The 69986-nt window shown below is 57.5% G+C and overlaps 1 protein-coding gene across 6 annotated transcripts; it reads left to right on the top strand.

Moving 5' to 3' along the window:
* The first annotated feature begins 48839 nt into the window (after positions 1 to 48839).
* On the top strand, positions 48840 to 57659 carry IRX4 (iroquois homeobox 4). Of its 6 annotated transcripts, none has more exons than XM_041731958.1 (9): positions 48840 to 48902; positions 49982 to 50262; positions 51071 to 51313; positions 52444 to 52604; positions 52815 to 52959; positions 53508 to 53759; positions 54409 to 54539; positions 55470 to 55798; positions 56263 to 57659. In XM_041731958.1, the coding sequence occupies exons 5-9, from the start codon at positions 52915 to 52917 to the stop codon at positions 57081 to 57083; spliced, it is 1578 nt and encodes a 525-aa protein (XP_041587892.1). In that variant the 5' UTR covers positions 48840 to 48902; positions 49982 to 50262; positions 51071 to 51313; positions 52444 to 52604; positions 52815 to 52914; the 3' UTR covers positions 57084 to 57659. The 6 variants fall into 6 exon arrangements, with proteins under 6 accessions (XP_041587892.1, XP_041587894.1, XP_041587891.1 ...); XM_041731957.1 differs by lacking the exon at positions 48840 to 48902 and adding an exon at positions 49224 to 49359; XM_041731960.1 differs by lacking the exon at positions 49982 to 50262 and having other exon boundaries at positions 48863 to 48902; positions 51143 to 51313.
* Positions 57660 to 69986: the final 12327 nt, after the last annotated feature.

The raw sequence follows: 69986 nt of genomic DNA, 5'->3' as shown, positions 1-69986 counted from the left end.
GTGGTTGAGCTGCCTGCACCCAACCAGAGAGAATCGTGCTGAAACAAAATGCCCCTGCTAGCTAGGGGTTCAATTTTTCATTTTTTAACATGTGGAGATGGGCAAATGCCTATGAAGGGCACCCACCATCCAAACAAGTTGGGCTTTCAAGAATGTTCGAAGGCTCCCTGGAGCCCTCCATCATCTGAACAGGGAATCTTAGGGACACTAGGGTGCTGGACACAGTGTTCAGGGCTCTGGTCCCCAAATGGGGTGAAGGGAAATCAGGGGCTCCAGGAGGTCTAGTGAACTGAGGAAGGGAGGCACAAGAGATGCTGGTGCCACAGCAATCCTGAGAAAGCCTCAGCAGAGGGGCTCAGAGCAGCGATCTCGAGGACACCAGGGTTGGGACACTCAGCCGGGCTGTGATTTTCCAGGGAAGTCCCTACTAACTGGGAGGAGATCTCTTCAGATCGAAACCTGCCCAGGTCTGCCAACAGCAGCCCGGTCTGCCCTCCTGTTGCAAGTGCTGGGCACACATTCTCATGTCCTGCCAGGATTATTTTAAGAGAAAATTAATAATAGGTTCCAAATTAGATCAGTGAAGACACAAGTGATAACAACCAGTAATCTTGTAAAATGAAGACGTAGACAATGCCTCCTTTCTGAGTTGTGGGAAATCTCTTTAAAGAGAACCATCAGCCCGCTTTATCTTGGCGGATTTCTCAGGCTGAACTGAAGCCTATTAAAGAGGGCGAGGACAGCCCGTGATACATGACTGAACAGAGAATATTCTCTGCAACAATTTTAAGTGAAAATGAAGTAAACTAACTTGACCTCTGCAAACAAGAGATGTTGTGGACAAGAAGGGCCCCGGGCGGGGGGGGGGGGGGAGGGCCGCAGTGATAGGACCTCAGGTCAGGTGGCCCCAGGCGGTGTGGTACCAGGCGCCGTGGTATCAGATGACAGCATCAGGCAGTGTTGTTTTAATTGTCAACTTATCTGGAATCAGACCAGACCTGCAGTTCTCAAATGCCCATAGAGCTTTTGTTTATGTGGGTTGTATCGGACCTTTTGTGCTATTAAAATTAAAACTGAGAAAAAATTAAATATGCATGTTAGTCTTTAAACAGTAACTATAATGAATCTACGCATCGTGCCTTAGGATCCCTGTTGCATCTTCTTCTGTGTTTCGTTTTTCAAACAGCTAAAAATGTGAAAACTGTCCTTCACTCGAGGGCCACAGTGACCAGGACGACAGCACCATCCAGTCCATAAGCTGCGGCCATGACACCCAGTTCTGTGGCCCCTGGCTCCGTGCGGCCCCTGGACACACGAACTGTGTCAATGTAAAATACTGCACGTCAAGGAATTAGTACCAGAGGGGACCTGAAATACCTCCCAGCACTTTTTATATTAGGTGCATGTTGAAACGATGATATTTTGGATGTTTCAGGTCAAATAAAATACATACTATAATCAAGGTCCTCTCCGTGTTATTTCTTTTTTCACTGTGAGTACCAGAAAATTTAAAATTCCCTGATGTGGCCGACATTCTATTTCTACAAGGCAGGGCTGATCTGGGGCAGCATCATATTGTACCAGTTGTCCTGCATGTCCGTTAAGAATCCACTGTCTTAAGAACTCAACCCTAGAAACAAAAGTACAAAACACCACCACTTGGAAAATACAGGAAAAAACCACCTCTAACTCTACACCAGTTACACAAATGTATTTGTCAAGAACCAAAATACTTCCCAAGTTTACAAGGCAAGATTCCTAAAAATGAAATATGTTTCATTTTGGAAGGAAAAAGGAAAGAAGAAGAAGAAAGAAAAGAAAAGAAAAAAAAAAAAAGAAAAGAAAAGAAAAGAAGAAAGAAAGAAAGAAAGAAAGAAAGAAAAAGAAAGAAAGAAAGGAGAAAGAAAGAAAAGGAAAAAGGAAAGAAGGGGACAGAAACAGTCCTCCCGAGGCTGAGGCGGTCGTCCGGAGCACGATCGCGTGGCAGCTGAGAGCCACTCTGGGTCTGCATTGATTGAGGAGGCTATGAAGTCGCTCGTAGCCGGCAGAGAAATGATTCTAATTCCACTGCATGTTTGAGCAAATTGCCAAAATGTAGCATTGGTTTCCCTGTGTTACCAATTAGTGACCTGGCAGGATGACGAGTTAGGCTCCAAAAACACCACGGACAGGTTCTGTGTCTTTGGGAGGGAGGAGCCTTGCAGGGAACTTGGTCGTGAAACAAACTTCCCTACTTCCATTTCCGGGGTGACCGTGTGCCACGCCTGGGAAATCACCCTGCCTGCACGTTGGTGTGACATGACCGCAGGTGACGGGCATCCAGAAGGACGGGGCCACCTAAGTGATGGTTATTGCCCCAAAGACTGGGGAGGAATGCAGGACAGCACAGCTGCGGGGTGGGGGGAGCTAAGGGGGGGGCATCTGAGTGGGCCTGGCTGACACCACGGAGCGTGTGGGTGAGGGGGCAGCGACCCTTGTTGGAGGGACAGCTCAGAATGGCAGGTGGGGACCAGGGGGCACAGAGGTGGGGAGGCAGGGAGCCTGCAGCCCGCCTCCCTGGACATGGACGGCCCAAACCCCCAGCCTACCTGCACACGCCTGTGCAGCGCGTGGACTGGGTGCACGAGGGGGACTGGATGGGCAGATGCCTCAGCTCCGAGAACTGCAGCCAGGCGCCAAGGGAAGGAGGGCAGGCGAGGTGTGGACGCCTGCCGAGCTGACCCAAAATGCTCCTGTGTGGGTCCTTGCCCCCATCCTCATCCTGGGCAGGTCCAGCCAAGGGCCCAGAGGATGGACGGCCACAGACGCCAGGAGGGCGGCTCCCAGGCCAGCCGTGGGAGAGAGCTCTGGGCCACCGTTTGACGGAGTCCTGAGCCAGCACATATGTCTGCTATAGCAGCGCCCGTCTCTGTCCCCACAGCGTGTGCCATCTTCAGGCATTGAGGCAGAAACGTGCAGTGTGCGCAGCGGGGCAAGGCTGGAGAGGACGCTGGGGAAGGGGCCCAAGCAGCCAGGAGGATCACAGTGGGAGGGGGCAAACAGCTGAGGCACTTGAGCTTCACGTGGCCCATGTCAGCGGCTGAGCTGAGATCAGACTGCAGGGCCGGGGTGTCTGCAGCTTTCGGATACGTCAAGAGAAGTTGAACCTTCCTAGGCTCAGGTACATGAGGGAAATCAAGTCACAAACCTAACCAATAGGAATAGAACAGGAAACCAGTGTCCTCGATAGGCCCAGATTACACGTTTTGCCCCTAAACTGTGAGCTGTTCTAGGATCCCCATGACCCTGACCATGTGTTCCCTGAGATCCCGGGGGGTGTCTGTCCTACGAGGGAGGGAGGGTCTTGCTCACTGAGAACCACTGGTCAGGGCCCCTGTGGGTGGTTGTGAACTCATCCTCTGCCAGGACCTCCTTCAGGGTCGTGCTGCCCCTTCTCATGACCTTCTAGATGCTCCAAACAAAGTGTCTGCACTCAAGTCTCACTTCCCCAAACACGGCGATGCCACCATCTGCCTTCCCATGCAGAAACATCTCAGAACCTGTGCCACCTTGCCATCTCCAGCTGCTACCACAGGCCAGTCTGTCTTGGGTCTGGACATGGGGATGGCCAGCTACCCAGGGCGCCCACCAATGGGGGGCTGCCCACATCAGCCACCCCATTATCATCTCACCATCAACAGTTGTCTTAAAAGACAATGTGAACACGGCTGCCAAGCTCGTGGCATCGTCCTCCGCCAGAGGGAACCTTAGCCTGAAGGCCCTGGCCGTCTAGCTCCATCTGTCCTGGTGCCTCCAGCACACATGGCTGTGGACACAGACACCTGGTGGCTCCTCCGACACTCGCTGCCAAAGCGGCTGGGTTCCTGTGCCCCACCTGCCATCTCCACTGCACTCGATTACACGGTGCTGGAGGCACCCCTCCCCGCTCTGCTCACTACCTGGGCCTGCGCAGGGACATGGTGGGGAGATCATGGGACCCATGGGTTCCTCTTGGCCCCTGCTCTGTCCCTGAATCCAGGTTGTCACCAATGGGAGTTTCCTCCTGCCCCATAAGGTGGACAGAGTGAACATGCAGGAGCAGCATGGGATAGGTGTGTACACCTGCACGTGGTGTGACACTCCCCACAGTGGAGACTAGTTTCAGGCTCGCTGACTCTGGTGACTTGCAGTGCTGGGTCCCATGACCTCACCAAGATCAGTGAGCTGGTGGCTCCTGACCCTGGGAGGCCACGGGCATACTCTGAGAGCATCTGCCAACAGACAATTTTGCCTTGTGAGTGTCTCTGTGCAACGACACCTGTTAATACATAATGTAGATTCACAGATGTGGACGTCACAGCCAATAGCTCGAACCTCAGGCCCAACGAGGTGATCCTTGCACACGTGTCTTCCCTGAGGGGCACTCCCAGTCCATTGTGCTCAAGGACACCAGAAAGCTCTTCTGAACACTTACAGGGGACATTCTAAACAACAACATCACCAACAAGAAGGGGAAAAAAATGTGGGGAACGTGTTTCTGAGCAGACCACCAGGAAGACACGTGCCCAGAGCAGGACAGCCGAGACAGGAGATGGGCACATGGGTGTCCAGAGACTCAGTGTTCATGCTACGCCCTTCGGGGGGTGTAGGCCTGGTGCATATCAGTTCCAGTGAGTATGTAAACAATGAGGATCTCTTATGTGTGAGCATGTCGGGTTGTAGGGAAGACATGGGCGGGAGACCATGGTGAGGCCTAATCCAGTTGATACAGAAAATATGAGTTGCAGACATGGTGCTGTGAGTTCAGACCCCAGAGGGAGGCCAGCACAGACCCAAAAAGCCAGAAGAACATCTACAGAAGACAGAGGAATTGTGTGGGTCTCACAGTTGAGTAGATGGTGGACAGATAGTGAGGAGAGAGATGGACGGGGAAGACGGTCAGGGGAGGAACCCACTCACCGTCCAGGATGACTGTGAGGTTCACCCAAAGGGCAGCAGGAGTTTGGTCCAGCCCTAGAGCCACAGATGGATTGGCCTCACTTCAATAACCTAAGCACGAAAGGTGGGTCCATATCAAGTAAAATGTAAAGAGTATATAAAATGTACAGAAACTATTTCTAATTTAGAGTGCAACATTTCTTAACAACTACATCTGTCTTGGTAAGAAATGATTTCCCAAGTGGGCTCTCATCACATGTTCATAAATGAAATACTTGCCTATGAGTGTCCTGATACAGCACACTCGGATTTCTCTCTCAATTTCCCCCGCCTTACAGAAAATGAGGGTGAGTTCCGTTATGTTCATCCCCCCACACACACAAGCAGAGGATGGAGAGGCAGCAGCTCCCCTTCCTGAAGCCCAGGCCCCGCACTGAGTGTGCCGTGCACACATGACAGCAGAATGATGCCTGTCGGACGTCAGAAGGGCTACGTTAGTGCAAGCACTGGAAAACCCTATCTGCAGGAAGCCTTTGATTTCTGGGCTGCCCTGCATGCAGGGTCCACTCAGCACGTGTCGTCACCACTTGAGGCAGGACCAGATCGGTGCATGTGGGCAGGTGGCAGGCTGCTCAGGGGGCTCCCACCCATGCACCTAGCCTGCCCCATCACAGACAGCAGCTGGCTGCTGAGCCACAGGTGGCCGGCCCTGGAAGTTCTGAGATGCATTACCGTGGAAGAGAGATCCTGGAAAACACTCCTTTTAATCAGCTAACTATGGTTGCAGATGTACGTTTCTTCCTTTGAGGGAGTGAGGACAGGAGTCCGCGGGAGAGCCTCTCTCCAGGGAACCCAGGGCTTGGCGAGGCTGCTGGCCGTCATCCATAGTAGATGCAGCCTCGCAAAGTGGCCTCGGACCTGCACAGACTGCCCGCCTAGACCACAAGGCCCCACTATCTCGTCCCCCTCCACCAGTCACTCTGCCTATCCTGGCCTGTCAGGCCATCCAGAGGGTGAGAGGCTGGCCGCCGTCCACGTGTGAACCCTGGCCTTCAAAAGGACCTCAGTCCACAGCGACAGTAGCAAGAGGAGCAGCGGTGACCACAGCAGCAGAATCAGAATGCCAGCACCTTCGTGTTACCTTTGAAGTTCCCAGGAAAGATCCCTCCTGTAGAACGCAGCCAAGACTGAGGGTGACGAAGGAGCTAGGGGCACGGGGTCCCAGGGATGATGGCGTGGGGGCTGCATACGGCAGCAGGAAGCCTGCAGGATGTTCGGGAGCTCCCTTTGCCAAGGGCCTGGGAGTGCACGGACAGCAGCAACGCTGCAGATGCAGAGTTCAATGCATTTGAAGGAAAGCAGTGAGCAAGTGCTGCTGAACCAGTTTACACCAACACCACACGGGACCAAACTGGGGCCACAGGACAGGACGGCGGGAGCAGCACCCAGAAATGTTCTGTCCTCTCTCAAGTCCCACTGGCTTCTGGACATAAGCAGAGGGACAAACGTCTGTTTCCTTTAACGCATCATAATTGCTACCACGCAAAGCGTCCTACAGCCGCCGGGTGCCTGGGTGAGCAGAGGGCACGGAGCAGGGCATCGGGATGACACATGGCGAGCCTGGGCTGGGCACCTGAGCAGAATCCAGGAAGGAGCTGGCAATGACATCCTGAGGCGGGGGCCAGCGGGCAGCCCCAGGGGGAGGCGTGGGCTGTGCAGCCGCCGGGGCTCTGTCCCTCTTCAGCCACACTGGCTTCTTTCCCCAAGTGTCACTATCGCTTTTCCTGAAAGAACACAGCCCTTGTGAAGGCCATTCCCAGCCCCAAACTCTCGGTCCACCTGCTCCCCATCCCCCGGGCTGGCAGGCTAGTGACACCCCCGGAATCCCCAGGGCTGGGCCCCGTCCGCCCTCCCTCGGCCCAGGTCGTCCCGGCTCTCTATGAACTCAGGGCTGAGCTGTCTTATCTTCATGCCCCTGAGCCTGAGGACGAACGGGCTCGCCAGTTCCCGGAGCTTGTTGGCCACAGGATGGGAGGTCACGATGGGTGTTGACAGGAACCGCATGACCCGCAGGGCACCACTTCCAAATCCCCCACGACCTACTGCCCTCCACCATTAGGACTCTTCATGTGTGAAGACACCCACGTGTCATCGTGGATGTGGACAATCACGACCACGCTTAGTACCTTTCATCCGTGGTTTTAGATTCTGTGCTTGCAAAGGCCTAGAGAACCTACTTTTGTGTTAAAGCAGAGAAGCGGGGGTCACTGGTATTGACAGGGAGCGCTCCAGGGGCCGCCATTGTGAAAACTTGGCCAGGTTCTCCCCAAACATTCCAGACTCACATTATATCAACCCAAGGAAGGTCACTCAAGGTCATCACCCCCGTTTCCCAGGGGCATTGCTAACTCTGCCAAGAGCCCTGCTAAAACTGTGTTTCCTCCACTAGAGATGCTTCAGCAAGCAGGACAGGGAAGCTGCCCAAGGGCCCCGAGTTCAGGGACCGACATTGGGAGTCTTTCCTTTTGTTCCTCGCACGTGCCAGGGCACGTTGGCAGGGGACACCGTCAGTGGGGGCAGCCCTGGCCGCTGCAGGACCTGAGGCCACACCCAGGACGTCCTGTGGGTTTTGTCAGGCCCACTCCACGGACAGAGTCACTGAGGCTTCTGGTCAGCAGCTGGCAGGTGACACACTGAGGCTCTCATCCAGTTTGTCTGATGCGAGCCCCAAGGACGTTGTGCCTCCACAGGTCACTCTTGAGAACCGTGGGACACCATTCAGCCCTGGCTCCATGAGGACACCTGGTAGGACCCCGCCTGGAAGGGACTAACACAGCTGTGAGGGCACCAAGCCGTGCTCTTCGTCAGGGATCACGGAGGAGTCCCTGACCCGGGACAAGCCAAGGCGCCCCCGCAGAAAGAGCCACATGTGGTTGGGCGCTCAGCCACACTAGGCCTGGCATCAGGAGCTACACAAACGAGGCCTTGTGGGACCATCAGACCCTGAGGGTGGGAGGAGGCTCCAACCTGGAGCAGGGACCCAGCAATGCAGGGTGCTGCCCAAGGTCACCTTCCAGGCACAGTGGGGCCAGCGGCTAGTCCTGGCCCTCAGCACTCAGGCTTTCCTCCTCCACCCCTTCTCTTTACCTGGAGCTGGAAACACCAGGGAACGTGAGGACACGGTGAAATCAGAGAGGGAAGCACGCAGGGTGCAGACAACCTGACCTAATCTCTTAGACTGAAAGCACTTGGTCAGGGCTGACCAGTCAGGCTGTTTGGCTTGTCTGAGGAGGGCATCCATGCATCCGCTACCCCACGTTCACTCAACATCATCATGTGCCCAGGCCCAGGCAGGTGCTGGGGGAGCTCCAACCTCGTATTCCATGAGCTGACCAAGACTCACCTGTGAATCTCTCCTAATTATGCATGTTGCTGAGGGAAACCCACCCTGAGCTGACTCCAGGGACATGCGCTCAATTCTTTTTGCACCAAGTAGAAAGGTAACATCCTCTTGTTAGAGAATTATGCCCGACAAGCCTGATTGCTGCAGGCTCCTTACAACATTTCCGAAGGTGTGGTGAAGGTTCTTTGTTAGTATGAGGTGACGCGTCACGGAGCCCAACACCTGGAGTCAGAAGCTGAGAGTGAGAAATAAAGAAATACCTTTAAAACAATAATTCCAGATCCTACAATGAGCCACTGGGTCCCATATTCTTCTAAGCATCTTATAAATAATCATGTTCTGGGTTTGGTTTTTTTTTATAATAGGTGATTAATCATCATAAAGTGACCTGTGGTAGCGTAATTAAATCTAATAGTGTGCTGCGGCTGTTACACGAACAGACCTCTGATTTACGGAGGGGATGATTGGGCATTCAGAAGGCCAGTTCCACTTGTAGCACAGCCCCCAGGGGAGCTGGTCCAGGATCAGTACCGACCCTTGGGAAGGGACCACACGCGGGGAGCTCCTCCCCAACACTTAACCACATGAAAGGTTTCACAAAACTTGGAGTTTCCCATTCAAAGCAGGACAATAGCTTTTCCCCTGGGGCAGCAGAAAAGAGATGAGGCCACCTGAGAAACATTCGGGGTCCTGATTAGAGACAGGTTTGGGGTTTGCAAGTTCTAAGGTGATGACAGGTCAGACCTTGTACCCAAAAAAATACCATCGCGGCAGGAAGTGAGTTCTCCTAAGTCAGGACACTTGACACCTGGAATTTCTGAGAAAAGTTAGAACTGTATTATACAAAAAGAAGAAGTGACCTCTGGACACCTGGATTTGTGGCCCCTGCGGCCGGGAGGGAGCTCGTCCTCGGCAGAGCGCTCCTCGCACCTGCACACGGAAGGCCTCCCGCGCTGTGTGAGCGCAGAGAGGCCCCTTTAAGGAACCGCATGCAGGAATGTCTTTTTTCTAGGATCCCAGTGAGCGCCCAGCATCCGGTCCAATCCCAAGGTGACAGTGGGGACCCGGACGTAGGCCCCCTGGGAAGGGAAGTGGGCAGATTGGGACTTCCCTTGTTTGTTTCTCGTTTGGACACGTGCCTTGTTTGTTTCTCGTTTGGACACGTGCTGAACTGGAGCCGCCTGGACTCAGGGTGTCTGGCGCTCGGTCACAGCTGCCCGCCGAGGGGAGGGGTGCGAGGGGAGGGGGCAGGTGGGGACAGGTTGGGGACAGGGTGCGGCTGTTTGAAGCGCAGCTCCCTCCCCCCCCCCCCAGCCCCGCGAGGGTACAGGCAGGGCGCTGGGAAGCACAGAGCAGCTGGAACCGGCGATGACAGACGGGAGGCAGGAGCGCCCAGACCTGTGATCACAGCCCCCGCCTGGGGCAGCACCCAGGTGCCGTGGCGCACGGAGGCAGGGCGTGCAAAGGCAGCCTCCAGAGACAGCCCTGGAAAATCCCCAGAAACGCCGCGATCCGACGCCACAGCGGGCTTGTTTGGCTGAGCACGAACAAAAGGCCCAGGGCCTGCCAGCGTTCCATCAGCCGCCCTGGCGCTGGCCGCAGAGAGCCGGGCCCGCCTCAGCCTTCGGGCCGAGACGGGGCTCTTCCCCGACTTGAAAGAGAACCGTAAGAACCGGGGACATCACACACGAACGTGGCAGGATTTGCCTGACAAAGGTACACACATCGTGCTCTGAGCCTGGCTTTTCAAAGAATCCACAAGTCATTAGCTGTGGATCTCTGTCCTCACGCCTTCAGCCTCACGTTGTTGATAGTACACCAGGTGACTGTTCACTCGTCCCCGAGGGATTCATGTTGTACCAGAGCAAACGCCACTGGTGTCCCGGGGCCCACCCATCCTCTGCATCTCTCCAGTGCTGTCCCAGGGCCCGCCCATCCCCGGTGTCCCTGTGGTGCTATCCTAGGGTCCACCCATCCTCTGTACCCCTGAGGTGCTGTCCCAGGGCCCGCCCATCCCCTTCATCCCTGCAGTGATGTCCCAGGGCCCACCCATCCCCTTCATCCCTGCAGTGATGTCCCAGGGCCCACCTGTCCCCTGCGTCCCTGCAGTGATGTCCCAGAGCCCACCCATCCCCTGTGTCCCTGCAGTGATGTCCCAGAGCCCACCCATCCCCTGTGTCCCTGCAGTGATGTCCCAGGGCCTGCCCATCCCTCGCGTCCCCCACATCCCTTCAGTGACACCCCTGAGCTCCACGCCTGCTGTGGGGGGAGGCTGCTCTGTTCATCATGACCTCTCATGCCGGCTGAGCTCAGTGGACGCTGGCCGGTCCTCCCCCAACTGAGGGGATCATGAGGAGTCCCAGTGAAGAAGCCTGTCCCCATGCCCGGAGAAGCGCCCTGGCCCCAACATCCCCCTCACATTACCAGCTGCCTCTGCATCATCAAACCCACATAGGGACACAGCGCCCGCAGTATGGGGTCTGAGCCCCTGACAGCAGAAGGGGCCTCTCTCCCCTTGTGAGACACTGGCTGCATCAGCTCTACTTCCCGTCCGTGCTGCTCAGGGCTCAACCTTGAGACACGTGGAGTCACTGTTGGCTGGGCCCAGGGCAAGGCAGAGGCTTAGAAGACCAGGGTCTGGCTAGGCAAGTGTGACGTCACCGGGCGGGCCATCGGGAAGGACACCCATGCATGCTGCCCTTCACAGGCAGGACTTCTGCTTCCCTGGAGCCCTGGCTCTATGCCGAAGGCACTTCGCAGGATTAGGCCAGGCTCACCCCAATGACTCAGGATATTCTCCTTTATTCAGCAACTTAACTGTGGAGCTTAGTCCTGTCTACACAGTACCTGGATGAGTGTTTGAGCCAATAACCAGGACATGGGCTCCAGGCAGACACAGGCCGCTCCACCCCACTGTCTGGATCTGAGCGCGAATGGCCAGAAGCTCCAGGGAGGAAAGCATGCCACATGCTTCACTAAATTAACAACAAAACCGAGGCTCCATCTGCTTGCTTCACCTCAGAGGCATGGTCAACCGGGCTCTACCTGCCAGCCGCGGGGACAGGTCAGTGCAGGGGCCATAGGTTCATGACCACAGGACAGACCACAGGATGACAGCCCATACCGCCATGGAGAAGCGGGTCTCCTTCTCGCCCGGCATGCACACGGCCTACAGACCAGGCCGACGCAGCATCACGTGAGCTTTGTGCCTTGGAAACAAAATACAGACGCGGAGCTTTTGCTGTAAGTGAGAAGCTCTCCCGTTTCTCCAGCGCGCACAGCAGCCCCTTGGTCCCCGGCAGTTGGCATCATGCGCCTGAGGAACCCAGGATGTGGTTTCTCCAGAGCCGTGAGGGCCGCGAGCCCAGGGGCCTGTTTGCACCCTTACAGGCTGCACACTGAACCAGCAACCAGTTCACCTCCAAGCTGGCGGAACCATCCCTGTAGCCGCCTGCTCCCTGCTGTTTGTTCCAGCCCTGGGTCTGGGGGGATGGATTTCCTACCGTGGGCCCTCGCCTGGCAAGGAGGGAAGGGACACATTCCAGAGAAGGGACACAAGGGCAAGACTCACAGCAAAGACCAGGGAAAGGTACAGCCCCTGAGCTATGACGAGCAACATGCATGGGGTGGCTTGGAGCTGGGGAACAGGCCTGGCCCTCAGGTCCAGGGGGCTCAGGAATGGAGCAACCCGAGTGACCTGCACACCCATTCCCCGGGTAGAGGGGTCAGGGGCTGACCCCTCGGAGGTGCGGAGAGCACCCCCACCCCACCTCCAGAAGTACCGAGGGTCCCGGCGAACCCTGGGGCTCAGTGGGAACAGCAGCCACTGCCCCCACAGAATCCTAAACTTGGCCCCACGTGACTGTAGGGTCTGGACAGAAGCCACCTGCCTCGTTTACAATGCTTAATAGGAAATGAAACTAAGAAGTGATCTTAAACCAGTAAAACTCTCACCTGCTGAGAAGACCTGACCATCCGCGTGGGGGCCAGTGAGCCCCAGACAGAAGGATGGGTGACAGCCCGGCTCTGGGAGACTCGCGGGCACACCTGGCAAAGGACTCCTCGGCGGGAAAGATGAAACTGGAAGTAGGGCGAAGGGGTGAGGAGAGCTGTAAGCAAGGAAGCCGTCAGGTGAACGATAGTGGCCTGCAGGGAAACCGCGGCCCTGGACGGACCCAGCTCAGTGGGCAGTGCGATGAGGGCGCCAGACCAGAGCCACAGCTCCGAGGACGCTGGCCAGCTTCAGCCAACTCCCAGCGAAGTCTGGCATTAACCCAAAACCAGGAAGAGAAAGGGAAAAAGGGGGACGTGTATTCACGTAAGAGAGACAGGAAAATGCAGGAGTAGAGCAGGAAGGCCACGCAAACAGGCAGTGAGGTACAGCAGGCCAGGCCTGCGCTCCTTGGGACACGTCCCGCTGCAGTGGCAAAGCAAGCGCGCCACATCGGACATGATTGAGACACAAAGCTTGAGGTCACCTAGATGCAGATGAGGAACAGGGACACGTAGCCACAGAAGGACGGAGGGAAAGTACCCCAGAAGCACAGGCCCCACAAGGGTTTGCAGTGCACGCGGAGAATCCCAGGACCGCAGAGCGGGAAGACGGCCTGATCCAACGGTGACAGGAGACGCGCTCAGTAAAACGTGTTCAGCATCATCAGTCATCAGGAAAATGCAAATGAGTCCACTGGGCAATCTTACAAATTGTTGTAGAAATGAGAGACAGTGCCACCACGTCGGGCCGGACAGTCTAGAAGCCTCTTAAAATTAGGCGCGGTCACCGTCTCCCCCAGCCAACCTGCTCCCAGCTACTCGTGTGGAGTGGACCCAGGCATCCCAGGGAGTCCCGGCCACAAATGCTCGTAGCATTTTACTCACCCAAAGCCAAGGTCTGGCAATGCCCTAGGAGCCCCTCGGTGGCAGAATGGAGACACCAGGCAGTGAGCTCATGCGGCAGTGACTGGGGCTTGTGCCTGCGGCCGGCGGGGACATGGACCAGCCTCATAGAAGCCCCCCCGGGCACCTGCACCGGGAAACACCACACGTCGTGCTCTGGATGAGGCTTTTTGTCCAGTCAACAGAAAAAAAAGTGCTGATGGCAAACAGAGAGGCTGTGTCTGGGGTCCCAGGGACTTGCCAGCCGGGGAGCCCTCCAACCTCTCAGGGGTTTGTGTCTCCCCATTTCCTGGGGATCCACATTTGTCAAAAGTGAGAGGGGGTTCGCTGAGTTTTGGATGTTTTATCTACACTTGTAAATGTTCATAATACGGACCTCTATATAAAAGAAGCTGTCACAGCACAGAGCTCTAGGTGAGGGAGCCTCAGACTCGTGGGGAGGACGTGTCCTCGCGTCTCTGCCCACCCAGATGTGCGTCAGAGACCAGCCAGATGCGAGAACGTGTCGTAAAGCAGGTGCAGGAAGGAGCAGGGAGGGACCCCAGGAAGCAGACCTACATGCATTTAGGATGAAATCATAAAACTCTCTCAATGTTGCCACATATTTTTAACTTTCATAAACATGTTGATAAAGTAAATGTGAAAAAATAATTAATTAAACGGTGGCTTGTGGACCGAACGTATCAGCCAACCAGACAGAGGGGAGCGGGCGCCTCTGCCGGCTGACAGGTCACAGCCGCCACCTCCTGCAGAGGCTCCTTGCAGACGGCCTGCCCCTGGGGCACACGGGAAAGGGCTGCCAGGGGCGCGGGGGGCGTTTCGGGAGATGGCCTGGCGGGGTGGCCTCCGTTGGGGTTCAGATCCTCCCAGGTCCCCTTGAGGTCCTGCTTCAACCATGTGCCAGTGCAAGACGGCCCAAGCCCAGAGGCACACCCCAGCCCGCACTCCCCACCCCAGGGCAGCATCACAAACTCCGGGAGACCAGCCTCTCTGTGAGTCTGTGCACGAGGATCTGTGCACACATGGTTCAGCCCTCACGAGGCCGTGAGGCCTCAGCTTTCCACACCATGAGCCTATCAGGCCCACCATTTGTTCTCCAGGCCAGTTAGACCCAGGGGCTGGTGCCAAGCTCCCACCATCGGGCCATGTGGACGTCTGCCAACAGGCTCTGGGCCCTTCCAGCCCCGGGTGTGAGTGCATGCTGTGGGGACCCCACCCCTGGGCCCCCTCTTGCTCCTGCTATGGAACGCCATGCAAACAGTCCTTCCAGATGCTGCACTTTGAGAAGGGACAGCACACCTTCGGGGGAGAGGCCGCCCCGTGTGTCAGAGGTGGAAACACTCACTGCGGTGCTCCTGTGGCAGCACGAGGAGCAGGACGTGTCCTTTCCGGCTGCCGCTCATGGTCAGGGCTCCTCCTGGCACAGAGCTGACGGCAGCAGCCAGGTTCCTGGACACGTGATGAGACCAGAGGGAGAGAGGACGATGCCACAAATAAACGAATAACAATGCTCCATTCTCGAGCTGAACTCAGAGGCAGTCTAAGCCAGCACCTGCTGGGCTCACGACTCAAACCATCCCCCTTGTGTGTCCCCTGGCTGCACAGAACCCTATGAGCACTGACCCCAGAGTAGTGTCAGCCCACAGTGCCGGCCGTCAGGGACGGGCCTGGGGGTGAAAGTCTGCGGGACATGCTGTCGGGCCCTTTGCTGAGGCCCTAGGAACATTTCCAGACATGCGTGTGAAGATGTGAAGACCGCAGGGCCTCCTACGACTGTGCCCCCCACCCCGGGCCCTTCCAGCCTGAGGGAAGGGCTGCTGAGGATCCCCGAGCCTTATCCACAGCCTGGGAGTGGTCCTAGGGGGTCCTAGGGGGCCTGTCCTGTGCAAACACAATAGATCATAGTCCCATAGTCCAATACATGGGAAGCCCACAGGGTTTAAGGAGCAGGTGGCCGAGATGGTAAAAACAGTCTCTGACACCCGCCAGCCTTTCACAGGCCTGTAAAGCACACAGAGAAGCCTTCTGTTCTGGAAACATTTGCCGTTGCACATGGAGCAGGAGGGATGCCCCAGAGGGCAGAGCCAGGAGCCCCGGGAGCAGGGGCCCCGAACAGAGTCACCGGCAGCATGTGCTTCGCTGCACGGCGCAGCTGCTGGGGGCCGGCGACTTCGGCTGTCATCCTTCATCCCCTTGCAAGCAGGCCCATCCTCTGTAGTTCTGCGTGTCTGGTCCCCTCGCTGAGGACGGGGTGCGAGAGCAGGATGCGAGCCACACCCAGGATCGGGGGGCCGCCACCTCGTGCAAAGACGGAGGCTTTCGCTTGCTCGCTGCTCCTCAGAACCATGAATCGTCACAGAACTTGGCATCTCCAGAGCCTACTTTTATTATCATTTACTTTGAAAGCAAGTGTCCTTTTTCTGGTCAGAATATGTGCGGCGGCAGGAGGTAGGCTGGCAGCCGCTCCCTGACTCGGGGCTGCGCCCGCTCCTCTAGAAAAAGTCGCTTCCCAACTGGGGTCAGGATTCCTTGTGCCTATGGCGGTGCCGCCCAGTGGGCAGTGGACTCGCCATCCTTAAACACCGAGTTCTGACTTCCACCCGGCGTCCGTGTCCTCACCCTCCCCGGCCCAGCAATCTCAGCGTCCGGGACTGAGGAGTGAGGAGCGAGGAGCAAGGCGCAGGTTCTCCCGGCGTCTGGAAGCCCGCCCGCCACGGCAGCCCCTGCTAAGTCCCGTAACAGAGGGTCTGCAGCACCTCAACAGGTGGGCACGTGAGCACCGGGACGTTCTTGGCCGAGCTCAGCGTCCACGTGATCAACATCCCCCTTCCTGTCCCCGCCAGCCGCGGCTTCGGAACCCACCTCAACAGCAGAAAGTTCATGTTTGGCACCTGCAACACCTGCCACAGTCCACGCAGCAAGGACACGGACCTGCGGCGCGTCCGGGCTGCCACGCTGTGAGACATGCGCGTCCTCGAGGCAACGCCTGCAACTCAGACATGCTGAGAGGCGCCTCTTCAAACATCAGCTGATGTAAATTCTGAAAGACGGCATTCTGCTCAGTAAATTACCACTTAATATGTCGGAAAAGCATGCCGGATGAGAGAGATGTATTTATTGAATGGCACAGACATTCGGGGATAAAGCAAAGATATTCCCCATGTGGCTTAGGCCATAAATGTGGAACCCACAAAAATACAATCACTCGGAAAATAATATTGCAGATTTCAAATTTCTCTGACTTGGACTCGTAGGACTTAAAAATTCAAAAAAATACCTTCAGCCTTCATTCCTTTAAACAGCCGAAGTTCTAAAATCCCAGTTGATTAGAGCTGTATTCTCCGTAAACAACAGTTCTGAGAAATTGAAAGATATATTTTCTGTGAGGCTCGTGTATTCATTTCACTGTACAACACAACCCAGGAGATTTGAGGCATTTAAAAGAAATTTTCCTGCTTTCTCTCCTTGCCATTGATCTGTCACAGCACAGAAACGCTGCTGTCCCTTCCGACTGCTGACACTGGGGCCTCCTGGCCTCCCTGGGCTGTGGGCCAAGAGGTCAGTCTGTGGGTGGGGGTCGGTGGGGCGAGTGGCCCCCGTCCTCCCTGCAGGGCAGGTGCACAGCAGGGATGGGAATCCGACAGGCGGTCCCTTCTGCTGTCCCCACAGCTAGTCCCCTGTGCCCACCTCGAGGCCTCTGGACAGGACAGGTGGGCACGAGGCCCCGGCAAACCATCAGGAGACCCGGTGTTGCCATGGAAGCCTCAGCTCCCGTATCTCCAGCAGAACCCCAGGGTGGCACAAGCCCCTTGGCGGGTCTGACAGTGGTCTAGGACCCTTGGCGTCATCCCAAAACACCCCACACCTGCACCCAGTGCTTCGGGACAGCGGGGATGACCTTCCGGGCCACGGGGCATTGAGGCCAGGCAGGAGGGATGGAGACACCAACCATAAACCAGAAGCAAGCACCCCCCGGGCAAGGGGAGAGTGGAGTGCGGGTGTGGATGAGGGACAGGGTGGCCAGCCCGGCAGTGAAGGTGGCACCACGCGTGTGGTGGGCAGTGGGAGAAGCTCAGATCCCGCGGCTAGGAGACGCAGCCTGTGAGGACCCGGCAGAGACGCCGAGGCACACAGACAAAGCCATGTGGCAGCAGCACCCGATGGCTGCGCGGCCCAGTCCCAGGCACTGGGAGACAGATAGTGAATTCTCTGCAGGCCGACGTGACGCCTGGGCGTCCTCAGGTGGGAGTGGCATGTTGGCGTCACAGGCTTCAGCAGTCATGCCAACTACAGCCAGGCCAGGGACACACCGAACAGATGCAGGGAACGGGACACAGGGCAGGAGGTGACCCCCAGGGGACTGGGGCCACAGGGGTGTGGCTGGGGGCTTGCTGGCTGGCTCGGGACAGTGGGGAGAGAGCCCCCGAGTTCCTGCCCTTCGGTTGGCTTTGAGCGGGAAGCGGAGGCCCATCTCTGAAGGGACACTCGGCAAGCGTCTGAGCAGGTGAGTGTCTGAGCAGTGGGCCGACGGGGACGAACCCCGAGCACCAGCCCCTGGGAAGGGCTCGACGATCCCATGGGGAGACGGCCATAAGCAGTGCTCCCATAAAGATCCCTGGCTTTGTGGGCCTCTGTGTGCTGAGTGTGGGCTCCGGGATTTGAGAACCACCCCCAGGTCCAGGACCAAGATTTCGGGAATGACAGGGGAGGAGCCCCCAGGGCTAGCGGCATTCTGTGGACAGGGCCCCTGGTTTCTCTGTGGGATGTTTGTCCAACCGGGAGCCCTGCAGGAATCCCAGGACAGGCTAAACCTGGGAAGCTCTCGCTTTTCCCAAAAGGTGGTGACGCTTAAGGGTGATGGAATGGGGGCTGAACCTTCTGGAAGTTTCCACCCCCCCTTGTGGTATGACCCATTCCCCTGCAACCCCTGAATGCTGTCCTTCAAGGCTTCTGGAAGGGGCTCAGTGAGCCCTTGCCACCCTAATTGCATGGCACCAGCAAGGCCTCTTGAAGCGCAGGGTCCACGCTCCCAACCAGGCCACGTGGGAGGCCACGGAGGCCACTGGTACTCAAGAGCCGGTCAGCACAAGAAGCTCCTCCCGAGGCAGCCTGGCCATCGGGCGCCCCACGGCACAGTGCTCCCCAGTCTTCCCTCATGGAAGACAGCAAGCAGAGAAGCAGGGATGGCCCTGCTCATCTCGTGGGGCACACATCCACCAACGTGGGGCACCGTCATGGGCGGATAAGAACTTAAGGGATTGTTTCCAGGTTGCGAGGAGGACCCTTTCTCTCCTTCTTGGTCTAAGTATCCAGCACTCCCAACCACAGAGGCCTGTAAATCCCACACAGGGACATTATTCGTCAGACAGGTCTCAGCAGTAACCGGGCCCTGGGACAGTTCCCCAGCTCCAGAACCTGATGCCACAGTGCTGGCTCTTCAATCATGCATCAACCTCAACAGGAAAAAAAGCCAGTGCAGCCTGCTTGGAAGAGACCATCTCTCCCCCGAGATCCTCCCCAAACATCCCTCTAGGTGGACGGGATATGACTCAATGGAAAAAAAAAGATACTCGAATGCTGGGAATTACAATCTTTTTATATTAAATGAGTTTATGTTGAGGGAAATTAATGCCATTAAAACCCAAATCAAGGGGTGGTGGCCAGCTGGTTCCTCACCATGGTTCAGGCTCACCGTTGTTTCCAGAAGCTTATCATGCCCAGGCTTTGGGAGCCAGGGACCACATGCCCGACGCTCAGCCCTTCCCTTGATGTTCAAAGGACCTCAAAAGCAGAAAACTTGTTTCTCTAATTCCACAAATTACACCATAAACCCTCAAGCCTGCGGAGCCTCAACAAGCCTGGTCTCCACTGACGGTGCCCATGTCCACACCCATAGCACAGTGTCAGACATTTTGGGGGTAGAGGCCACACTGAGTGGCCATGAAAAGCAGAGGGTAGGTGGAGAGACTCAGAAAGCAAGGGGCCGCCCGTGCGTGCTGTTGACTCGGCCTGAGACCTGGGGTTCGGTGTCGGTCTGCCCCACACTTGTTCCTGCTTCCACAAAGGTCTGGGTGCGCCATGCCGTCCAGCCCCCATCTGATGCCTTTGCTTTTAAGCATGGACAGATTCAGGCTGAGTGGAGATGGGGTGGAGACATGGCCTCCTTCCGCCTGGACCTCCACCTCCCCTGCACAGGCAACAGCTCTCCATGGGGATGCAGGAGGAAATGGGGATTTTGGAAGAGCAACCGTCAGTCTTCAGGGACAGGACCCTCCCTCAGGATGTCTTGGGAGGGAAGGGGGGAGACTAAGACACTAAGTAAATCATCAAGTTTAAGGGACATATCACCACGTATGCATTCCTTGCGGAAATAACTTGGTGGTAAGGATGGAGAAGACGTGCAGGCCGACCTGCTCCACCGCAGGCTCCAGCAGTGACTTCACTAGGACTGTTTTGCTTCTCCACAGACTTAACACCTTGTTTGCAAAGATAAGAAGGACGTTAAGAACTTTTTGGGCCCAGAGTCTACAGCCACGCTCGTGCTAGAAACCAGTGCAGACCTGTGCGTCTTACCCTTGGTGCTTTAGCAAGTGTGGCTCTTGAGACTTTAATGCAAAAGACCCCCAAACATGTGGCTTGGCCATCTCTAGTATGTGCATAAGGGAGGGGACATCTCCCAAAGCCCCACGGCCACTGTCGGCTTCCTCCACAAGCTGGATGCCCCACATGGCCCGGCTGCGCCAGAACGGCAGGGGCCCCATGACTGGACCCTGAACGTCTTGTCCTCAGTGAGACAGAGGCTGCAGTGGCCCGTCCTCCACCTGCCCTTCCTGACGCGGTCTTCAGTGCCTCTGGGTGCAAAGGACAGTGCCCCTGACACCTGTTAAGAACAGGGTGTTACCCAAGTGACAACAGGGAGAGCTGGGGACCTCACTCCAGACCCCCGGGCAGGCAGGGATGCCTGGGGGCCAACAGTTGCTAAAGGTAGTATGTGGGTGTCTGGGAGGAGGGCAGCCTGACCGAGGACCGGGTGGACAGGACCTCAGTCACCAGCTCAGCAGGACTCCTGCTGCAAGTGGGCTGGTGGCCCAAGAACAGGCTGAGCTCAAGGAAGGCTTCAGGGAGCTGGGCCCTGGATAGGGTGCACTCCGAGCCAGTGTGTGTCCTGCCAAGACCTACACTCTGTTGAGTTATTCAGATATCCCATCTGCCTGGTCACATGACACCTACGGACACTTTTGGAGGGCTTAGTTGAGACTCTTGGCTGCAATAATCTGTATTTCATGATCTAAATCTCTGCCTTCGTTCCAAGCTTTCTCAACATCGTGGGCTATTTGATGGTGCCAGGCTGGCGTGCTCCAGGCCATCTGCTCTCCAGAGGTCCAGAGGCAGAACCAGGCTGGGGTTGTGCCCAGTCTCAGTTACCCGCAGCTTGTCAGGGCACATTCTGACTTAGGAGAAAGAGACAGCCAGGTTACAAAGCAAAGCCAGGATGGCCCTTCTCCATGTCCAAAATCACTCAAAAAATCCCAGTCAAATCTCTAACATTCTCACTAAAAGAACAATGGCAAAAATGTCAGAACATGGTCACATTAACATCAGCCAGTGCCTTCCCTTACACTTCTTATTCATGAATTTATCCAATCAGTCAGAAATATCTATGGCATGCCTACCATGTGCCAGGCCCCGAGCAAGGCCATGGGCAGGGGGTCAGTGGGGTGGACAGGGTCCTGCCCTGTGGGATCCTGTGTGACAGGCATCAAGACAGCTGGCGCAGAGCTTGGTGCCATGGAGCGGGTGCCACACAGACTCTTCTCTTGATTTTTAGCGCAAGGTAAAGCCATCTAGTAATTAGGGTGAGTCAAGAAGAGGTAGGAGTAAATCAAAGTGGTACAGCTCTTCTATTTCCACAGACACTCAGCTCAGGTGGCTTCCCTCAATCACGCTGGGAAACACCTTCATATCAGCAAACACGCAGAAAGTAATGCTCCAGGGGGTGGAAATGAACCAGAAGCCCTCGCCCTAAATTCCCAGGCAGAAAAAAAACCTTCAAACTCACTTAAGTTCATTACAAGGAAGGCCTAATTCATGCTGCATCTCCACGTGGGCCAGAGGGAAAGGCGTCACTCACTGGCCTCTGCACACAGGAGGCAGGAGGCCCCCGAGGAAGGGGAGGTGAGCATGTCTCAGAGGCCCTGGCAGCTGACCTGGGACCCACACCCCGAGGGAACAAGCCCGGCACAGGCAGTAGACGGGAGCCCCTGTTCCCCCAAGTGGAAGGAGTAGGAGCGTTCTGATGCCTGGATGGTCAAGCCACCTCCGTGCCACCTACTGAACTCCCAGCGGCTCCAGAGAGGAAACCTGGAAGTGCAGTGGCTGGAAACGAGCCCACAGTAATTGCCGTGGGTCTGCTGAGATTCTGCTAACTGCTTCCAGGAAGGGAAGAGCATCCCCGAGTAGCAGCGGCAGGTCCTCCAGAGGGCCACAGCCCAGCCAGAGCCCATTCGGACAGAAGTAACACGATTTTATCACCTTGAGTTACAGATCCAGGTGCGCTAATGGAAGACCATGTGGATCCCAAGTGCCCCTAGGTGGGGACTTTCCTGGCTGCTTTTGTCTGCTCTTCTCAGGGAAAGGTCTTTCTTTGGATACAACTTTGGTCTTTTCTCTTTAAAAAAAAAAAAAAAAAAAGTAACCATATGTTCCAGCTGATTGTTGCTTCATTTTCTAGACACAATGCATTGCCACCTGTGCTGGCTTGTCACCTAAGTGGAGTAATAGGTACAGATACAGCAACCCACTGAACTCCCATAAAATAAATACTTAAGAATGCTAGCAGACAATCAAAGAGGCTCTGAAGGCCCTCCTGTAAGATTCATCTTTTCTTTATGAATTTTGAGGTTTCTTATCGTGATATATACACAAAATTTTTGAACCCATGAAGATAGAAGATAGTGTGAAAACACACATCAATAGAGACTCCAGGGCCCCCTCAGTCATAATAGACAAAAATTGGAAACAAACCATATATCCATCTTCCAGTGAATCTGTACACAAAATGTAGCTTAGGCATCATGGAATCCTACTGGTAATAAAAAGGAACAAACCACTGTTTTGTGCCCCATGTAGATAAACCTCAAAAACATGCTAAAAGAAACTAAAACAGTATGCTGAAAATGCCAGGCCTATAAGAGCATATACTGAATTATTTCATTTATGTAAAAGTTCCAGAAAAGGGAAAAAATAACTACAAGAAGAAAATTATAGAAGCAGACCAGTAGTTACCTGACATGGGGCTGGTGTTGAGGTTGGGGGGCTGTTACACTACTTGATGTGTTTGGACATCTGGAAGCATTATTACTAGGTATTTGACAGAGGATGAGAATGTGTGGAAAATGTGGTACTAGTTTCATAGAAGATCATGTCATGAAAACAATCATGCAAATATTAACTCCAGGAAAAAATGCAAAGTCACATGGCAAAGGAAAAATAATCACAGGACATAACTTGACTTAGCAGTAAATAAAAATGATTTATCCCAAACTAGTGAGTAAGTGTGTTAGGAAGACAGGGAGAGAGCGTCTGGGTGCATGAAGCATCTGCCCTCAGCTCAGGTCATGATCCTGGGGTTCAGAGGTTGAGCCCCCTGTCAGGCTCCCTGCTCAGTGAGGAGGCTGCTTCTCCATCTCTCTCTGCTATTCCCCCTGCTTGTGCTCTCTCGTACTCTGCCAAATAAATAGGTAAAATCTTTTTTAAAAAATGGAAGGACATGAGCAAAATACATCATTACAATCTACTTCCTCCACCATTTTGAAAGTAACACTTTAATGCCAAAAAAGTCAGAAGAACAAAAATTAAATACTCATTTAATTTTTTCAAGGAAAGGGATGCCTGGGTGGCTCAGTGGGTTAGATGGCTGACCCTTGATTCCAGCTCAGGTCACAATCTCAGGATCCCAGAGTTTGTTTGAGGATTCTCTCTCTCTCCCTCTGCCCCTACCTCCACTCACACCTTCACTCTTTTTCTTTCTGTGTCTCTCAAATAAATGAATCTTTTTAAAAATTAGTCCAGGGATCCCTGAGTGGAGCAGCGGTTTGGCGCCTGCCTTTGGCCCAGGGCGTGATCCTGGAGACCCGGGATTGAATCCCACATCGGGCTCCCAGTGCATGGAGCCTGCTTCTCCCTCTGCCTGTGTCTCTGCCTCTCTCTCTCTGTGTGACTATCATAAATAAATAAAAACTTAAAAAAAATAAAAATAAAAATTAGTCCAAAGAAATACTTTCTTTCTTAATTGTATCATTTTATTGCAGACGAATGAAAATTTCCTCGTGGCCTAGTCGTCATCTAGGATCAGCACCATCATCAAAGAAAGTAGACAAGCAGATGGAAGAGGACATTGCTAAGTTAGGCTTTCAGCAAAGGCCCTTTCTACCTTTCTCTCTCTTTCCCTGCCTCTCACCTGAGATGCAGATGTGATGGTTGAAGCATCAGCCACCACAATAAGACTATGAAGCAAAATTAGGATGGCAGCCAATGAGGTAGAGCAGAGGGTTAGAAGGAGCCCTGGTCCCTGAGGAGGTTGAAGCTTCCATGACAGCACAGGCTGGTCTCCTCCAGCCCCTTTGAGAAGAGGGAAAGTTCTGTTCTACTCGTATTCAAGCTGCTGTCATTTCCAGTGTCTGTTATTAGCAACCAAGCTCAATTCTTAGAGGATACAGCTTTGCCGACCCCTCTTTCTATTCTTGCTTAGAGGCCACCTAACCTTTCCCTGGGGGTATTCCAAAAATGAATCTATGCCTTCAGCAAAGACTATGTCCACAGTGATGAGCTGGGTCAGGAGCTAAGAGCTAGGCCTCACTAGCCTCTCCTCCTCAGATCATCTCACTCAGGACTTTTCCTGAATATCAATCCACAAACCTCTTCTCAGCAGTACCCAGGCTCCATCCCAACAGGCCAGTGCTGCCCAATTCAACTCATATTCAGAACAGCAGGAGACTGGGCTACAGTGTAGCTATAGCGGCCTCCACCTGGACCCAGGAGATGGGAGTATTTGAGGGCACTTTCTGGATGGCTCTCAGAAGCAACAATGCACCAAAATATCCACTGGCTATGACTCTGGTGAACCCAACATTCCCATCTCTGCAGAAGTGACAGCTCCCCTGGCTGGCCCGAGCTCTCGGGCACAAGGGTGATGCTCACAGTGGGCCCAATAGTAGCCCACAAAGGACGCATCCATGTCTTCATCCCCAGCCTTACTTGGGAAAACAGAGCTTGCATATGTAAGCTAGTTAGGGACTCGAGGCAAGAGCTGCTCAGGACCACCTGGGTAAGCCCTAAATAATGACACGTGTCTGTACAAGAGACACAGAGGAGACGTGCAGACAAGCACTGGTGAGAAGCCATGTGAAGGTGTAGGCAGAGACCGGAGGATGGGGCCACTAGCCCAGAGGCCCTGGAGCCTCCAGCAGTAGAAGAGGCAGGAAGGACTGTCCCCCAGAACATGTGTGGCTCCAGGAACATGAGTCCGATTCCTGTTGTCACAAGCCACCAGTCTGTGACATTTCTTATGGCCACAGAAGGCTAATGCACCCTTTCCCTTATGCTCGTCCCTGTACTGCCAGGTCCCAGGGACCCCACATGCTGCCTGAGACTCCCTCCTTGCCTCTGACCCCGTTAGTTACAGGTTTGCTCCTGTGTCTGCAGCCCCAGAGGTGAAGCCGGGGCTGGCAGCCTCAGCTGGGGGCTCAGCCCCTCCAAGAGAACAAGGACAGACCATCCACCACCAGGCACCGCCATTAGGGGAACCCCAGCCCAGGGCCTTGTTCCCCATGTGGTGCCCCCTCCCCTGAGCCCCCTGCCCTGGGCGTCCTGGGGAGAAGCCCTTGCTGCGTCGGTCTCCCTAAGTAGCCCTGTTTGATGCCCTTTCCCCAAACACAGATGCCCGCCAGGCTAACGTTTCTATGGTTCATTATTTTTCTCATGAAAAGTAATGAGTTTTAAAAGAGTTCACCTTCTGGAGATGAAGATCTGGCTGGAGGACCATTAACGCTGCCGACCCCAAGCCCCAGGTGCACGGAGATCTTTAGAAAGGTCGCGTCTCCCTCACTGGGAACAGGTCCTGGGGGAAGCAAGGGGAGCTCTGATATTTTCCCGAAACACACGCTCAGATAAGATGTGGGAACAATAGAAAAAGTCCCTTAAAATAGTGTTTTTTTAATTGAACACATGAGATCTCAGGGATTTTATTTAGAGACTTTTCAAACATGTGGTGGGTAACAGGCCACCACCTGTTTTTGTGGATGAGGTTTTGGGAGCACACGACCCGCCCAGGCACTTAGTGTTGCAGGGCTGCTTGGCTGTGATGTGGAGCTGGATGAGTGAGACGGCGGCGGCCGTCGCGGGCAGGAGGGTGTCCCTTTGGGTGGCCACTCGCGGGGAAAGGCTGCTGACCCTGCAGCCGGGTGGGAAGGGCCAGGTGGTGCGCTTGGGGCACCGCCTGCCGGAGGGGATGGTGGCAGCTGGGGATGGTGGCAGCCGGCGCTAATGTGTCGTAACAGACACCTTGTTAACCTCATCTCTGAGTGCCCTGACTACAGTCGTTTTTAGCTGCCTCTTTCATCTTTTCTGTGTTTTCCAAACTTTCTACAAGGAGCATTATAACTGTTATCAAAAGACACTATTTTATGAGAGCTGTCGTGTTGTTGAGCCAGCCCAGCCAGCACCATCTCTTCCCTCAGAGAGAGCAGGTAACAGAGGGAGAGGTGGACACAGGATAATAGAGATGGATGTGCTCCCGCCAGCCCAGGACCCCAGTGAGAAGGGGTCGGGAGTGTAAGGCATGGCCCTGACATGTGTGCAAGGCCCTCTGAATGTCTCGTGTTCCCACCCCTCGCGGGGCACGAAGCCGCCCACCTGCCCCTCTCTGCACATGTGGGGACTGAGGGCTGCAGGGCTGGAGTTTTCTGACTTGCTCCAGGGCTTATCCTGCAGGGATGAAGGAGCCCAGGTGCATGGCCTCCATATGGGGAACAGGTCATAGGAGGGCTGGCCAGTGCGGTAACACTGCAGGGAGACACACAGGTGAGGAGGCTCTGTCCCAGGCTGCCAGTCACCCTTGTCTGGCCGTGGGTATGCATACACACGTGGAAGGACGCCCTTCCCTCCTCAGGGCAGTGACTGGCCCATTGCAGAGGGGTGACCCAGAGCGTGCACCCAAGGAGAACCTGCAGGGGACACAGGGCAGGATCTGTTCCCTGGCGGCCCAGAAGTCATTGTGTCGGTCCTGTGTGGCCTCCCGGGAGTCCATTACTTCTCGCTCCTGCCAGCCTCCCCTTCTCAGGAAAAGGACACCTTTTTCTCAAAGTCAACTAAGGTTCCTCAAGGATGAAATGAAAATATTTGCATTTATTTCAGAAAAATACAAGAGAATGTTGGTGAGGCAGTTAGGCTGGTTAAAATCTAGAGTTCCGCGGAGTGGCTCCTCTCTGGCCATGGGCCCGTCTGTCCACTGAGTGTGGAGCCAGATCGCTGTGGGGCATCCCCTGTCCAGCCACCGAGGAGCCTCCGGCTCTTCCTTCCCATCCAGACATGAAACGCACAGAATGAAAACTGTGCTGCGGTCAGAGAGCCATGTCAGCCCCAGCCCCTCATAGGTGGGCGTGCAGGCCCCTCAGCATCCTGCATGGTGGGGAGCTGGCCATGCTGTCACTACCACCTCCGGGGGACATCTGAACCAGAATGTGTTACCTGTCCTCACTGTGTGTGGCCAAGTTTGTCATGGACCCCAGACGTGTCAGGACTGCAGACGGCAGCTCACAGCTTCACAGCTAGGCCCCCAGGCAGCAGTTGACCCCCTCCCTCTGGGTGGTGCAGGACAGGGAGCTCCTTCCCTCCAGGTGGTGCAGGACAGGGAGCTCTGTCTAGTCTTCCTCAGCCCGAGGACATCCAGCGTCAAGTGGGCAGCGGCCCATCCTCGAAGAGGCTGCCCCCAGACAAGGGACAGGCCCACGTTGCACACAGAGTATGTGCGCCCTTGGGCTCCTGCCCCCCTCTCACTCCTGCATGACCACAGTCCCTCCTGGACGGCGGGCCAATGGTGGGGACATCCCAACCACCCACACCCTTGGGGCCCAGGAGCTTCATTCAGCACGAGGGAGCCGCACACAGTCAGTGTGGTGACAGCTCACAACTGAGCTCGGGAAGTGGACAGACTTCTGGAAGGATCCAGGACTCAGGGCCTGGGGGTGTGAGGCTCCCTTCAGGGTGCAGCCTGTGACGGCTACATGTGCAGGCTGGGAGCAGACTTCCCTCTCTGGGAAAGGTGGCACTGCCCACTTGGGCTGGGCTCCCTTGGACACCCCAACCAGCCACCCTCCTCATGGATGCTGAATGTCCCCACCCCCACCTTCCAATTTCTTCCCCGCTGAACCCTCAGTCACCTCCAGCTCCCTGCTCTGCTCCAGGACACACCAGCCACAGAGCAGGACTTGCATCAACAGCTCCAGTTCCAGCCGCATGGTCCTGTTGTCCAACCCATGCCCACAAGGCCTTGCTCTCGCTCACACACTCCAGGCCAGTCCCTATGGAGCAGCCCTGGCATATGGGACCCCCTCGGTGCCCTGAACCTCTGGGCCATCAGGGGCATGCAGGATGAGCTGCCTCCCTCAGGAGACGCACTGCAAAGGGGAGTGCTGGAGGCCCACCCAGAATCTGCCTCCAGCAGCCGTCCCCACACCCAGCAAACTCCCCCGAGAGTGGCCAGTGAGCACCTGCAGTGCTGGGTGAGCTCGCATGATGGGCAGGGTCCCCTGGGACGCCAGGGCAGGTGTCAGCGGGGGTGGGAGGCCACTCCCAATATTCCCAGCAGGAAGGGAGTCCTGGAATTCCAGGGTGGAGCAAGGGCCCAGCTGAGGCCATGCTGGCATCAGGAACCCCACACACCGCCCCAACTCTCCTCACCCTCTGAGTTGAGCAGGGGGCTGAGCTCCAAGGGTCTGGGTGTCGGGTGGGGTACTGCCCACTCGGCTGTAGAGGTCACTCCCATGACACCCCGACCCCAACCCCGACCAGGGACCAGAAGTGGCCAAAGTTTCAGGAAGGGCTGACTCGCCGGGACGCTGTTCCCTTCTGATGCTGTGTGACCAAACACCACAAGCCACGTGTTCCCCGCTCTGCACGGCTGCTTGGGACCCTGACAGCTCAGGGTGTCGGCAATCCAGACCCGTGGTGCTGTGGCTGGCTTCTGAGATACTGGCCCCTTGGGGGTCTCGGAGTTCCCAGCTGAGCCACCGCTGACCCCCATCCCGGTCTGGACACAAGCACAGAGAAGAGCCATGTCCCCCCAGCAGCGTGCCTGTTAAGGCACCGTGTTGGCCATGGTGTCCCCATCGCAGGCAGGTGACACGAGCCTCCCACTTCTGTGTAAGGGAAGCCCTGACGTGGACAGAAGACCCCTCCCGCGACAGCGAGGGGCTGCTGGCCGCCCCACCGCACCCAGCCCTCCTGGCCACAGAGCCCCGCAGAGCCCGGCGGCGGCGGCACCAGGTGCCAGGCCTGCGTGCGGTGGGTGGTGCGCAGCCCGCAGCTGCTGGAATCTCTGAGGTGAGGAGCACATCGCTACGTCCCACACGTTGTTTTCCTTGATTAAAAACTGATTTTCTGCTCTGCTCTCAGAATTGGTTTTCATTGCCTTTGGAGGAATAGAAGGGGGAGGGATAAAAAATCTACTGTAAATAATCTTCCTTGGGAAAGAGATGGAAGAAAAGAAAACCTAATTTGTCTGATTTTCTTTTTTATAAAATAAGCTCATACTTAATGAAAACAGTTTATGCTGTGCATATATCATCTTTATGTTCGGAGTAACCGTGGAGAAATCTCTGCTTTAAAGCATCCCCGGAACGCGCACGGCGGGGAAATGAGCCCAGCACGTCTGCGGTGTGGAAGCCGGGGCACGGGGCTGACTAATCTGTCCCCACCGTAACCCCCGGCACGGGGAGCACGGCCTGCACCGCGCCCGCCAGGATTTAATATTCTGTTGGATAATTGAAACACTTGGGATTAAACTAAATGCACTTTTAAAATCACAGATCTCCTGTTTACTGTAAATCCTTTTTCTTGAAGGAAACTAACAATTTAATAACAAGTCTCCAGGCTCTACTCAAATGGGTTGTCTGAAAGATGAGATAAAAAAAAAGAAGAAGAAGAAGAAAACAGGGCAGACAGAGGCAAGACCTCCTCTCAGGAGCTAGCAGACCCCCGAGCACCTGCGGCCGGTGGGGCTGTGCTCTGAGCTGTCAGGGGCACCCTTGTCCCTCTTTGCCCATCCAGACAAAGGGGGGGCCTCTGTCCCCTGGGCCCCCTCACTGGACGGGGCTCCAGATGTGGAAAGTCATCTGGACCCCCCCACCCCCGAAGGTGCTTGTCCTCTGCGATGGTGGAGGGGGCTCTGTGGGTGGGAAGCAAAGAAGAAGGTGCCTCCCCCTTCACCCCCGAGGCAGCAGAGCTTGAGTCAGGGGGACTGAAGGACAGACCCGCCCACGGCTTCCCTGCTCGCTCACTCTAGCTTTTCCCACCTTCCTGCAGAAGACAGCTTATCTAGACGGTGCCCTTGGACCCATTGCACAGGACATGGAAACTGAGATGTGGCAAGGAGTGTCCATCCCAGGGGGGCAAAGTCGGGCCTGGACCCCCACCACAGTCACACGGAACCCCCCAGCTCCTGCTTCGTGATCTCCCGAGATGGCACTTGACAGGGCAACCTCAGGGCAGGGGCAGGCATCCAGGCCATGCCATGTCCGGCCAGTGCCCTCCTCCCGGGGCCCACAGGTCACCCGGGGCTGACCGCACTGTCCTGGGGATGAGGCCCCAGGGTGCCACGTCCAGCCTGGCTCATCACCCCTGCCTCCCCGGCCTCTGTCCCCGACAGGGACCTTGGAGGCACCATGGGGCAAGGCAGCTGAGTCAGGGAGAGGGCTCGGTGCTGAGCCTCTAGGAGCTGCAAGGCCCTGGGGCCAACCCTGGGAGCAGACTGGTTGGGGGACGTGCTGCCTGCACCCGACCTGCACCCAGACCAGGCCGGACATTGCAAGAGGCTTCCAGCATCCCCCCATCCCTCACCCACTTCCAGGGGGAAGAGACGGTCTAGAGGTCCCGTGTGGTACACTGTGAGCAGCGCCACCACATCTACTACATCCCACAGACGGCACACTCACTGCCTGAGTTCAAACCTGGAGAGGCGCTCACAGCAGGAGGAGGACGGCTCCCTGGGACGGGGGACGGGGACGGTGTGTGCCAACGGCTGTGCGGGCTCCACCTGCTGGCTGCCCACGCAGCCCCTGGCCCAACGGCAGGCCGTAGAGGAGCCAGCAGAGGGGAACGGGCTCTCACATCCAGGGGCCTGGTTATTACCCGCATTTGATGAAGGAGAAGCCAAGGCTCTCATCATCTGTGGAGCATGGCCCGGAGGAAGTGTGCCCGTAACACCCACTGAATGACTCAAGCAGCTTCACACAAAGCCACACTCAGAACCATCCACGGTCAAGAGATCCCAGGTGTGTGCGCATGTCCGTGCCTCCCTGGTGGACAAAGCACTGGCCCACAGTAGCTAGCAGGCTGTCCAGGACAGCTTGGCTCCCAGAGAGAGGTGGGCTGGATTTCAGCTGGGCCACGGGGGACACGCACACAGTGGCCAGTGCCCCCAGCCGGAGAGGGAAGCCCCACATACATGCAGGGTTCCGGAACTTTCTTACATCACTGGGCTGCAGCTCTATTAGAGAAAACTGATCCTTGCCAAGCCGTGCCAAGCCAGCCTCTGCTTCTTCACAGGGTCGAGGGAGCACTGTGGGGTTTGCTCGCCATCTATCACTGGGATGTGTGCAGCCCTCCATCCTGTGCAATGGGAGCTGTGTGTGTGGAATGAGAATCAGCAAAGTTCACGGCCGCACGTGTGTTCTGTGGAGCCCCAGCCGCAGCCCTCGGGCCACTATTTGGGTGCGTGCTCACATTTGAGCGCATAAGTGTGCAAGCAGATACATTCGTGTGTGAACACAGGAGTCGGGGTAGAAGAATGAGGCAGGGGGTCAGGCAGGAAGGAAAGAGAGCCCACAGGGGGCGTGTGTGTGTGCGCGTGCACGCAGGAAGCTGGACGTGGCACCTGCCCCCTCCTCTTCCCACCTTGGTAGGATAGGACCCACAGGACCAGTCCCTCTGTGCCTCCTGGCACTTTCTGGATCAGCGTCTGGGACATGCCAAAGCTGACCTCGGGCCCTGTGTTCTCTGGGACGTCTGGCTTGTATTTTACTCATTTCTTCCTCTTCTGTTACTTTCTTCACATTTATTGTCCTTTCCTCCATCTAAACTCTGAAAGAGAAGACATGATGGAGTTTCGCCTCTAAAATATGGCTAATGCTACAGACCCCCATCAGGGATGGCTGCAGCTGCTTCCAGCAGGTTCCAACGTGTTCCCACCCATGGGAAAACATTGTGCTCCTCTCTACTCCCTACCACTTTCCTCCCACTTTGTGACTTTGAGGAACTTCATCAGATATGTGCTACTTCTCCAGCTTTGTGTCCCTAGTGGCTGCCCCGGCCCAGACGCTGTGCACCCCTGACCCACCGCCGTGCACCCAAGATCCACCACCATGCACCCCCGACCCACCGCCATGCACTTAGGACCCACTGCTGTGCACCCCTGACCCACCACCGTGCACCCTAACCTGCCACCATGCTCCCAGGACCCACTGCCATGTACCCCCGACCCACCAATGTGCACCTCTGACCCGCTGCCATGCACCCAGGACCTGCTGCACACCGCAGTCTGCTGGAACGGATGTCGTGGCACTGCATGCACCACGTGGTCCTTCCCTTTCAGATCTATGCGTATACATCACATATTTTATATCTGTTTATGTTCCAGAACTCAGAATACATTTTAGAATTATTTTTATTTATTCAACAGATTCCTAAGGAAATTGGGAGAAAGGTATGAATGTTCCGTTCCCTCCCGGATCACTCAGCCTCCCTCATAGGAGGACCTGGTGGCAAGAATTCATTTAGCTTTTGTTTATCTATGAAGTCTTTTTATTTAGCCTTCATGGGTGTGCAATATTCTCTATGACTATGGAATATTCTAGTAGAAAACCCATTATTTTTTCCTAATTTCCATGGTTCCTGATGAAACATCAGCAGTCGCTCACGCTGCTGTTCTTTCTGTTTGGAGGGACTCGTACTTTGTGATCTGCCCATTTGCTGGTTTTCTTCATTTTGTCCTGCTTGAGGCTCACTGACCCTTTTGGAACCGTATGGTTGACTCTCTTATCAAATCTAGGGAAAATTCTAAGCAATGTCTTTGAATATTTCTTCTCTTTGCTGCCCCTTTTCCCTCTGGGACTCCAAAGTACATGCATAGTAGACAATTTGTCAGATAGAAGGTATTTTAGACTTCATGGGCCATGTGTTCCGTGTTGCAACTACTCATCTCCACCCTGCAGCTCGAAGGCAGAGGTAGATGGTACGTAAAGGAGTGTGCATGGCTGTGCTCCAACAAAACTTTATTTACAAAAGCATCTGCTGCTTTGTGCAATCTTCCCACATGTGCATCTGGGCCTCAGAAATGGGCTCCCCTTGGGGTGCTGGCCCATTAGGTCTGGGCTGTGAATCACCCTGAGGTCTACACCGCACTGGCACTAGTCAGGCCCATGGGGAGAGAGCCTGCAGCCCTCCCCTGAGGACAGCCTGTGTGCAGCCACAGAGTAGGCCTTCAGCACTGGCCACCCCCACAGGTCACACACGAAGGGGAGTCGGGGCTTACTGGGTCACAGACACACATGAAGCACAAAGCCCGGCCCCTGTTTATAGTAGAACCTCAACAAATGGCAGCTATTTACTCCATTTCATTAATTCACTTAGAAAGAATGTGTTCCTCCCCCACTATATTCTGGACAGTGTTGTGCACAAAACAGACTGAATCTCCGTCCCCATGGTGCCCACATGGGCCACATGCAAGAGGGAAGCTTGCAGATGATAATCGATGTTGGCAGAGCCCTGCCCAGATAGGTCGGTCATCTCTTCTGTGTGGTACTGGGCATATATCTTGTCTATACCCCTGGACCCAACAGCAAGGGAAGCTGCAGAATGTGGCTTTGATGCTGAACTGTGGGGTCCTGACACTCTACTTTCTCACCACCTAGGGATTCCCTTCAATTTGACTTCCTGTATCCATCATCTCATCTGCACAATGGGTGAATATCCTCCAAGAGTCACTTCTGTGCCTGGATGACACCTTCCCTGAGCCCTCACCCAAAAAAGGTGGAATATAAGACAAGGGTTGGCTCTGAGGGCCATGGACCCTGGAGCCAGAGTGGGCCTGGGAAGAGCCAAGGACAAGGAAGGAAGCCAGTCTGAGGCCATCTTCAAGCCTGTCGCTAGCAGGGCACCTCTTGCATGAGCTCATACTGTCCACAAGGCAGGGCCAGAGGAACAGAGTGTGTGCAAACCGACTCCTGCCTCATCTGTCAAAAATCTTCTCCAGGTGGGGGTGCAGGAGGATTCCACAGTCCGTGTGCAACAATATGCAAATGACAAGCTGGCTCCCATGAGCTGAATGCCACCATCCGGTGGTCAGGTGGTCCCTGAGCAGGGCAGGAAGGACTGCCCAGGGCAAGGGCTGGTGGGCCGCACCAGTCCGAGGTTGCTTGTCCCAACCATTTCCAGCCTCCACGGTGGCCAGGAGTCCATGGGCCGGGCACAGAAATGTCCCAACAAATGCCTGAGCACCAAGTGACGGCAGGGGCTTGGAAGCCATCAGTGACTGTTGCATCAGCGTTATAGTCAGGAACACAACTTGGGAAAAGTATTTCTTTTCTTTTTTTAGATTTTATTTATTTATTCATGAGAACAAGCGGGGGGAGAGAACCAGAGACACAGGCAGAGGGAGAAGCAGGCTCCATGCAGGGAGCCTGACGTGGGATTCAATCCCGGGTCTCCAGGATCACGCCTTGGGCTGAAGGCGGCTCTAAACCACTGAGTCACCTGGGGTGTCCTGGAAAAGTATTTCCATTGAACTAGATGACTGACCTCACAGGCTGGTTTCTAGCTTTGCCATTGAGGCTCGTTTATCATTTTTGGAGAAAAGAAACATGGATGGGCAAAGGCAGGGCTTCCAGAACTGTAACCAGAAAGTGAGCAAAGGGCTTTAGGTTTTGCTGAACTTGCCTCCTACTGGCCGGATCCAATCAGAGGACCATGCTGGCGGGGTAATGCCCTTCTACCCGAGCCCCCACTCCAGTGCCTCGGCTTCCCAGCCGGTGATGCACACTGAGCCAGCAGGCACTTGCATGTCTCTGCTAATGGAAGCATGCACATGCTCCGTCTGCACCAGGCTCACCCTCAAGTGCCCTCAGCTCTCCTCGAGGTGCAGCTCACCGGTGTCATAAGGTCTAGCACCACACAGTTCTGGTGGGGGCTGACGGTAACCGGCCTCCCCAACCCTTGTGCACAACCATGCACTGTCTACCTAACCTGCCCTGTGCTTTCCACCAGCCTACATAGCCAGCTATCAGAAGGCAATCAACAACATCTAGAAACAAAATTGAATCTAGGAACTAAACCTAATTATCTAATTGTCATAATTATTTTAACCCATTCTTGACTCCCTTGGTTTACTCCCTTGGTTTAGTGGCGATGATCAAGCCCTGCCCAAGGATGCCAGAGGCTCTCCTCCATGTAAGGCTGGAGGCTTCGCCTGCTAGGGGGATACATTAAGCCACCAAAATCTACACTGAGGAAGAAAGCTTGGGAGCATGGTCATGGGAGACGGCACTTAAGACTCTTGGTGCCAAGCAACAGAAAGCCTCGACTGGACCACCCACGACAGGAAGTCCACAGGCAGGCGGCACCCAGCCTGCGGTCCCATTTCCCCACCTCCCCATGGCTCCACCTGTGGGTCCTCTTTCCAGAGGTCACTTCCAGATACTGCATGTCTGGTGGAAACAGAGGTCATTTCTTTCCATTTCTTTTTATCACAAAGAAATCTTTGCAGAATGCTGAGCTGACTTCTTGCATGTCGTAGTGGCCAGCACTGCTCACGTGCATGTGCCCGGGGTTGCCCGTGGTCCTTCCCCTGGCTGCATGCCCTGTGCCTGAGGGTGGGCCAGAGCTGGTGACTCACAGAATGCAGCCAACGTGATGGTTTGTCACCTGTGAGGTTAGGCCGCATGGTACTGTCTTGCTCACAGTCTATTTTCACAACAGGAACTGAGCCCTGTCATCCAGAATTCCTCAAGGGACTAAATTCTGACCCCAGCCATGGAAGTGACCTCGGGAGCAGATCTCTCCCCCTCGGCTCCTTCCAATGACACCACAGCGCTGGCTGCTGGCTTGCAGCCCCACAGGAGACCCCAAAGCCTGGGCTGCACACAAGCTTCACCCAGACCCACAGCCCACTGGAAGGCTGAGATAATGACCAGGGCTCGTTTTAAGCCACTAAGTCTTGGGACAATTTGTTAGGGCAATTGTTAACTAATGCCACGTTTGGGTCATCACAGGACAGGGAGGCTGAACTGGTGACCGGCTCAGGGTGGGTCCCTGGAGCCACAGACACAGTCACCAGGGGGGCTGGCAGGGAGAGGGAACCTGTGGGGTGAGTGTCTCCATTCTTCTCTCAGACACACCTGCTGAGAGCCTGCTTCCCATTAGGACTGGGGTTGGGTCCTACATGAGTGTCACAGGCCCCCCGGGATGCTGTGCATCTAGGCCCAGGTGGTGGTGGTGGTGGTGGTGTGGACCACGGCCATGGCCTCTTGGCCAGCAGGACTGTGGTCTGTCTCACACCCGGCCCCGAGCAGAGATGTGACTGGATGCAGGGCCAGTGACAGCGGGCCATGATCAGGGGACTTTCCCACAATGGGATTCTGGTCCTCAGCCAGACCTCCTTGAATTCTCAGAAATGGGCCAATGGACTGAACCATGGGAAAGTGGTTGAGTGAGTTCAACTCTGTTTTCATGTCAACTTGCTGGCAGACACTACTGAAGAATATTTTTCCAGTGAGGTGCTTATGAAAAACATTTCTGAGTACCATAAAATCAATTGAGTTTATAAGAGAAAGCTATTGTTCCAGGAAACCTCACTAGAAAATCAGAACAGAGACACAAGAAATAAGCAAAAGCAAGAAAAGCCAGACGAACAAAGGACTCTTTCAGCCCCGACTTTGCAGCGGGTTTGTGCCAGCCCGGGCCGCGCAGGGACCCGCTCCTGGCGCACGTGGACTGCACGGTTTGGGTGGCCTGCACCAACCCCGCTCCCTCTCACTCCAACGGCTGTTTCTGGTGACGTGTCACTGGGAGGTAAGATCATAATGTGATGGGAGCGGGGTCTTCCAGAAATGATGAGTGAAGGGGAGCCCAGCTCCCGGCAGCCTCTTTGCCAACAGCCTCCTTCTGCCACGACAGCTGGACCCCCGGTGTTGCTTGCTGGGAACGAACTCCTGGTCAGAGACGTCCTGGGGAAGTTGTCCGCTCAGGGACCGAGGCAGGAGGACCGAGGCGTCGCAGGAGGCAGGTGAGGCCACTCTAATACTCATGTTCCTCAAAACCGTCTCCTTCGTGTCACTTCGCAGGGCACAGGAGCCCGCTGACCGACCAGGCCACCTGCCTCGACCACAGCAAAACAGCCAACGGACCCAGGGAAACAAAGCGCAATGCTTGTTCACCACACTCCTGAGCTGAGCTCTGCAGCATGGTGTGCTGCCGTTTTCATGAAAATTGCACCTTCCTTGGGAGTTCTGAGCACAAAATGTTACCCCTTGATATAAAGTAACGTTTCTTTTTATGAGGCAAAACGTCATTTCTAGAATAAATAAAATGTGGAAAATATGAAATGTGTAAGGCAAGCAAAAGCGCGCCCGTGGTCATGGTCAGGAGTAGACCGTCCAGCTGGGCTGCGGCCCCTCGTGGAGAAGCCAAGCAGCCCGCGGTGGGCCGCACGTCCCAGCGAGAACAGACGGACATCAAGGGGACTGGCTGTGCCCCGTGGACACCTCCCATGTCCTTCTTAAACATGGGATGACACAGCGTCGGGGGCCGTGGCCTATAAATACCACCAGCCTCTAGAAGCAGCCAGGTTTGCGGGAAAGCCGGACAGGGAATGGAAATGTGCAGACGAGCCCAGAACACCTTATCGCACCAGGAAAGTACCGAGCTACCCAGGTTGGCAGGGCCATGTCAGAGGGACGGGGGGAGGAGGCTCTCAGCAGCTCCCAGCAGCTCCCAGTGGGTCTTATTTAAGCCCCAGGAAGGATGATAATGGCTCAAAACACAGGAACCATGTTCAAATCCCAGGGGCAATGTGGAGTCTCAAAACCACAGCCCTTAGTGCCCCCTCTGGAGGGTTCTGAGAATCCACTCACGTGCCCTCGGCCTCTCCTGCCACATAACCGACAGTGCCAGGGTGCGTGGCCCTGAGAAGTGTCCCAGCTCCCAGATGAGCGACAATGACAGAGCTCAGACCACGGCTCCCCGAGCCCGCCTGAGCAGCGGCGTCAGCAGCACAGCGGAGAGGACGCAATGCCTCGCGGACACGCACACCCTCCAGCAGTCCCGCTGCTCGGGCCCCAGATGCAGCTGCCAGGGCATGTGACACACGGGGACGAAGATGCGGGCAAACCAGCTCGGCGGGGGTGCCTTCAGCAAAGCAGGAACGCCGCAAACTCCTCAGGACAAAAGCCCCGTTTCCTCTCCAACGACAAAAAAATCAGAGGATAAAGGGTAGAGCGGACCCGAAAGATGAACCAAGACAAGAGTCCCGCTGCCATCCGGCCTCGCCCACCACGCCCCGGGACAGCCCGTCCTCTCTCCCGGCAGCTGCTGGAGAGCCCCTGCCCCTCAGCGGCCGGTCCCTGGAAGGAGTCCCTGGATGCAGCAGCGGGTCTGGAGAGGCTGGGCTCCGACGTCACCCCCCTGGGAGTCAGACTCCACGGGCTCAGAGGGCAGGGTCGTGGCTGCACCTCCGCAGCCACGCCTGCCCGCCAAGCCTCCCTGCCTCTGACGCCGCTGAGGCTCCGTCCGTCACGGGAGGCACCGGAGCCCGAAGAGCGCAGGTGAGTCTGTGGACTGCCGTGCCCAGCGGCCAAGCGCACACCACCTGCCAGGTCGCCCGTGCCACCACGGCCCCAGAAGACGGCAATCCCGGGTTGGGAGAGGCGACACCATGGCAACATCAGACCTACAAAAGTGGATCACAGGCGAACACAGGAAAGTGCTTCAGAGGCGCGAGGCCAGGAAGAGGCGCGTGGATTGTCTGCTGCGCCCGCGCCTGGAGGCCCGGCGGCCTGCACGGCTGTCCAGAACCTGCACACGCGAACCAGCTTCTGGGATTCACAGGAAAACACTGAAAAAACACAGGCTTGCTGTTTCTGGGTTTCCTATGAAAACACTGCCTCCCGTGAGTGCCTGCTGTTCTCCATGGAGTGTTTGGCTACAGACGGAGGCAGACATCCCACGCCCCCATGTGCTCTTCTGTCTTGTGGTGGCTGCAAAGAGAAATGTGGGCAAAAAGCACATTTTCAAACCACCAGCTCAATGTGTTTGGGAACTTTTAGTCTGCAGAAAATTTCTCAGCACTCACGATCTTTCAGGGCACTCAGCCTATTCCCCAGGTCACATTCATGGTACGTGAAAACCCCACTAAGAATTAAGGAGAAAACCAGCAACCTTCCCTCAATGTTGTGGGAGACGCTCACCTAAACTGTGAAGGTCAGAAGACTCAAAATGAGACCCCATCTCTTCCAACTGGTGGCCGGCATGGACGGTCAGAGGCTCCTGGTCTTTGAGGGACTTCCATTCTGCCTAGATGACCACCCCTCCCACCCCCATCACAAGACCACCAACAGCCAGCACAGTCGTGGGGGGCAGTGGGGGAGGCGGGGGAGATGGACACCCCATGGACACCTGCACCAGTCTGCTCCCACACCCCAGGCTTCGAGCCTGCTGCCCCAGGGGGCCAGGACCCCAGAGAATCTGAACCTGTCACAGCATACTAGGTAGTCTGGAGAGCACAGCCTCTGGTGACTTCATGTCTAGTGTTCTCCTGTACCAGCACATCCCACAGCAAAGATATCAGATAGCTTCTTGCCCCGGGTAGCAGTAAGGCCCTGCCGGGAGAGGAGGATCTGAGCTGTGCCAATTGGCTCAGATGAGGGTCCCCTGGACGCAGCACCAGCCTTGACAGTCATCCGAGAAGAAAGGTGAGTGTAATGCTGAGCTTTCCTTGGACTGCGGAGCAGAGCTATCCATTCATGTTACCCAGGCTCCAGGAATAATGTCACACACAGGAGCCCCTTTCACATACCATGAAACAGAACAAGTCCTCAAAGGGTTCTCAGATATGGTGGCTAAGTCTTTTGGGGAGTTGGAATAGAAAGATCACACAAACCCTGGGATAGTGTTTGGGTTTGGGCAGTTGGGAGCTTCTGGCATCTCATGAGGAAGCAGCTGGCCCCCACAGGCCTGCAGACACCTTCCCTCCCAGGGAAGACAGCAGGTTGTCAAGATGCCAGGCTGTGAGGCTGCGTCTCTGGAGGAGCAGGTGTGCATGTTTGAGGCAAGAACCCCAAACCTCGAACAAGGCCCAGCCCACCTGCCATGGTTCTGGGTGTGCACACTATGTGCCCAGGAAACCCACCGCTCACGCACATGCCCATGCCAGCAGTGTGTACTGGGTGGGCTAGATGACAGCCGCCATGGAAGTCTGCGGGATGCGAAGACCACCAGGGTTTGGGGAAAGGCCAGGAAGGAAGTGCATAGAGAAGGAGACATCATTTCCAGAAGGTCTGACATTATAACCATTTAACCTTAGAAAAGATGAAGAAATGTGCTTAGAAGAACCTAACGATGTACTATGTTCGGTCACTTTTACAAATGTTTTGTTCTGCTCCTAGATTCCCACCACCACTCCTCCATGAAGTCTAATGTACAGAAAACTGCAGGCAGGGACGCCTGGGTGGCTCGGCGGTTGAATGTCTGCCTTTAGCTCGGGTCATGATCCCAGGGTCCTGGGATTGAGTCCCAGATTGGGCTCCCCGCAGGGAGCCTGTTTCTTCCTCTGCCTATGTGTGCTTCTCTCTGTGTGCTTTTTGTGAATAAATAAAATCTTAAAACACACACACACACACACAGGCAGTGTGAGTGATAGTGGGAGATGTGCCACCAAGCCACAACTCGTCTCCCAGCAAACCGTCCTCCTGCCCGGGCCCCGACTTACTTGTGCTCCCCAGGGCATGGCCAGACTCCTGTACTGTCTCTGCTCCCTCCCTGTCCAGGCCCCCACCCGTAGGCAACTGCAAAGCCCACCAAGGACCTGGCTCATCCCTTCACCCATCAGCTCCATCTGCTGTGCCCAAGACCAAGCACCTGCCATTCCCTGGTGCAGGCCAAGCTGCCATCAACTAATGAGCAAGTGGACAGCAGCTTGAACACACACGAGTCCTCTCTCCTACCAGAGACCAAAGACTATGGTGGTCTAGGCAGGCAGCTGTGCCAAGCTCAAGACACGGATTCTGAAACCCGAGTGACAAATTCTTACCCCTTCCCAGCAAAGGTTGGGGGGACAGAAGTAGAATCAGAGGGCAGTTTCCTCTTAAATCAATCATATGGAAGCCACAGGCACCATCCTCCCGCAGCCCAGTGGCGGAAGCTTTGTTCATGGTCCATGTGTAGCTGAAGGGAGGCTGGCAGTGTGATAGCGGTGGCCTGTCACTGGGAGGGTGAGGCGACAATGGCAGACCTGCCCCTGCTGCCCCGCTGGAGTCAGCTTCTGCCTCCGACGTCAGCAGGGATGCCAGGCAGCCATCTACTAGTGCATTGTGGGTAATGCAAACATTCCCAATGCCACGGACATGTGACAGGAGTAACACATTCACAGGGCAGAGCCCGTTGTTTTATAAGGATAGGCTTTCATTATTGAATAGGAGCTATCGTCAAAGAACGTAAGACTCTGTTTCAAATCTATCCCATAAAGTTAATATTTTAATCATTAAATAAGTACAAATAGTAATTATTATTTAAATATATTAATTAATTCTTAAAATTAGACAAAATACACCATACATATTTTGATGAGTGATGCATATTATTTAATGAATAACAATGGACAAAGTGTCTACCTCTGCAGAGGAAAAAGAAAAAATGCTGATCCCTACCTCACACCTTATGATAAACAAACAAACTTCAAAAGGGGCCTGGATGGGAAGATTGAAACTGAAAGACAAAGGAGTGATGGGAACACAGCCATAAATCATACACAGAGACGTAAATGACTGTGTCAAAACAATTTACTTCCATTTAGTCAAAAGTACATTTGATAATATCAAATATCATTATTTGACACTGATTATTAAAATTAGATAAAATAATAACACATGTTACTGAATATTACTATTTACTATTAATATTATAATATTAAATATTCTTATCTCCCTAAACTACAAGAAACAGGTTTTGATTTTTTTGGGCCACACTAGAACATCTCTGGTTCTCTGGTTTTGGACTGCTACCTTAAAACTTCAACATGCAATTGCATCATTATTTTTCTGTATGTTCTACAGACCTGTCACATCAGTGCTCCCTCCACCACAGTCCTGGTGATCCATGTAACCGGTGGTCAGTGCAGTAGCTGGCAAGTCCCCAGACACCCTTGTCCAAGCAGCCAGTGGCTACAGCATGAGGACACCTAGGCAGTCCTACAGAGAGCCTACAGGGCAGAGAAGTAGGGCCAGTGGCTGCTAGAAATGTTCACAAATAGGAAGTATTCATGTGGAAGTTAAGAAACATTCTTGAAAACACTATTTTCTCCTGCCCCCGCAGCAATGACACATCACCTTCCACTTCAGCCTTTAGTGGCACTGTGTATTTTGCTCATACACTGTATTTTCCCTTTAAGACAGTATTTCTTTCGAGTTGCTTTCTCTGTGTTGAAAATTATATCGTGGGGATACCTGGGTGGCTCAGTAGTTTGGCACCTGCCTTTGGCCCAGGGCATGACCCTGGAGTCCCAGGATCAAGTCCCACATCAGGCTTCCTGCAGGGAGCCTGCTTCTCCTCTCTGTGTCTCTGCTTCTCTCTCTCTCTCTCTCTCTCTCTCTCTCTCTCTCTCTCATGAATAAATAAATAAAATCTTTAAAAAAAAGAAAATTATATCGTAATGTATAATTACATAGTGACATACAGTCATAATTTATGATCATATAATGTACAGCAGAATCACACGATCATACATAATATCATGAATAACTGTAGGAGCCAGATAGGACAGGTTGTGCTGCTATAACAAACAATCCCAACATCCAGTGGCTTGAACCATGGCTGATTCTCACTCTCACAATGGGTCCGCCTCGGGCAGCAGGCTGTCTCATCCATGGATCCCGGCTGAGCCCGTCATCTCGGGTGCTGCCCTCTGCCACAGCAGGTGGAAGGGGACAGGGTGACGTGCCAGCCAGAGACAGTCACAAGGTCCAGCACCTCCCTGGCAGCAGGCAAAGGAGCTTGTGTGCAGCATAAAGACACCCCCCCCCCCCCAGTGCTGGCCACGAGCAAGGACTCATTGCAACCCTTGACCAGAGGCAAAATGGAGCAGGCTGTGAACCAGAAATATCAGAGCAATCACGCTGGGAAGAGTCCCCCGTGCCTCCTATGACTGTACGAGCCTTTGGTAAAACCTTGGGAGAGCCAAAGTTCAGAGAATGTGGTCACCACGGGGCTGCCGCTGCTCAGCCAGTTCATCAGAATAAACCCCAGGGAGGTCTGCAAAAGGGCCCAATGTTCTGGAGGCCGGCAAAAGTGCAGCCAGCCAGATGGAAAGACCACACAGTGAGAGCAGGTCATAGGCCCCCAGAAGTTAGGGCTGGAAACAGTATAGCGTGCTGAGTCTACGGAAACGTGGTGGCGCAGATACCCAAGGCGGGTATTCAGTGGCGCCTATAGTTTGCTCCTTCAGTGATGCCTTCACTCGTGCTGTTGACTGTCCCATCTGCCCCTCTCTGAGGACAGTATGCTCCAGCAGGGCTGATGGGTTTCTTCCCTCCGTGTGCTGGCACACCCCAAAAACTGCCGCAGGGGGCTGGGACATGGGAGATGCTCCATCAGGGCCCCTACACGAACAGTTGTGGCCTTCCAGGTGCAAGAGCCCTCCCAACGGCGCCTCCATACTCTGCTGTTCTTCTATGAAGAACGCCGTGCACACGTCCTCATCAACTCCACACTCACCAAGCCCCTACTGTGTGTTTACCGTGCACCTACTACGTACAAAACAACCTGCCTGAAGCATTCATTCTAGTGCAGGAGGGGAGGGAATAAGGACAAAGAAATGAAGTAATGATACAATGTGCCCGATGGTGATAAAATACAGGAGGGAGACAGGAGAGGACTGGCTCTCACGTACTCCCCTCAGCTGCCCCGGGGCCGGGGTGACTGAGAGGCCTCGTGCAGTTAGGGATGAGGGTGCCATGTGATCCTTCCTGATGGACACACGGGAGGTGCTCTTGGTCTGGGGGCAGGGGTTCTCCCTTCTGTGGACCTGACAGTGCTGATGAGGCAGTGGGGGGTGGGTGGGGGTCAATCTGAAGAAATAAATCCAGGCGAACATGCAGCTGCCCAGGCTCCTGTGCTGTGGGTTGAATGCAAACATTGCAGCTTCAACCCCAATACCCCAGAGTGTGCCCTCATTTGGAAACAGGGTCATCACAGGAGTAACTGGGTGAGGATGTGCTGGAGAGAGTGAGCCCTAACCCCAGACAACCGTGTGCCTCTTAGAGGGGGGACCAATACACACACACGGAGATAGCGCCAGGCGAGCACGATGGGTCCAGACCCCAGGTGGCCAGCAGCCACCCAAGGCCAGAGCGAGGCTGGAGTGGGGCCTGCCTCATGCCTCCAGGGCACCAGCCCTGCCAAGAGCTTGGTCTTGGGCGTCTCCCCACCAGACCCCAGAGAGACACCCACTTTGTGGCACTTTGTGATGCAGCCCAGGAACACGGACACACCTCCTCCACTTTGGTCTCCAAGCCCCGCTTGTTGGCAGTCAGCCCCGCGGAGGAGAAGGTGCCGTGTCCCGCTGAGCATCAGGGATCACAGTTCCTTACAGGAGCTTTTGTGTCACGGGCAATAAGAGCGTCTCTTTCTGCCATATTTAAGCAGAAAATGAAAAGGTTGCTAAATGTAGAAGTAATTTTGACTGAGTCATTGATCTGGATACTTTTAAAGTAAAACAGTAAGTATTTCTGTCACACTTTGAAGTCGAGTTCTGTGGTCCCCTCTCCTCCCCGAGGGTTATTTTATAGCCATTAAGAATGTGTTCCTTTTATCTGGGGCCTTCAATTAATTGAATTTCAAAAATACTCTGAAATGGTTTTTTTTATATAAAAATCAGCTAAGTCCTGGAGGACATTCCTGTATGATTTACCGCCACAATAATTAAAAGTCGGTGCTTTACACCGGTCACCGCTGGAGCACCGCCAGCTGCACGGGGGTTTACGGCACCATCTGTAAGGCCCCCAGGGTCGGGAGGACACTGCTCAGGGTGGCAGCATGCTCTCCCGAATCCCCTTCAAGGGGACACAGTAGCATTCGCAAGGCAGCGAAAGGCACGGCAATTCGGCGCCTCACTTACAGACCAGCCAACGTGGGCACAGGGTCCCCACGTTCGCGGGTTCCATGTGAGGGCACTGCGGTCACAGCCCACACACACCTCCGACCCCTGGCCAGGGGTGGAGAGGTCATCATGCCAAATCTCGGAGGGCAGCTCAGGCCGAGAGCAGCACCTGGGAGGGCAGGGGGGTCACAGTGCACTCGGCTCATGAGGGACCAGGACAGCCGCCAACCCCGCTGCACCTGCACCCACACCTCTGCCTCTCTTCTCTACTAATGGCTCTCGTCAACGTCCACATGTGACCGTAGCATTTGTGTGTGACTTCTAGGGAGCAGTGCACGTGAATGAGGCAGTCCAGAAGCATACCCCACTCCTTTCCTGCTGCGAACTCTGGCAGGATGCCCCGTGAGGCTCCGTTGGGGGGCCCCCCACCTGCTGTTAAGTGTTTCTGAAGTCCCTGACCCAAGGATGAGCTCCTGCCCCTGGAGCCCTCAACCCTCCTTTTTCCATTCTCTAGACCCTCCTTCCTGCCCCTCTGTTGGGACCTTCACGTGCAAACTCCAGGCCATGACGTCCACCACTACTGGCTCTACGATGTGAAGTTCCATCCTCGGGTTTGGATCCATTCCCTAGCCCGGCGTTGGTGATTCCAGCCTGCAGTGGGCAAATGTCTCAAGTTTAACCATACAGACTACAGACATTGTTTGAATGAACAGCCTCTCACTTTTAAGAGAAGAAACCTCCCTGCAGTGTGCAGGTATGTTTCAGCATTACAAACAGGACATGGCATTTCTGACACAAGGAAAAAAAAACCCTTCCCAACTCCTGCACCCCTGGCCTCCTTCCAAGCTCATGAGGGGCGGGGTGAGCAGGAGAGGAAAACGTGACACAGGAGGCACGGCCGTCAGTCCACACGAGATCACTCTGAGCTGCAACCACTTGCACCTCTGATCGACGGCCAGGGTCACATTGCTGTCCTGAACCCAGGCACCCCTCGGCTCTGAAAAAGAAGTCACTCTGATTTTCTGCTTTAGATATTTTTGTTGGACCCCCACCCCCTCTTCCTGCAGCCCCAGGTGAGGAACAGGTCTCATTCAAAGATGAGAGATACGGCTGGCTCTCCCCTCAACACTCTTAGACCTGGGCCCCAGACACTGCTTTGCTGCGAAGTCAGGCCAAGGAGGCCCAAAAGGCCAGGTCTTTCCAAAGACAAGGGCATCTGTGGGACATGGCACCCAGTGGTACCAAGAGGTCCTTCTGGGGCCTTGCTCTCAGGGGCCCCCGGACCTCAGCAGGAGCCTCTGGGCCCTCCTGGGTCCCCAGGAAGGTGGGACAGGCTGTGGATCCCCCACCGATGGCAGGCAGCAGGCAGCAATTGGGCCAGCACAGCCTTCTCCACCACCAGATGCCTCTGCATGTTGCTGCAACGTCCAGGCAAGGGGGGGATGCAGCAGCAGGGCCAAGCCCTGGGGGCACGGAGACTTCTGTTTCAGATTGCATAGGGCAGCTCTGCCAGCAGCAAAAACAAAAGCCGGATTGAGAGACAATGGATCCGTAAGGGAAGCAAGCCCTGACCAAAGGTGGGGCGCAGTGGTGGGCACAGCTGGCAGCCTCGTCACTGTGCAGGGTGCGCGCCAGGGCTCGCCCTCAGCCAGCCCCCGGAGCCGTGTGGTCCCTCAGAGGTGGCCACAGCTGCAGACTGGCTTTCTGGATTGATCACTCACCCTGATGCCAAAGAGGGATGCTCCCTGCTAGGCCCTCTGGCCAGGACCTGGGGCATTTCCTCAGAGCACCTACCCAGGAGGCTCCCTGAGGGCGGCAGTGGAGCCAGGGGCCGAGGAGCAGAGGATGGCCACCGAGGCTTCTGGTCGGTTGGCCAAGGACCTGGGCAAGGTCAGGCCTGGCAGTGGCCAAATGATACGACACTGATGACAGGCTCTCAGGGAGTGCAGTGAAAGGAGAAGCTGCCTCCCAGGGAAGGGCAGTGGATCCCCTACCTTCCAGGGTAGTGCTGTCTCCAGGGCACGCATGCTGCCGTCCGGGCTCTGGGCCCCCGGAGGACGCAGCACCTCTTGGGCAGCCAGTCGCCCTCCGCTCCTCTTGGGCCTTGATGCTTCTCACCCGTGTGCTGCCGCTGCTGTTGTTAAAAGGCCCTGGTGAATGCAGAACCAGTCTATCTCTGAATCGAGGCTGTAGACACAAACATGCCTTGCTTATCTGCAGCTATGAAAAGAATCCGAGTCCCAGGTGAGCCCAGCAGGGAGGGATTGGCATGCTTGTCCCTGTCGGCCCCAGGGCCCTGCCAAGACCTTCCTGTGGCCCGGAGAGGGAGGAGGACACTGAGGGCAGGGCAGGGACAGAGGGCAGCCTCCTCCCCACACGGCCCATTGGGTCCCTCTTCCACTTCCTTCTGGCTGCCCCGAGAATGTTTCCCGACCTCCCTACGCAGAGGGCACCCCTCCCACATCCCCCTCCATTCAACCCAGGTACATGGAAGGGCACATGGATGTTGCACATCTGAATGGAGCCTGTAGGCCCATAGCCACAGGAAGCCCACCTTCATGTTTTCAGAGCAACCCCAGGACCAGAGCTGTGTCCTTCCCAGAGACCAGCAGAAGCTCTGGACTCAGCTCAGGGCCAGGAAGCCGGGGACTGCTGGCTCTCCTCTTTCCGCTCTGCAGAGGAAACGGAAGTGTGCCAGAGGACTGGAGACAAACACCAACCCCCTACCCCCTCACCACCCCTGCGCTGCTGGGGCAGCAGGAACATGTGCAGGCCTTCCCGCTGCTACAGAGAGCTTTCAAGAAAAAGAAGGGGGAGTGGATGGTAATAACTTTTTTAGACATTATCCAATCAACACATCTCCAATGTCACTACAAGGCCACAGGCTGTGAAGAGAACTTCATGGTTCTGAACGGATGGGGGAGGGGGTCAGGGCCAGAAGCGCCCCCCTGAGGGACCTGGGGCCTGCCTACCCAGGATGACTTCCATCCTGGACTCAGGATGCAGAAGCCACAGGCTATTCAGGGGGAGGTGTGTCCCCAGGCCAGAGGCCCAGCCCAGGAGCGCTCTGGACTGCCCTGAGAAAGCTCCCAGGTCAGGCCCCCACCAGGGGAAGGCCACAGGCCTGCTGGCCCCCAAGCACTTTCGGTTACCCGGGAACACCCACCTCCAGCCACCCAAGCCCTAGCACCCTCACCAAGTCAACCGCTGCTGCCCAAGCAGCTGGAGCGGGCAGGGGCCGGTGTGGACGGCAGCCAGTGAAGCAGCCTCCCTTAGGGTGAAGGGGCCATACAGGGGGCGGGCAGCGCAGGCCAGAGAGCCGAGGGCGGGAGCCTGGCGGCCTAGCCTCCTGCCCAGCCGCCCCTCAGCCAGCTGTCCCGAGCGGGGTCCCCACGGCCAGGGGGGACTCCGGAGACCTGGGGCCGGCGGCTCCCTCTGGCCCAAGCCGCCAGGGTTCGGCCGGATGAGGGCTGCGAGCCTCCCGCGGCCTTGCGGCTGGGCTGCCTCCCTGCGCAGGGCGCCCCCCCCCCCAGGGCGCCCCTCGGCGCGGCTCAGGCCCCCACGCACCCCGCGCGCGGGCCGGGCGGAGGGAAAGTTGGCGAGCGCGGCGCCCGCGGGGGAAAGCGTTAATGGGCGGCCGGGTGGGAGCAGCGCGCTCGCTCGCCCACGTCACGCCGGTGCGGGCTCGGCTGACGACCGCGGCGCCTGGGGACGCCGGCGCGCTCCGCTCGCCAGGTGCTCCGCCTGGAAATGTCTCCATTAGTTGTCGCCGGCTCCCCGCCCGAGCGCGCGCGCCGAGCGGCCGCGCAGAGCCCTCGCGGGCGGCCGGTAGTGGCCGGGCGCCACCGCAGGTAGGCGAGGTCCCCGCGCCCGCCCCCGCCCCGGGGCTCCGAGACCCCTCCCCCCTCCCGGGGAGGCGGAGGCTCGGCGCGGCCGCCGAGGGGCGCGGGCGGCGGCGACTGCGGCGACTCCCCGGTGCGTCCCGGGCTGCGCGCTGCTCCCCGCGGCCCCGGCGCCCCAGCGGCGCGGGCGGGCGCGTCCCCAGCGCAGGTAGGGAGTGGGCTCGGCCGCACAAACTTTGCCAGGATCGCTCCGCGCCGGAGGGCACAAAGTTTGCTGCCAGCCGCTGGGGTCTCCCGAGGCCGGGGCGTTCGCCGCAAGTTGCGGAGACGGGGTGTGGGGGCGGCGCGGGGCGCGGGGGCCGACGCGGGGCAGCCGGGCCTGATCCCGGACGCCCCGGCTGCGCGCCTTTCCCGCTCCGGCAGCGCCCTGCGGGCGAGCGGCGGGGGCGCAGCGGGAGAGCTGGAGCGAGCCGACCTGGGATGGAGGCGTTTCGGGAGCAGGATTCACCGCGCTGGCCTGCAGCTCGCCCGCCTGACTTCGCGGAGACCCGGAGGACCGGCCCCGAAGGAGTGACCTGCCGACCTCGGGCTGGCTGGCGAGCGGCGCGCCGCGGATATCCAGAGCGCCTTTGGGCCCCACACCCCGCCCCGGGTGTCCGCGAGCGGTGGGCGGGCACAGGCGCCCCGAGGGCTGGCCCCATGCCTCGGCGGCGGCGGCGGCGGCGGCGGAGGCCCTAGCCTGGCCTGCGCGCTCTAGCCTCCGCCCTCTGCCTGGGGTCAACTTGGCTGGGCTGGAGAGAGCCCCTGGCGGCTCTTGGTGCGGAGAACCAGGTGGCCCCGGGGGTCGACTGGGGGAACCGGCCTGGCCCCAGCCGGTCTCCGGGGCGGGGGAAGAATGTCAGGGCGCGGCCTGTCTCCCAGAGGCCTCTCCTCGGCCTACAGCACCTTTGGGCAAAAAGGGCGACCCACAGGCCTCTCACATTCGGCGCTAACCATCCTCAGCCCCCTGGCCCTGGGCTCCTTTAGTACAACAGGCCAGTGGGGGCACCTAACGGAAGCTGAGCTGCTGCCCTGTCCGTGGGAAGCCTCTCCTGGGTGTATTTAGAACCGAGGGTCCCTCGAGGGATGTGGGTTCAGTACGCCCGTGTATGCAGGCGCATTGAGCTGGTGATACCGGAGATGCTGACACTCCTGCTGTATCCTCTCTTGGAGGGAAACCCGGTGCTCAGCTCAAGGCTCAGCCTTTCAGGAAAGGGCACTCGAATATTATTCTGGTGTCTTCTACAGGGCCAAGATAACCCAGAAAGTATCCCGGTTCCAGGAGGCCTGCCTCAGCCAGGGCGCAGGCTGTCAGCGAGATTTCCCGGGTGTGCTCCAGATTGGAGACAGGCCTGACTAACCCCGAATCCGGGATTAGATAGCAGGGCCTGGGTGAGCGGTGGCAAGGTCGCTAGGCTCCTCCGGCAGCAGAGCCTCCCCAAGCAGGGTAGCCATACAGGCCGCCCTGTCGCAGGCCTGGGGCGGCACGAAGCGGAGGATCAGTGTGCAATGGCCTTGGGAAGTCTCCGGTGAGCTTGATTTCTGGATTAGAAGGAAAGGTTCCCCGGGAGAACCGGGCTAGGCGGGTGGGGACTGAGAGCGTCTATTGAGGCACTCAGGCTGAAAAGGAAAACCTGGCAGTGATGGTCAAAAGAAGCCCCTGACACCCCTCCCCCAGGGGCCCCCACAGCCGGGCTGTGCCCGAAGGTGGGCACCTCTGCTCAGAAGATAAACGATGATGTGTGTGTTCAGGGGGCGCCGTTCCCCTCCAGCTGTGGCCCGGGTAAGGAACCGGCCTGGGCGCGCTGCTCTGCGAACTAGAGCCTCGGGCCCTGGGACCTGGGCGCTGGCTGTCGTCCCCCGCGGGCCCGGGTGCTCACAGTCGCCTGGGGGTTGGGCCCTGGGAAGTTGGCGAGGAAAAGGTGCTGAATGCACCTTCTATCCTGATTACTGCTCCTTGGGCCCTGGGCCACCCTGGGCTCCTGCCCCTCCCTCGCCCGGGCCTCATTACCGGGAGAGAGCGAGCTGTTTGTAAACAATAAATAATGGAAAGTAGGAGGATGTTCAGAAAAGCCTCAGCAGAAGCGGGAAAGCTGGAAGGAGTTGGGAGGAGGGGGTGGGGGAGGGGCGGAGCAGAGGAGGAAGAAGGAGAGAGATGGAGAGATTCATTTCTGCCCAGAAGCCCCGGTGGCTAGTTTCTTATTATTTACAGGAGGTGATATTAGCAATTCAGGTGAGAAAGAAATAAACACGGCTGCCACGAGATCAATACAGAATTCAGAAACAATTATTAATGTCATTTGACTCGTGTTCTTTATATATCTCTCCCGGCTACAGACGCTTAAACTGTCTGAATAATTTGCATGGAGCGGCTATTCATTATTTCCGATGATTTTCCTTCGCAAGCAGCTCGGACGTGGCCGGCTGTGGTTCAACGCGATCGGAGAGCTCGTATTTTCATCTGTAAATTAAAGCAATTACGCAGCAGATATCTTATGATGCGTACTGTGGTCTCCAGATAGTCATCAATCACCTTCAACCGAGCTGTCAGAGCGGGCAGATTTCGTTTCTGGGAGGCAGGTTTGCAGCTGGGGAGAGGGCGAGAACGTCATCATTAATTAGAGGGTGACCCTGGGGCGATTCACAGGTCTGAACCCAGGAATCTTTCCGAGCAAGTCTGCACAGCGCCGCCGCGCACAGTTCCCCTCCCGGCCGCGCGGGAGGCCGAGCGGGGCGAGCGCGCGGCAGGGGCGAGCCCGGGTCCCCGCAGGGCGGCGGCACAAAAGGCGGAGAGCGAGTTCGGGGTGCCCAGGCGCCCCTCCGCCGCCTGCGCGCTCGCCTCCGTTGGGGCTTCGGGCAAGGTCCCAGGACCCGGCCTGAATGGGGAAGTCCCGGGGTGGGCACTCGGCCGTCTCCCCAGACTGCTCCGTGCGCCCCGGGCGCTGAGCTCTGGACACGGGCGGGGAAGGGCGTCCCTGCGCTCCCTCCCCGGCACCTAACCCTGAGGCTCGCCCGGAGCAGCCAGCGGAGCGGGAGGGGCCCCGGAGCGGAGGCGGGAAACCTGCTCTCCGGAGCGCGCGGGGGACGTCTGGCAGTCCCGGGTTTAGCCGCGAGGGGCAGGGGAGGCTGAGGGCGGGCGGCCCGCCGGAGGGGGTGGAAGAGGAAAGGGAGGGTCGCTCGCCGCGCAGGAACGCGCGGGACCGGAGGTGGGACGGAGGAGGGGGCGTTCCCCGGGGACGCGGTGGCGGAGAGTCGCCAAGCCCCGCCGCACTTGGGCCACCGAGCCCCGGAGTGGATGGCTCCGGGAAGGGCCTCGGGACCCACACACCCGAGGGCCTCCTGACCTCCGGACGCGGACGCTTGCAGCCGCTTTGGGTTCTGGAGCTCCGGCCCGGAGCTGGGTTCGAACCGGCGGGCGGCGGCGCGGCCACCGAGCTAAACAATAGTGCGAGCGGCGCGCCGGCCGCGGAGCTGCCTCCCGGCCCCCGGGGCGGCGCGCGGGGGCCGGGCGGAGGCCGGGCGGTGGCCGCCTGCGCAGCACAGCGCCGGGCTAATTTTAACTGTTGATTACATCTTCACGGAGACTCGCTCGTGTGTCCCTTCACATGTCTCATTTGTAATTGAGACTAATGATTACAGTGGGGCGGGAAGGAGCAGGTGCTCATTAATTAATCTCTAATTAAAAGTGCTTCCCGTTCTCGGTGACGAAGGAGAAGCGGCCTTCGCCGGGCGGTGGTGACTCCACGGATGGGGTTCGCCGGTTAGCGCCGTTGCCCCTGCGCCCCGCGCGGCTCCCGGCCCGGCCCGGTGCCCCGCGTGGGCTGACGTCAGCGCCCCCGCCGCTTGAGGCCACGCACATCTGACTTGACGGGTTCGCGCAACTCGGTTTTTTTTTCCTTTTTTGCAAAATATGTATTTGTGTCGCCGCTGCGAGGCCGGTTGGTCCCAGAGCCCCCTCGAGGCTCGGGAATGTGAAGCCAACAGGCTCGCTGCGGCCGCCGCCGCCCACTTTCCTGCCGGGTTAGAAAAGTTTGCGGGGCGCGTGGATGGAGTAACCCGCTCTTCTGCTTCGCCCTCCCAGCGCCTAGGAGCCGGCGGCCCCGGAGCAGCGGCCGCGCCGCGCCGCCCCCCGCGGCGCAGGACCTCGCCGGCCCCGCCCGCCGGCCCCGGCCGCGCCCGCCATGTCCTACCCGCAGTTTGGATACCCGTATTCCTCCGCACCCCAGGTAAGGGGCCTTGCGCGGGTGCGGGGCACGCGGGGGCACGCGGGCGGGCGGGCGGCCACGCGGCGTCGCTCCCCCGGGAGCCGGGCCTGTGCCGCGCGCGCCTCGCACCCAGCCCGGCGGAGCGCAGGGGCGCTGAGACCGCCGGACGTGCGCGGGGACGTGACCCCCCTGTCTGGGGATCAGCCCATTTCTCCCGCTTTGCTTGACCCCCACTCCCACCCCCACCCGCACCCCACCCCGGGTCCGTGGCTTCGCCCCAGAGGAGCCCAGGGACTCAAGACAGACGTGACACAGGAGGGCGTGCGCGGCCTGGGAACCCCCCCAACAGGGACGGACCCCCCGGGGAGGGTGTGCACTCGGGGCCTGGACGGCGGGGCCCCAAGAGGCTGGAGGAAGCAGCCGGGCAGAGCGGGCTCCCGGCGGGAAGGAGCGCGCGCGCCGCAGGCAACGGGGCGCCCTCCTGGGCCTGGGCCGGGAGCAGGGCAGGTGGAGGCCTCGAGCCCCAGCCGCGCGCGCCCGCCCTTCCTCGCCGCCCGTCTCCCCTCCAGTTCCTGATGACCACCAACTCCCTGAGCACGTGCTGCGAGTCGGGTGGCCGCACGCTGGCCGAGTCGGGGCCCGCCGCGTCGGCCCAGGCGCCCGTCTACTGCCCGGTCTACGAGAGCCGGCTGCTGGCCACCGCGCGCCACGAGCTCAACTCTGCCGCGGCGCTGGGCGTGTATGGGGGCCCCTACGCGGGCTCGCAGGGCTACGGCAACTACGTGACCTACGGCTCCGAGGCCTCCGCCTTCTACTCGCTGGTAAGGGGAGGGGGATGATCTGAGACCTTCCCGCCACGCCACGCCCCTGCCCCGGATTCGCCAAGCCCACTCCCTGAACTCTGGAGTCAGGGGCGCCGGTGCCCTGGACCCCAGGTTGCAGGGGTGGGAGAAGCACCCCTTCGCTGCTGCTTCACCTGTACACCTCCTCACCTGTACACCTCCTCGCCTGGCTGCTCAGAACCCCGCCAGGCCCCCGGGCGGGGAACCCCCCAAGCCTGACCACAGCACCATGGCCCAGGGCAGCCCCTGCTCCCCATCTCCACAACCCCTATCCTCACTCCTCTGGGTCTCTCTCTCCCTCTCCTCCCAACCCCCACCACTCAACCCCTTTCGGACCTCCCCCTTTGCTCCACCTCTCCCTCTCTCCCAGCCGTCCGCTCACCCTCCTCTCCTCTGCTGTCGTCCTAGCCCCCTACCCTCATCTCTGCCCCTTTATTCCTCTAATCTCATTCTCACCCCTCCTCCCCATTCCCCCTACCCCAACGCTCCCTGGGCCCTAGAGAGAGTCGGGAACGGTCGGGGTGGCTGGTGAGGCTGCCCAGGGTCTGTGCCGAGCGTTCAGGAGCAGAGGGATGTGGGGGAGGGGGCGGGGTCGAGCTGGGTCGCCTCCAGGAAGCTTCGACCCCAGGCTCCTGGGATCCTACAGAACGGCTTCGACTCCAAGGATGGGCCTGGATCTGCGCATGCGGGCCTGGCGCCTGCCGCGGCCGCTGCCTACTACCCCTACGAGCCGGCGCTGGGCCAATATCCCTACGACAGGTGAGGGACAGAAGTCCTCGCATGCCCTGCATGGGCCGCAGGGCTCCATCAGCCGTCAGAATCACCCACACACACCAGCCCCACCACCTCCACACCCCCTAGAAAAAGTTGGGAGGTAGGAGGAGGGACATTTTTCTGGTCCAGCTCCCGATGACCTTGGGTTAGTCCAGCCCCACCTCCTAGGCAAGCCGTGCTCCACAGGGGTAAAGTGCATCCCCACCACCTGCACCCCCAGCCCACTGTCTGGACTCCCAAAGCCCTTCCTGTGATGTGGTTTCCCTGAGCAGGCAGGTCTTATTGCCCAGGCTTCGGACACCTGCCCCAACCCAAGATGCGCAGCCCATGTGGGTGTGTGGGAGCCCCATCCACCTTCCCCTGTGGTGAGAACTGGAAGGGGGAGTCCAGTGGGACCCACTCAAAGACAGCATGGCCCACCTTGGGGAGAGGAGGGAACAATTAGGAACTAACTGCAGAAAGTCCACCATAGGCTATCTGGGCATTTTCTTTCTGTGGGCACTAATGACTGCTTCTGCCCATGGGTGTTATACAGTTAGTTGGTCTCACACTTCTACGATGTGCTTTCCTGGTCTGGGGATCAGAAGGGTAGGAGAGACACCTCATAAAGGAACCCAAAGAAGTAGATGTCTAGGTAGTGACAATGACAGAGACCTGGCCAGGCTTTGAGCCCCCACTCCACTCCTGACCACTCTGGCTGGGAAAGAGCCAGGCTCCCTTTAAGTTTAATCAAACATAAGCATCTTCACTTTCTGGGGCCACAGAAAGCAGTGCATGGGCAGTGGCGAAGGGCAGTGCCTGGGTCCCGCCCAGGTCTTAACCCATGATGAGGCCTGAAAGCCTGCATGGGCCTTGCTCTGGCCGCTGGCACCACAAGGGCCTCGGCCGGCGCCCCATTGCCCAGCCTGTCCCCAGGTACGGGACCATGGACAGCGGGACGCGGCGGAAGAATGCCACGCGCGAGACCACCAGCACGCTCAAGGCCTGGTTGCAGGAGCACCGCAAGAACCCCTACCCCACCAAGGGCGAGAAGATCATGCTGGCCATCATCACCAAGATGACCCTCACGCAGGTGTCCACCTGGTTCGCCAATGCGCGCCGGCGCCTCAAGAAAGAGAATAAGATGACATGGCCGCCAAGGAACAAATGTGCAGACGAGAAGCGACCCTATGCAGAGGGCGAGGAGGAAGAAGGGGTGGAGGAGGAAACCAGGGAGGAGCCCCTCAAGAGCACCAAGAATGAAGGTGGGTGGGAGCTTGGCGATGCCAGGGCTGGGCACTGAGGTCAGGACTCCCTGTGCCTTCTTTGGGGTGCTAAGACCTCTAAAGACACTGAATCTGGGGTAGTTAAAGCAAACTGTGAGGGTTTGGGCAGCAAATGAATGAGGTGGCCCGGAGAGGCCCTGAGCCCAGGGGGCCTGCAGTTGGAACTGGGAACAGGCTTCAAGAAGCCCAAAAGGGGCATCTACAACCTGAGACACGCCCACCCTGAATCTGAGGAGGGACTCCCTGAGTCTCCCGTGTACCCTCCTGGGGGATAGGGAGGGAGCATCTGGAGCAGGTGGGAGGTACAAGGAAGGGCTGTGGTGCTTTTCCTAGCTCCAGGGTCTGCCCCATAACCAGGGGCACAGAGCTAGGAAGGACCAGTGGGGTTCTGCTACACACATTTCCTCTCTTCCTGCACTGGCCCCTCCCTCTATCCTGTGCAGAGTCCCTGGGCAAAGAGGAGAAGGATCTAGAGCTCACCGACTTGGAGGACTTCGACCCGCTGGAGGGGGAGCCCCATGAGTGCGAGCTGAAGCCGCCCTTCCAGCCCCTGGAAGGCGGTCTGGAGCGCATCCCTGCGGCGCCCGATGGTCCAACCGCCCCGGGGAAGGAGGCCTCGGGCACCCTGCGGATGCCCCTGGCCGCCGGTGGCGGGACCGCCCTGGACCAGGACATGGAGAGAGCCAGGAGCTGCCTCCGGACCACAGCGGCTGGGCCAGAGCAGCAGCCCGGCGCAGGGGGCGGCTCGCAGGCTTGTGAGGCCAAACTGGGCTTTGCACAGGCTGGGGCCCCGGCGGGCCTGGAGGCCAAGCCGCGCATCTGGTCCCTGGCACACACTGCTACTGCGGCCGCCACTGCCCTGAGCCAGACTGAGTTTCCATCCTGCATGCTCAAGCGTCAAGGCGCGGCCCCTGCGGCCACTTCCTTGGCTCCTGCTTCATCCTCGCCTGCGGCCCCGGCCCCTACTGGTGCCCTGGACAGGCACCAGGACTCCCCGGTAACCAGTCTCAGAAACTGGGTGGATGGGGTCTTTCACGACCCCATTCTCAGGCATAGCACTTTGAACCAGGCCTGGGCCACCGCCAAGGGCGCCCTCCTGGACCCAGGGCCGCTGGGACGCTCGCTGGGGGCAGGTGCCAACGTGTTGACGACACCCTTGGCGCGCACTTTCCCTCCTGCTGCACCCCATGATGCACCGGCCTCAGGTGCAGCCAAGGAGCTGCTGGCCCTCCCGAAGGCTGGAGGCAAGCCCTTCTGCGCCTAGCTGGCCCCTGCCCCTGAGCAGAGGAGGAGGAGCCCATGCTGGGGCTGCAGGCCTGTGGGTCGCAGACTCTTTTTCTACCAAGTTTCCAAAGCAGGACGAGAGCGTGGCAAAGTTCAGGCAGCCAAGCCGGTGTAGAGGGAGGAGCTGAACTCGGCCTCTCCAGGCTACACACCAGCCGCCTGAGCTGTCTTGCCAGGTCCACCGACCCCACCTGGACATGCACTAGTTCAGGCCATTTCCAAACTCCGAGACCCATGGATAGGTCTGCTCACAGAGCAGAAGGGAGCCACCCTAAGCATAAAGTTTACTTCTGAAAGTTTACATGGAGAGGACATTTCCGTTCTGAGGCTTTGTTTTGCTGTCTCCTTTCGGGTTCGAGGCATGCCAGCGTTCCTCCCGGAAGACTCCTCAGCCTGGGGACCTGATCTCATCCTCCGCACATTTGCCAACAGCACTCCACCTCGTTCACACTATTGCACACTCTTAACTCGATAAAATTATGTTTTTTTTAAAAATGTATGTTCACACCAATAATTGCCTGCTTCAGAGGCTAATATAACAAAACCAATAAACCGAGTGATGGTGTTTGCATTGGAACATGAACACGTTTCCAGCCCGGGATTGGAGGTCTCTGCCAGAGGAAAGGCGCTAATCCCCAAGGGAGTGAGCGGGAGCAGGGTCCTTGGCCCAGAGTCCCGCGGAAGTTGCTGCAGAGCCCCAGATGCTCTATAAAGCTGTTTTTCAAAAGAAGAGTTACAGTATATTCCAGGTTCTTGAACACGAGTGGAATTGGATGAGAGGCTGGGGACTGTTAAACTCTCCCCCATTATACCAAACTCCAAATTTTGAGAAAATGGGAGTTCCTCTTGCTAGATTAGAATAACTTTTAAACTTTCTGAATTCCCAGGCACTGTGTTGAGGGGAGAGCGAGGAGGGAGGCCATCCGTGCCCTGAGGCCCTTCGGCGACCTCCCTCCAAGGACCCGCAGCCGCGACCCGAGCGTCCGCCCAGAGCCCTAGGCCGCGCCTTGAAGGGTGGGGGGGTGAGGGGTGGGGCTGGGGGGCGGGAAGCGCTTAGGATGCCGCAGGGATGGGGCGGGGCTGGGAGTCTAGGCCTGGGTGGGGGCAGGGGAGGGAGGGTGGCCGGCGGCTTGCCCCGCCTCGCCGAGCTCCAGCGCGCTCCAAGCCCCCGCGCTTGCTGCTAAACCCCGGCCCCCAGCCCCACCCCTGGAGCGGAGCCCGCGGACGGCCCGCATCCCCGAGGTGCAGGAAGGTCGCAGTTCCCTGGCTGCCGAGGACTCCGCGCCCGCGGGCGCCTGGCCCCAAGCACGGGGCCCACTCGGACTCGCCCCCGCCTGCGAGCGCTCGGCCTGAGGCCCCACTGGGCCGCCTTACAGCCCCAGGTGTCCCGAGGGAGGACGGGCCGCCTACGCCAAGGACCTGCACGGGGCAGCGGCGGGGGCAGCGCGGCCGGAGCGCGGGTCGCCTCGCGGACGGGCGGGCGCCCTTGGAGGGACGCGCGAGGCGGGGCCTGGACTGGAGCCCTGTGGGGTTTGCCCCGGGGCGAGGCTCCGGGCAGGCCGGGGGCGCTGTCAACGGGCCTGATGCGGGGGAGGGTCGTTGGGACGAGGTGGCACCGGCAGAGGGAAGCGCAGCGCAGCCGGAGGCAGCTCCCGGGTGTGCGCCGGGCACCCCTGAGTGCTGGGCCCCGGCCCTGCGGGCGGGACCGGGGACCCCGGCCCTGGAGCGACCCGGGCAGGCAGTCCCGGCCCCGGGTGGCCCCGCCCCAGGCGCCCAGCCCCAGGCCCGGCCGGACCGCGCGGTAATTGGATTGTATCCGCCCGCGCGCTGTCACCGTATTGACTTTCGCTCTCTTGGATGATATTATCGAGATGCGGAGCCTCGCCGCTGATGTGCCTGTCAAAAGGCTGCGGCGGGAGCCCCCGGCCTGGCGAGCGAGCATCAGCCAAGATAATTTGAAGTGAAATTTTCATTTTGACAGTAAACCCCTCAATTTCTAAAGGCTCCGCGCTCCGAGAGCTCGCTGGCAGGGGGAGGCTTTGCAGAAAGCCCACGTCTTACACTGAAAAGGGCAAAAGAACTCGAATTAGTTGTAATAGATAAAAGGGCAAAAATAAAGAGTCAAGGGTACTTGACAGTAATAGCGAAAGTGGAGTCTCGCGGGAGACGCGTCGCGGCCGCGGCCGGGGCGCCAGGAATTTTAATGCGGCCCGAGGGCGGCCGCCCGGCGCCCCCACCCCAGCCCCAGACAAAGCCAGGCGTTTCCTGCAAAAGTCAGGCTTCGCGCAGGCAGGCATCGCGGCGGGGTGGGGCCGCGCCTGGGCCCCTGGCTGCGGGCGGCCTCTGGGTCTGGACACCCCTGCCCCCCAGGTCAGCTCAGGCCCCCGAGGCCTCTGGCTGCTGCCCAAGCCCGCTGCCCTGGGGACCTCACGCTCTGGGCAAGGCCTGTGCCCGCAGACCTGCCCTGCCGAAGCCCTCAGATCTTGGTCCACTGACCAGGAGAGATTTATTCAGTTAATCTGCAAAATTGTGCAAAATAAAGACATCAGGTGGATGGGCGGGGGGGGGGGGGGGGGGGGGGGATGGGGGACAGGATTCAGCCACACAGCAGGGCTGTCACCTCGACCTCCTCCTTCCCTTTGGGGGAGGAATAAACTCTGGAAGGCTTGCAGTGGGCACCCTTACCCACCCTCTGGCCTGTGTCCCCTCAGGGAGGCTGGCCACCTGGCACCTGCAAGGAGTGAGTTGGGACCAGACCTGGATTTCAAGAGTTGATGCTTTGGGGAAAGGTCGCAGTCAGGGGCAGGGGCCCCATCTCCCTCCCTGGGAGGCTGTCAGGGAAGGAGCTGGAGGCGCAGAGGAGCACTGGGGACCGCGCTCTCAGCCATTCAGGCGTGGCCAATTCAAACACACCGAGGAAGGGATGCTAAATTAACGGCGCTCTTTACATAGAGCCCAAATAAAACTGTAATCAGCGGCGCGTTACTTTTCATTAAGCGAGTCTGACAGCAGCATATCCAGACCCGACAGGGGAACAGGCGCGGGAAATATACGGCGCTCCCGGCCGGCCCAGTCTGAGATAATTCCTTAAGCTCCATTAACAACTCTTAGCCGCGGGAAATGGGCTCCCGGTAAACGTCTCCAAATCTAAAAGCTTTATCGACCCTCCATCCGCCGCTGATGCCTCCATTTCTTTGTTTTTTCTTCCCTTCCTTCCCCCTTTTTTTTTTAAACTTAAGGGAGAGACATCCAGCAAGGTAATAGAGTTTGACACGACACCTTCTTAACTAGAGAGAGAGGCAGGGAAGCCAGCCCTTAAATGATATTTAAAAGGCAACCAATTAAGATTTAAAGTGGTGGTCTCCTGAGATTATGCATGCGATTTATGCCACCCGGCTTTCCCTGGGCAGGCCTGCCTGCCTGGCTGCAGACAGCCGGCCTCCTGTTCTGCCTCTCCCTCCTCTCTCTCTCTCTCTCTCTTTCCATCTCTCTGCCCCCCCCCCCACACACACACACATAGAACAAGAGAAGAGGGAGAAGCAAGATCTTTAATGCTCCAGTCCTTTCTGGTGGGAGGACTCTTGGGGTCTCCTGGTTCCCAAAACAGATAACAGCAGATTAATGGAAACTGAGGCTGACCCCTCCTGCAGACTCGTCACTGGCTACGTGGTGTTTCTGGAGTCTGGTGCCCAGACACAGCCCCTCTAGTGGAGTGTGGGTCACCAGGCTGCAGGATCACCGTGGGCAGGCCTCCAGTGAAGGGATGGCCCAGGCCAGGGTGGGGAGAGGGGAGGTACAGTAGGCAGCAGAGGAGCTGCTGTGAACTGCCTCCTTTGAGCTGGTACACTGAGGGCAGGAGTACCCACCCCTCCGCATTGTGTGCCAGGGTGCTGAGGAGATGCAGTCTTCCTAGGGCAGCTCCATGAAAGCGCTTCGTCTGGGTCAGCTGTCATGTCCTCCCTCACAGTGACGCTGGCCAGAGCACCTGTTCCAGCGGTGCCACAATGTGGGAGAAACCGGAAAGCCCCTCAGCCAGGGTCACGCCCTGGGAAGGCAGGGAAGCCCAGGGAAGTAATGCCATGACCCTTTCCTCTGGCCCTGTCTCAGGTCCTGTTGGAAGGAGCCAGAACAGTGGGGCCAGTGGAGTAAGAGAAGGCAGGGGGAAGGGGGAAAGGGAGGGAGAACTGCCTTCCATCAGCTTTATGAAGAAATGATTGTGGAAAAATTGCCTTTTCCCGAGAGGACTCTGGCTCTGGAGTGAAGACTTTATCTGAAGTGTCGGGACCAGGCACACGTGCACCTGGCTGAGCCCTGAGCGGGTGGTGCCCCCATTGTGCTGTCGGGGAGGGAGGGTGGGCACCTCGAAGGTCCTCAGGCATCCCCAAGCCCACAGTAGATGGGAATGGCACAGCTCCCCTTGCAAGCCAGGGACCAGGGAAGACCCAGCGCCCACCCCCCAGCACCCCCAGAGCTTGCGGTCATTTCTAAAAACGTCTAAACACCAAAGGTGGAATTCAGAAGCCAAAAGCTGCCCCCCCCCCGGGAAAAAAGCCTTGATGTCCTGAACTGAACCCAAAATGTAAGAAGGTACTGAAGGCCCGAAGCGGGAATTAGACCAGGATGAGGGGCTTTTCAGGCTTTGCGGGACCCCTGACCCCAGTGGGGTGGCTGATGCCACATTCCCAGCATCCCCCGGTAATTCAGTTTTGTCACAGTGGCGTGGTCATTCCAGGGTTGGGGCTCCTGGAAAAGGAGCTGAGTTTCTGCAGGATCACCTGATGTCCCCCTCCCTGCAGGTGACGATGTAGCCTAGACTGAGCAGAGCTGCCCTGTGGTCCTGGGACTCTATCAATCTCACAGGAGGTAACAGTGACGGCAGTAGTACTTGGGGGGAGCGTCGCCGGGGGGTGCACGGGCCGAGTATGCCACACCTCTGCTTCTCAAGGCACCGCGTTATTCTAAATGCATAATCCATATGTTTTTCGTATGAAGCCGGTGAACGGAGCTGATGGACTCATGTGCACAGTATTTGTGCGAACCCCATTCCCGCTGGGCCAGGGCTTGCAGAGGCTGTGCTGGGCACAAGAGGTGCTCAGTGTCTGCCTGCCCAGCTCCCGGGGATGCACAGTAGGCTGGGCCAGGAGAGGCTGGGGAGAGCAGGAGGGGTCCGTGCCAGGCCCTAGAAGCTGCTCCAGCAGGTTAGGCATCCGGTGTCCACCTTTGCCGCGTTCTGCTGAAATGATGCTCCCCTGGCCTGGTGGGCAGGGGTACCCACAGCTGTCCTGGTCTTTGAGAGCACCTAAGATCTTGACAGACGGAGTAGGAGGAGGGAGGACATTCACTGGGGAGGGAGGGGCCGGTCCAGAGGCCAGGGCACCAGAAGGGATAGTGCTCCTTTTAGCCAGGGAAGGGGAGGGGAGGAAAGAGGAGGAGAGGGCAGGGGAGGGGGAGAGGAGAGGGAGGGAGAGCCGGGGGCAGCCCCATTAGTGCTTGGGAAGCCAGAGCAGGGAAGCCCAGGTGGGATAACAGGCAGGGGTAGCTTTGGGTCACCTGCTGCAGCCCCTGGGGGCAGGACGTCCCATGGTCCCCAGGACAGGGCTGGGACACAGTGGCTGGATGTCAGCAGGTGCAGGCTGGGTTGCTCACCCAAATTTGTCAGGTTCATCTAACATGGGGTGACTGGCAATGGGAGGAGAGTCTCCAATAACCCCATAGAACACAGGTTGCAGGAACACAGCCCAGGCCAGGGGGAAAAGTGGTTTTCACGTGACGCTGTGACGTCTGCTAGTGACCCATCTGGGTGTCGCAGGGAGGAATCTTGTGTCAGGAAGACTCAGAGAGAAGCTAACATTTCTGGGAAGAGGAAAACGGGAGCAGTGGGTGACCAGAAACAGTGGGTGGCAGGACCTCTGCCCCGACACACCAGCCTGGGTTCTAACAGGGGCTGGGCCACCCGGGCCCTCAGAGACTGACCACATGTTCACAGGGGCCCCACCAGCAGGGGCCTGTCCCATCACACGGTGACTCAGACTCATAATCAGTCTGCAAATGGGACCTTAATTAATGAATTTAATGATAGAGACTCTCTTTTCATGGAACATTAGTCCAAGTTCGAGTAATCAGCCTGAACACAAACTCCAGCTTTGCCACAGCACTCGCCTGGGGCAAGAGCATAATTTATGTCAGGCAAGTAGGTGGGCATGCCACTCCTGTGACGGGGGCTCACGGCACCTCAGGCGTCCCATCAGACCCTTCTGTGGCAGGTGCAAACACCTTGTCATGGGTACCTCTCCGGGTCCTCAGAGTCCACTGCGGGTGGCGGTGGGCTCCCCTCTGCTTCTGCTGGCCTGCAGGTACCTAGTGGACACTCTTTGGTCCAGAAGGATAAGATGAATCCTGCCTGTGCAGGCCCCATCCTTGTGAACATGTGGCCCTGAAGGGACGTGGGGCCCGTGGTCTGGGGTCACCCCTGGCCCTTCCCACCTGGCACTCATGTAGTGAAAAGCGGTCCTGTGCATGGAGGCCTGCGTGAGCCCACTCTTGGCTGCCGCGGTGTTCCAAGCACAGAGATGGGGGCCGCAGCAAGGACCCTGTGCGCCAGATCAGCAGGGGACAAGGCTGTCCTGCATGTGCAGCAGTCCCCTGGGGAGGATGGGAGCTGCAGGTGCCATGCTCTGGGCCCCAGGGAAGGGAACTTAGGAAGGCAACGGCCCTGGCGGGAAGGGGTAGCTACCGGGCTGTCCCCTGTCCTTCCCTCCTGCTCTCAGGGGAGCTCGCCTCTGTCTGTGGAGCCAGCTGCATGCTGGAGGCCGGGCTGCTGGAAGCGCCCGGAGAGAAGTGGTGAGGGTGGTGGAGCCCAGGGACACTGCTGCAGGCTCGGGAACCGACGCAGATCTGGCTTCTAACCGGGCGCTGCGGGGGTGAGGCACACAAGGACACATTCGTGGCTCATGCTCCTTTTCCACCTGCTCCATGTTTTCAGAAACACACTGGCCTAGAATGTTCCGCTGCAGGAGGACACAGCAGCCCCATGGCAGGACACAGGTGCTGGGACTGAGCAGCAGGGCCTCAGGTGTGAGCCACATGGGAGCAGGGCACATCCCCCTACAAGGGGACCCACAGCCCTGGGGTGAAGTGACACTGGGCCAGTGACACTGCTCGGGCATCCCCGCGACCCCAGGATCGCTGCTTCCCGGGAGCCTGGTCCCTTGCACACTTACCTCGATTTCCTGAAGGGCAGCTTCCCCCACCCCTGCCTGCGGAGCTGCTGACTGCAGGCGGATTATTAGCCCTTCAGACTCCTCACCTACCTGTGCCACGGTGTGGCCAGGGGCGGGGGTGGGGGGGTGTCTGAGAGCGATTCTCCCTCTCCCTCTGCTCTTCCTTCCCCTGCCCCGCCCCTGCCCCCTTCTGCTCTTCCCCTTGCTCCTCCTCCCTCTGCTCCTCTCCTTGCTCCTCCTTCTTCCTTTCTTCTCCCCTGCTCCTCTTCTCCCTGCTCCTCCCCTGCTCCTTCTCCTCCTCTGCCTCCCCTCTGCTCCTCCCCCGCTCCTCCTCCCCCTGCCCCTCCCTCTGCTCCTCCCCCTGCTCCTTCTCCTTCCCTGCCCCTCCCCTTGCTCCTCTTCCTCCACATCCCTCTCCTTGCTCCTCCACGCTCTGCTCCTCCCCTGCCCCTCCCCCTGTTCCTCCCCCTGCTCTTCCTCCTGCCCACCCCCGCTCCCTTGCTCTATCTAAAATAAATAAATACATCTTTTTAAAAATAAATAAATTAAAATAAATTAAAGCAAGATGCCATTTAAATACAAGGGATGAACTAGACACAGGACAAGCGGTGCCATGGGCCTGTCCTGGGTGGTTCCTTGAAAATCACCTTCAGGATTTTCATTAGAGGTTTGCTTTCATTTTACATGTTTGCCTGGCTTCTCACTCCCTCCAGAAAACAAGAGGAGACAGAGGCCCTGAAGCGTCCAGGACCCTCGTGGGCCCACTGAGCCCCCCTGCGCCGCTGAGTGACCACCGCCTCCCCGAGCACATAGGGCAGGGCTCTGGGGTGCAGTCCCATCTGGGTTGTTGGAGCGCTTAGGACAGTATGTCCTTGCCAGACACGGGCCCGGGCCTGGGCTGGCGTGGCCAGGCTCCTTCACCGCCACCTGCCCTCTGCCCTGCACAGGGCCCCTGGTGGGTGTGCCGTCCAGAGCGGCTCACGAGAGGTCCAGGAATCAGAAACTAGGATTCCTCGATATCCGGGAGGGAGAGGGAGAGAACCAGGAGGCTGTGGGTTGCCCAGATGAGCCAAGACCGCAGTGGCGGGCGAGCATGTGGCACTCAGGGCTCTCCTGCTCTCTCAGGAACCGCAGGCTGACGCCCCAGGGAGTTTCCTTCCAGAAGACGCTCACCCCACCTTCCCCACAACCTGCATCCCCCTAATAATCACCACAGCTCCGTCTCCACTGAGTAAGACTCATGTGCAGATGTGGTTCCAGGGATGGAACCTCAGGATAGAAATCTAGATGGAGTTTGCTGATCAGGTGAGATCCGGAGGCGTGAATGGTCTGCAGTGCACAGCCGCAGCTATCACTTGGGGTTACCCTGATGCTTTGATGACCAAGCGGCCCCCACGAACCAGGGCAGAAAACTTGCAGAGCCAGGGCCTGGGACGGAGAACCCCAGGGCTACGAATCCCTCCCCAGGCCTCTGCAGGACAGAGAGCCGTGCTGCCTGAAGGAAGCCCTTCTCCCCAGCAGCCCAAGGGTCACAGTGCCTGGAAACCAGTCTCTGACCTGGGCTGCCCCAGGGCGCCCAGCAATGCCCCTAGAGCCCTGGCCCCACGGGGTCAGGCTGGCAAAGGGGCAGCCTTGGAAGAAGGCGGGGCAGAGTCCAGGAAGGAGAGGCCACTGACCCCGGCTCCTCTGGGCACCTCTCACTCCCAACCCCTGTCCACCTGCTCCTTGTCTGCAGCACCTGTGCCCCCACGGCCTCTCATTGCTTTGGAACTGGAAACCCACCTAAAATCTCTGGGGCCCAGGGGTCAAGTACAAACTGTGACCCAAGGGGACAGACCCCCGAACACAAGAAGACCTGCAGGATTGCACACTGTTTATGGACAGAGACACTGGGGATTTGTAGGGCGGTGACCTTAAGGGCCACAGGCCAGGCTGCCCAGGGGGGACAGCTGCCCCGACGCTGGCTCTGCCTTTGTGGCGTTGGTTCGGGCTGTGAGAGCGGCTGGCAGTGTTCAGCGGGCTGATGGAAACGCGGACATCGCGGTTGCCTACATTAAATGGGATCTGAAGGAAGGACGCCAAAGCTTAGGGAGAGAGGACTGTGGCAGGGGGTGGATTTATGTGCCCACCTGGTCAGGCCTGTTTCCCGCCAGAGGCCAGAGAGCATCCCTTCCCCCACCCTGAGACAGCCTCCCTTTCCACTCCCCATGGGCACAGCAGTGGCCGGGGCAGTGCTGACAGAGCCAGAGCGTGGCCCAGGCCCCTGGGGAAAGGCGCTCTGGGCCTGCAGGGCCACCTGCCAGGACCTACCTCCGGCACGAGAGCTGGTGTGGACCCGCTCACAAACACGGCCCGTGATCCTGGTGTTCCTGGGACCCCAGCAGACGGCCGACTCGAAACTCACTTGATTTGTATAATGAAGGGAACAACATCAAAAAGCCTGGAAATGAATAAAAACAATGTGAAACCACCTGCAAGTCTGATGGAGATTTGACCCACACCAGTTCAGAGGCCCGAGACTTCCTGTGTGGATGCGGCCACACCACCAGAGCTGTGTACTGCCTGCCTCCTTTCTAACCTGCCCCAGAGGACCGACCATCCGGGGGCCACTGGCCAGCACGGCCATACACCCTAGGACACACACCCGGGCCTCTTGGTGACTTCTGCATGGTAGCTCAGGAGGGCCACAGAGGCCCACGATCAGGATGGGAAGCAGGGGAAGCAGGTGCCAGGAGTCTGGGCTCAAAACCTTGGGAGTCGGGCGTGGTGACCTGGTGGGACAGCTAGACCTTGTCGGAATCAGTGAATCATCATGCACTCACCAGCTGGTCCCAGATGTGGTTTCTTTAGTGGGAAAAGGTCAGCCCATCCTTTCTTGCTGATGTGTGGCTCATGATCTGGGAGCCCAGTGGAGGCTTCCGCACATATGGCTTCACCCGGACAGAGCCACGATGTACTGAAGCCCTACTGTGGGCTCGGAAGGCCCTCGGCCACCATCGTGCCTGTGGGTGACGCCCCTGGACACGCGGGCCACTGCGCTGAGCTGACGAGTAGTCCTAATAGAAGGGAAGTGGTCACCGCTCCACTTCAGAGACAGGAATGCCTGGGATCCGGAAGGTTCTCTGGGCTTTTCAGACTCTCCTTCCTGTGGCTAAAGAAAAGTCGTGGTCCACCTGGGGGAGAGGGGATTTTTTTTGGAAGAGGGTCTTTAAAGAGCTAATCGATTTAAAATGAGGTCACTAGCGTGGGCACCAATCTCATCTGTCCACTGTCAGGACGCAAGCGTCCAGGGAGGAGGTGGTGTCCATAGACCAAGGAGGGAGGCTTTCAGGAGAAACCTGCCTGCCCACACCTGGATCTCCAACTCCCCACCTCCAGGACATGAGAAAATAAGTGTCCACTGCTGGGGGTCCCTGGGTTTTGCTCCAGCAGCCTGAGGATGCTGACGGGGATGCGTGTGGAAAAAGCCAGGCACCCCAAAAGCCAGCGGCGCCAAGGCCGACTGGCTGCAGCCTGGGCGCACAGACATTTCCTCTTAGGTGTTCTGTTTAGAGGTGTGTCCTCCCCCGGCAACGATTGTGCCAGGCTTCCCCCAGCACAGTCCCTGGAACTTGGCAAATGCTCCCACTGGTCACAAGGTTGGCACACGTGTCTCTGAAGCTCCCGCATAAAGCAATACGCCCTAAGTACGGGCCAGCGAAAATATGGCATTTTACGAGACAGTGATGGGCTTTTTGTTTTAGCTTTGATGGTTGGGTTAGGAGTTTGGGCCTTGACGTCGGCTGCAGCACTGGGTTCTGCAGCCTCTTGAAGCCGCTGCCCTGGCCTTGTCCATGGCACCGTGATCGTGGGATCCCTGGGGCTGCTCCAGCACAGAAAGACCCACAGCACCTGCTGTCTTTGTGATGGTGACCCTTCCACAGCCCTGCATTCACCGCCGTCTGTGGCTCTTCGCATCGCTGGGACTCAGGCAGGGTATAGCCCTGTGTCCTGATGGCCTCGTCTTTCCAGTTCTGCTCGAGCTGATCTGTACACGTGGGGGCTCACATGGGTGGCATCACCGGACCCACCTGACTCCCATCTTTGTCGACATCCTTGTAAGTGAAACAACAGGCAGATGACGGTGTGGGAAGGCTGGAGGCACGTGCTCACCCGCCGCGAGCTGCCTTTGTTGTGAGGCTCAGATGCCACAATGACCGTCCGTTCCCAGGTGCCATGTGCCAAGGCAACATCCCTCTGCACACCTGGGTCAGCGTCCCTCCAGGAGACTGTAAAGGTGGGGGCCACTTTCTTTCTAAATTAGCTCAGGCACAGAATGATCCAGACAATTCCTGGACACTTGCCATGAGATACCTGCAAGCCTGCAAACAGATCACTAGTCTGTGCTTATGGCCAGAGCCGTCTTTCTGAAGAGGAAGCCTGTCCTATAAAGTGTCCAAAGGGCGCACACACAGGTTCTCGATGAGGGTCCCAGCGGGCTCCCACGGCTCCTGGCTTCTCAGTTAGTGAGACCAAGCCCAGAGGGGCAGGCAAGCCTCTGCATCTGGCAAGTATGCTGGGAAGGGGTCAGATGGTGATGCGCTGGGCATGGTGCATCCAATCATGGAGGCAGGAGGTGGCCCTGACCATGGACAGGAGATGGGGTAGCTGGGCAGCTCCTGGGTCAGGGCCAGCGGCCCCCCAGCTCCCATCCGGGCACCAACTCCCTGTGTCATCCAGAGTGAAGCAGAGGCCAGCGGTCAGAGATCCACACCATCTCAGAGGGAGGGAGACAAAGGGTTCTACATGGAAGTGACTGGAAGGGAAGCCCTCCCCACCCTGCACCCCGGCAGGAATAGCTTCTAATTAAGCGAAGAGTGGGCACTGCTGGCTTTGCATGGTTTCTGCTGAGGCCAGTCCCCAGGGCAGACCCATTGCAGGGCCATTGGGGGACCCCCGCCTGGGCTTTGCGCCCCCGGGCCTCAGGGCAGAGCACGGGAACAGTGCACGGTGCCCCGTCCAGGGGGCAGTGGGGTCTCATCAGTAAGGCAGCCCCCCTTCCTCACTTCACCCTGCGCTGACAGCTCATCAGCTCTGCACAGGACAGATGGCCCCAGGTCATCCTGCAAAAGTCAAATTGTCCTTTGACCTTGCCCACATGACCTCCCCATTACTCTTTTGTGTCGGAGAGAAATAGCGCATAAATCGCCCTCCCCTCCCGCCCTGCTGTTTGGCTGCGTTTCTCTCAATTTCTAGCTGTGGGGGAAGCACCTGCACAGCTCGGGTTGTGACAAATGTCCAACAGTGAATGCACGCTGAGCCCCGTGTCCTTGGGGCAACTGCAGTCCCTCCGTCCACGCCGACTGCTCTGATAGTTGCTGTAGACACTTCTACAGTGGGAAACCGCAGAGGAGTTGACAAAAAAATAAAAATCATAGGTGATGCCCTCCCTCGGCGCATACACAATCCCGATGAATTTTTCCCAGTTGTTCTCTGTATGCACGTCTTAGCGATTACTGCTCGAGTGACGGTGACAAGTCTTTTCAAGAAAACTGACTCCAGGAAAAAGCAGCTGCCAATGGATGCTTTGCCAGGGCACAGCCCTCTAGACGCCTTTTGGAGATCTTTCCGGAGTCTGGTAAAGATAAAAGAAAGTTGGGGAATTTAAATTTGTAAGTAAGATG

This window comes from Vulpes lagopus, chromosome 17 (genome assembly GCF_018345385.1).
Source record: "Vulpes lagopus strain Blue_001 chromosome 17, ASM1834538v1, whole genome shotgun sequence".
Classification (NCBI taxonomy): domain Eukaryota; kingdom Metazoa; phylum Chordata; class Mammalia; order Carnivora; family Canidae; genus Vulpes; species Vulpes lagopus.
The sequence above is the reverse complement of the archived record's forward strand: the minus strand, read 5'-3'. Positions and strand labels throughout refer to the sequence as shown.

What these genes read in the sequence shown, in the direction of transcription:
- IRX4 (XM_041731958.1), top strand. Translation starts at nt 52,915, where the DNA reads ATGTCCTACCCGCAGTTTGGATACCCGTATTCCTCCGCACCCCAG. An exon ending in CCTCCGCCTTCTACTCGCTG is followed by an intron (nt 53,760 to 54,408) that starts GTAAGGGGAGGG and finishes CTTCGACCCCAG; the next exon opens with GCTCCTGGGATCCTACAGAA. An exon ending in GGCCAATATCCCTACGACAG is followed by an intron (nt 54,540 to 55,469) that starts GTGAGGGACAGA and finishes GCCTGTCCCCAG; the next exon opens with GTACGGGACCATGGACAGCG.